The 60,948-nt window shown below is 36.4% G+C and overlaps 2 protein-coding genes and 1 long non-coding RNA gene across 3 annotated transcripts; 2 read left to right on the top strand and 1 right to left on the bottom strand.

The window, feature by feature from the left end:
- Window positions 1–246: 246 nt before the first annotated feature.
- Window positions 247–1,620, bottom strand: LOC140862632 (uncharacterized). Its single transcript, XM_073265663.1, has one exon. The coding sequence runs from the start codon at window positions 1,618–1,620 to the stop codon at window positions 247–249; it is 1,374 nt and encodes a 457-aa protein (XP_073121764.1).
- Window positions 1,621–12,070: 10,450 nt separating this feature from the next.
- LOC140862631 (putative polyol transporter 1) lies at window positions 12,071–32,892 on the top strand. The gene is made up of 5 exons (XM_073265662.1): window positions 12,071–12,391; window positions 12,608–12,694; window positions 26,078–26,133; window positions 30,936–31,156; window positions 31,826–32,892. The coding sequence occupies exons 1-5, from the start codon at window positions 12,071–12,073 to the stop codon at window positions 32,890–32,892; spliced, it is 1,752 nt and encodes a 583-aa protein (XP_073121763.1).
- A 13,636-nt stretch (window positions 32,893–46,528) lies between these two features.
- Window positions 46,529–48,899, top strand: LOC140894542 (uncharacterized). The gene is made up of 3 exons (XR_012153854.1): window positions 46,529–46,646; window positions 47,704–47,774; window positions 48,760–48,899. It is a non-coding gene; the product is annotated as an uncharacterized lncRNA (long non-coding RNA).
- Window positions 48,900–60,948: the final 12,049 nt, after the last annotated feature.

Here is a 60,948-nt window from a genome sequence, read left to right as displayed (position 1 = left end):
AGCTTCGACCCATTTGGTGAAATAATCCACAACAACTATCAGAAATTTTCTTTGTCCGGTAGCAGGAGTAAAAGGACCTACCAAATCCATTCCCCATTGAGCAAAAGGTAAAGGATTCTCTAGGGGCTGCAATATTGTAGCCGGCTGGTGATGGAAGTTAGCATGCTCGTGACATGCATGACAATGCTTCGCTAACTCGATAGCGTCTTGCTTCATCGTTGGCCAGAGTATCCTTGGCTCTGCCAGCTAAGTGATTTCCACATATTCCTTCATGATTTCACGGAGCACATAGTTTACTTTGGCTGGCGTTAGACACTTTAGGTAAGGTGAAGAGAAACCTCTTTTATACAGTTCTCCGTCAATGATCGTGAACCGAGCAGCTCGCACTCTAAGTTTTCGAGCTTCAACTTGGTTAGTAGGTATGTTACCCCGCATCAAATAGTCGATTATTTCATCTTTCCAACTAGGTTCTTCGCTGTCAGCACAGAAGATTGTAACATCACTTCCATCAGTTTTTTCCTTGCCATATGTTAGGAATGTAATTTTCCTATTATCAATGTTGGCCAATGAGCTTGCTAACTTGGCGAGACGGTCTGCTGACTCATTCTCCACTCTAGGTATCTGTTTTAGATCGTAGCTGTCTAAACGCGAGAGAAGCTCATTCAATTGGGTGAGGTATCCAAGCATTTTATCTTCTTTTGCTTCATAATTTCCATTAACCTGACTGACGATAAATTGTGAGTCACTGTGTATCATCAGTCTTTTTGCTCCGACTGATAGGGCCAATTTAATTCCCATGATGAAAGCTTCATACTCTGCCTCATTATTTATTGTAGGGAATAAAAATTTGATGTCATATTGAAATTTATCTCCCTGTGGGCTTTCCACAACTATACCTGCACCGCTTCCCGTAGAGGTTGATGATCCGTCGACATAAACCACCCATGTCGGGGTGGAGCTTTCTTCTTGAGTTACTGCAATCTCTACTAGAAAATCAGCCAGAATCTGTGCTTTAATTGCTGGACGCGGAAAATATTCAATTCCATATTGGCTCAACTCGACAGCCCACTTAACCATTCTTCCTGATGCTTCAGGACTCGAGATAATTTGTTTGAGAGGATGATTGGTGAGTACAATTATTGGATGAGATTGAAAGTAAGGACGTAGTTTTCTCGCTGCAGTTACCAAAGCCAATGCAAGTTTCTCGACCTTTGTATATCTTAATTCTGCTCCGTGTAAAGTTCGACTGATATAATAAACTGGTTTGTGCTCACGTCCTACTTCAGATACCAATACTACACTTACCGCTTCCGCAGATATTGCCAGATAAATTAACAGGGTGTCACCTTCGTTTGGTTTTACCAACAACGGTGGAGAGGTCAGATGCACTTTCAACTCGTCAAATGCTTGCTGACACTCTTCTGTCCATCGAAAACCTTTTCCGCTCCTCAGCATTTTGAAAAATGGTAAACCCTTGTCTGCAGATCTTGAGATAAATCGGTTGAGGGCGGCCAAACGTACTGTCAATTCTTGAATGCCTTTCACACTTTTTGGGGGATTCATATTCAAAATTGCTTTGATTTTTTCAGGGTTGGCCTCTATTCCTCGTTCTGACACCATGTAACCAATGAATTTACCTCCTCGTACACCAAAAGTGCATTTATCCGGATTAAGTCTCATCCTGATTTTCTGAGTATACTGAAGCATTCCTCAAGATTTTCCAAGTGATTAAACGCTTGGGTACTTTTGACGAGCATGTCATCTATATAGACTTCCATGTTACGTCCGATCAAGTGTTCGAACATGGTATTTACCAGACGTTGATAGGTAGCTCCAGCATTCTTCAATCCAAATGGCATAACATCATAACAATAAATTCCCCGATCAGTGATGAAACTTGCTTTTTCCTGGTCTTCTGGCGCTAAGCTGATCTGATTGTATCCTTGATATGCATCAAGAAAAGTAAGCAATTCGTATCCTGCTATCGAATCGACTAATGAATCAATTCATGGGAGTGGAAACGGATCTTTGGGGCATGATTTGTTGAGATCAGTGAAATCTATACACAAACGCCACTTTCCTCCAGGCTTCAGTACTAAAACAACATTTGCAAGACAATTTGGGTATGAAACTGACCTGATGTACTTTGCCGCTAAGAGTTTCTCCACTTCAGCGGCTATATGCCGATTTTTTTATGGGCCGAATGCTCTTTTTTTTTGCTTCACCGGTCTCATTTTCGGATCAACACGGAGGTGATGGAGCGCATATTCATGAGGTATTCCGGGTAGAGGCTCATCACCCCAAGCAAACACGTCCAAATTGCGACCAAGGAAATTTTTCAGCTTCTCTTCCAATTCAGCAGGTAATTCGGTCCCGATTTTCAGTTTCTTCTTGGGATAATTTGGAACAATTTCTATGTGCTTTAGAGTTTTGGTTGCTGTTATTCTTTCTTTGCTCTCAGCTTCCTCATCCACCAAATGTATCCCGTTTTCACGAAATTTTTTTCTGGTCTTGGGGCTCTTTACTCACTAGAAACTTGTCTTTTACGATTTCCTGATGAACCCCGTAGTGTCACCGCATGACATTCTCTGGCTAGACGATGGTCACCAATGGCTTTTCCTACTCCTCCTGGAGTCGGAAACTTCAATTTCATATGATAGGTCGATCCGATGGCTTGGAATATATTAAGACTTGGTCGTCCTAATATCACATTGTATGCAGATGAAGATTTTACCACAAGAAATTTCACCATCTTAGTAGACCGTTTGGGGTAAGAACCCAAGGAAAGAGGAAGCGTTACTTCGCCCAATGCTTCAACTATTTCTCCGGAAACTCCGACCAGTGGAGTGTTGACTGGAGTTAACTGCGCATTACTAATACCCAACTTGACGAATGCATCATGAAATATTATGTCGGCCGAACTTCTTGAATCCACTAGAATTTTCTTTACTCAAAAATTGGATATTGTGGCTGAGATAATTAAAACATCATTATGGGTACCCCGAGGGTTCTCCAAATATTTGTCACTGAATGATAATCCATCTTGTATGGTTCCAATTTCATATATCGACAAGGATGTGAGACTAGATAAATTGTTGGTTCCTTTTGCTGCCCACATAAGGGCTTTTCTTGCATTGTTAGAGTCGCCACAAGCAGCCCCCCAGTGATTACGGCGATTATTCCTCCAGTGGGAAAATTTTTATCAGCTCATTCATGTTGTTTCCCAATTTCATCATTCCGCTTTTGATAGTCATGTTTTGGTTGTTCGTCTCGACGCCTGTCATCTCGCTTCTCACCGCGGGACTTGTCCACAAAATTCCCCAAATGTCCGCGCTTTATGAGTTTTTCAATTTCTACTCGCAATCTGAAGCAATCTTCTGTAGTATGACCTTTATCTTTATGAAAATGACAGTACTTATCCGAACGTTGTACTTTGGATTATTCTGCATTGGGCGAGGGGGACGCAACAATCCTTGTTTTTCAGCCACCACCAGTATATCGGTTAGACGTGCATTGAGGGGTATATTCTGGAGGCCCCTGTTCGCTTCTCATCTTGTTTTCTAATATCTTGTTTATCTTCTTCTCTCTTTATTTTATTCAAGTAGTGTGGCTCTACAGATTCTTCAACACGTATATATTTCTCAGCTTTTTCCAGTAATTCCTCTAGGTTTTTGGGCGGCCTTCCTGCTATTGATTCCTTGAACTTTCGATGGCGCAAGTTTTGCTGCATTATTCCAACTAACAAATCATGATTCACGTGTAAGACTTCGTGAACCACGTGAGTAAACCGCCGAACATAGTCCCTCAAACTTTCCCCTTTCTTCTGAATGATTGTGAACATATACGATGCTGTTTTTGGGTATTTCTTGTTAATTGAGAATTGCTGGATGAAACAGTCAGTAAGTTGCTCCAAATTGACAATAGATCCAGAGGGTAACTTATTGAACCATATGAGTGCTCTTCCTGATAATGTTATTTGGAAAATTTTACAATATATCATACAAATCCTCTTTCGCGTAGAATTTGTCAATATGATCTTGGGGGTCACTCGTTCCATCGAACTCAGGTAAGCTGGGGATTTTGACCCCCTTTGGTAATGCTTCAGATAGGATGTCATCAGTGAAGGGGCTTCAACGTGATGGCAAAATTGCTGACGAATTCTCTCCAGTTACATGTGTGTGAGATCCATCCTTTCGGGTTGGATTAGTGGTTTTGTTTTCGCCAGAGGTGTCATAAACCGTGTGAACACTTGCTTCACCGTCTTTTTGAGTAGTATTTTTCTTGGTTTCCCCTTGATCTTTATCATTCACTTTAGACTTATCTTTATTTGGTTCTTCGTTATTAGGGTCAAGAGATGATGAGCCTTCAGTCTGAGCCTTTTTCTTGCTGCTTTTGTGCTTACGGGTTTCTAGGTACTGAGCAACTGCATCTTTTGCTGCGAGTGCTACTGTGTTTTCCATTAGTGCAGTCAAGGCTTCATGGGTGAGAGTAATTCTTGGTGGTGCTTTTTCATTGTTATTATTTCCTTGAGACATTTTTGAAGTAATATGTGCTCTCAATGAAGTAAAAAACAGTTTCTCACAGACGACGCCAAGCTGATATAGCCAAAAATCACTTGTATATGACACGTTGCTTCCGCCAAGTCCGGGGTATCAACGAATAATTGTATGTTCTCGGTGGAGATCTTCAGTGGGTTGTTCCTACGTCACAAAACAAAGTCAGAGGAGTCGAGAAGGTTCCCGGCGAAGGCACTCCGATGCTCAAGTCAGTGATTACTCAAGGAATAATAATCGAGAGTAGAGCGATATAGTTCTTAAGAAAGTGTGTACCTTAATAATGAGGTGACTTGAGTTATTTATAGATATTCGGAAAGTTTCACGGGCATGAGCCTCTTATGGGCTTTTGTAAAATTCAGGGCCTGCTTGAATTAAATATATATAATATTTAAATAAGCTTGGGCCTAAAAAATAATTGGAGTGGACCTTCATGATTGGGCTCAGGCCCAGTTGAATATTTAGGTGTAACCTATCAGTCGTAGAATCCGTCTAATAGCACTTAGTCACCGTCTAGGCGCTAAGCATTGATCTGACGCTCAACTAGAACCTAGGGAATTTCAAAACCATCGAAATAAAAATTAAGAACTTAGAACTTATCGTTTAGACAACTTATTATCATTACAATTTACCAATGACATTCTTTGAGAAGTCAATTTGTTATATTGATTATGTGATGCTAAAATCTCTCTTATTAGCTTATAATTTTTTCATTTTTTTTTTCTAAAAAAACTTACATAACATCGTCCCATGACTACACTTTATGAGACAGATCTTCGATCCTACTCATGAAAAATATTAATTTCATGTCTAAAGTAAAATCTCTCTTACTAGCTTAAGAGTTCATTTATTACCTTCACATTAACGTGTTAATTAGATTAGTAACATGTATTTCACATTATAAAAATAAATATTTTTACATTATATTAATTTAGAGATGTATATATATGATCAATCAAACTGTTCGTGAGTTATCCGGAGCTCAGCTTGGTAAAATTCTCGTTCGAGTTCGTTCGTTAAGCTTATCGAGTCGAACTGAGATTTATTTCAAGATCAAAAATTTTATCGAGCTGAAATTGAGCTTAAGGATATTCTGCTCTTGAGCTCGTAAATATGTTTGTTAATAGGCTCGATCTCGGCTCATTTAAATAGCTCACAAGCTCGCTCATACTTGTGTTTGAGATATATATTTTATGGTGGTGTTACTTTATTTGATATTTTGAACTTGGACTTAGTATTTTGGATGTTGAATAATGTGCCGAATTCATTTTTTAGTTGTTAGATTTGTTATTTTGGTTATTTATGAAAGAATTTACTCTTTTCCGTTTGAGTTTATAATTAATTTCTAGATATGCATTATATTGTATGCTCGAGCTTAATTCTATCTTTGACGAAATTGAATAAAACTGAAACTCGAGCTCAATTGTATGCTTGAAAAACTCGAAAATGAGCTCCCTTAACGAGCCCGCTTAACGAGTCAGACTCGTTAAATATGATAAACGAGTTGTTAATTAATTAAATTCGAGCCTATCTAACATTTATTTACATATATATATAAATATACCACTTTGAATTGCAAATTTCTTTCTGTGTCCTTCATATTCTACTTAATTACATCACTATTAATTAATAATATTGTGTCTTAATTAATATTTTCAATGAAATATTTTTTCTCTATTATGTATTAGATATTAAAAAACATATATTAACTATAAATTTTTCACGTGCATTGTCGTGCTCTTTCCTTGTATGTGTGTGTATATTATTATTATTATTATTATTATTATTATTATTATTATTTACTATTATAAATATGTGAGTTTTATTGTGAATTTACATGACTATCCTTTTTCATTATTAAATAATTAATGTGTTTTTTTCTCAATTATTTATTTATGACTCTTCAATTAACTTACTTATTTAAAAATTATACTATGCACTTTTTCAAATAAAAAATTAAAGTAATATTAATATTTTTTTAAAATTTTTTTACCATGATTTCTAATTTATTGTGTTCGATTATATGATATGAACAAGTACGTGGAATACTAATAATAATAATAATAATTTTTCTTATATTATCTTACAAGATAGTATATAGATATTTAAAATAAAAAATTTCATATCGTACTTTTTTTCCCTATTAATCTATCTATTATCTATTCTATTACTAATATAAATATATGAGTAAAAATTGTGAATTAACTTAATTTTTTTTGTTTTTTACACACTATTCTACTTTCATATTTTATGCATCTACTATTTATTATTTGCTCCTTTTCTTATTTGAGTTTTTCCTACAAATTAAAATGTATTTAACTTATTTAATGCAAGCTAATTTTCTATTAATGTTACAAGATAATATATGTCTAAGGCCCGAGATTATTTGATTTAATCCGAAAATATTTAATTTTAATTCAAGAATATTTAATTTAAGAATTTTTGAAGTTTAGATTTAAATTATAATATTTTTGAATTATTTAGAATTGAAATTGAATTAAAAAAAGGACCGAGAACTGAATTGCAATTTATGAAGTTTTGAAGGGTTAAAGTGCAAATTTTGAAATTTGACTTGGAAACTTGTATTTTATATGGATATCAACGTGTATAGCACTATTTCTTCAGAAAGTTATCAGCTAAGAATCGAGACACCAGCTTCTTCATTTGGAATTTCATCTTCAATCCTTCATATCTCACAATCCGGTTATTCGATTTCAATTTCGGACATAGCGCTGCGATCCTCTTGCTACGAGCTTTGATTTGGTGTAAGTTTTATTATTTTCCAGCATGTTTTTAAAATTGAATGGTGGGAGAAATCAGAATCGAGCATGAATATGTGTGTTTGAGTTTCTATGCATTACCGTATCGAAGTCGGATTGAAGAACGGATATCATTTGCATTTGTTATGATTTTCCAGCCATAGTTCGAACCCTTGCATCTTTGATATGCTGAGATTTGATGTATTCTTGCTGATATATGATGGTTTTGAAGTGTATGTGATGGTTAGAATTGATAGAATGAAGTTCGGTTACCGGTTTTGTTGTCGTTATGCCGCCGGTTCGAAAATAGCTAGACTTGTGGTATTTTGATTGAGCTGGACATTGATTGAGTTAGTGATGATATATTAAGCTTGTGATCACTTCAATTGACAGATTGATAAGAATTTGACGAGCTCGGGAATTCCGTATTCGAATCGGTTAAGAAGTGAACAAGGTTTGAAGTTGTTTTGGTATTGAAGATTGAGTTGTGAGTTTGAATAGATTTTGATATGAGTTTTGTTGTAGATTTTCAAGACTTGAAGCATCTACAATTCAAAAGAAACGAAGGTATAAAATGATATCGATCGAAAAGGGATTTTGATACTCGAGACAGATCGTGCTTGAGTTGTCCCGAAGAAATCAAATACTTGTGTTTTTATGGGTTTGTTGTAGTTCTATTTGTTGATCCATCACAGGTAGTGGATCTTTGATGATATTGTTTATCTTTGACGTCATGTCAGATACAAAGTACAGAGAATGGATATCCATATAAGATAGTATAAGAATTTTGATACCAGAGTTCAAATATGAATCTTGAGGCCTAGAGCGGCTTTAAATCTCGATGACAGACGTTGGTTTACGATACTTGTATTGTCGTTATGATTATGTTATACTGAGAATTATATTCTCACCGGAGTCTCTCCGGCTATTGTCTTGTTTTGTATGTGTGCATGACAATAGGAGGGGCTGGAACGGGTCAAAGACAACCGTGAGAGAAGATGATTGAGAGACTTAGCACGTGGTGTTTCGGGTTGTAGCAGAAATTATGAACTTAGATCTTTATCATGCTATGATAGAAGCCAAGAACTTATTATAGTTGGAAGAAGACATGTTGAACTTATGTGTAGTTGGTTTTGATGTATTCTCAACTTCTAGTTTGATGTAACTAAAGCTTGTAATTATGTTTGAAACTGGAGTTGTATGTTAATACGTGTTTTAGATATGAATTAACATGTTTTAGAACCAAAAGAGCATGTTTGGGAAGAGATCAAAGGGTCAAGAAAGAGCTGCAAAAAAACAGGGTATGAATTGCCCAGGACAGGCCCGAGCTGCACTTTATGGCAGCCCGAGCGGAGCCCTAAAAACCCCAACCCGAGGGTTTGGTAAAATGGGGCGCCCGAGCGGCCAAAAAGGACCGCTCGAGCGCACCCCTTGTTATAAAAAAGAAAAATTTTCTTGATTTATTTAGTTGTGATCCTTTGTTCATTAATCATGTTTAGATACTAATTGCCCCAAGAATGAGATTAGCAACCCAAGGCCCCACAACAGGTGCTATCAAAGAGAAGTTAGTTCTTGGACTGAGATAGATAAGCGGGGTAGTTCAAGTCTGATTTATTTATTTATTCTCGCATGAAATTGAGTTTTTTATTTGACTATATGATTATATTTATGCGAGTATGTTTATTTGAAAACTATATCAGACTTGACTCTTGATCAGAACTCGATCTCCTGAGACTGCATAATGATGCCGATTAGAGGGGGGAACTGAAACAGAATGGTTGAATATGATATATTGTTGTATTGTGCACTAATTTGTTTGAATATCAGATATGCCTCCTCGACAATTACCAGTCACTAGACAGACAGTTGCTATTCCTCCGGCAGAACCAACACCAGTACCACAGACAGTGGCAGAACCTCCGAATGCTCAGGGTAGTACATCTGCTGATACAATGAGTGCGACTGCAACACCGATGGAAACTTTGTTAAAGAGATTTCAATCGTTTAAACCGCCACTGAAGGGAAATGAGAATTAAGTGGAATGGAGAGTTGGCTAGAAGACATTGATCAGCTATTTGAATCCCTGGACTATTCTGATGATCGTAGGATTTGACTTGTTGTACACCAAATACATGACGTTGCAAAAGGTTGGTGGATAACAGCAAAGAAAGCATTGGAGAATCGAGGTACAATCATTACCAGGTCTATATTTAAAACTGCTTTTTATCAACGATTCTTCCCAGTTTCCTATAGAAAAGAAAAAGGAGCAGAGTTTGCTAGTTTGCAACAAGGGCAGTTGAACATTGAAGATATGTTGCCAAGTTCACTAGTCTGCTGAAATTTGCTCCCCATATAGCAGACAATGATGAAGCTCAAGCTGATCAGTTTATAAATGGCTTGAATCCGGATGTCTTCAATTTAGTGAATGCTGGACGACCAAATAACTTTGCCGATGCCCTTAATCGTGCAAAGAGAGCAGAAGCTGGTATACTGTGACAGAGAGGAGCACAGTTTGTATCACCGCCAGTTAGACCATCTCAAGATCAGCCACAGATTGCACCACCACCACCTAGATTCGAGGGAGGAAGTGGTGGTAGCAGAAGAGATTTATTCAGAGCTAAAGGGAAGCTATTTAAGAAAGCAGGTAGCAGTTCTTCTAGCTTTAGTGGACAAAGAAAGTTTAAGTCTGGATAGAGTTCAGGTTCTTCTGGAGTATACTGCAACAAATGTGAAGGTCGTCATGCCAGTGACCAATGTAGAGGTGTATTTGGCAGTTGTCATATTTGTAACCAGACGGGACATTTTGCGAGAATCTGCACACAACGTGGTTCTTGAAGTTCGCAAGGGGCTGGATCATCTAGATCAGTGACTCAGCCAGAGAGGCAAGCATCTTCAGTTCATTCTTTCCAGCCACAACCACCATCACATAGTCAAGCAGGAGGAATCCAGTCAGTGAGTCAATCTCCTAGGCAACAAGCCCGAGTCTTTGCTTTGACTAAGGAGCAGGCTCAAGCAGCACCTGATGACGTTATTGCAGGTAACTGCTCTATTTATGGTTATCCTGCTTATGTGCTAGTAAATACGGGTGCTTCACATACGTTTATTTATGAACAATTTGTTATATCACATGATTTTCATGTTGAGCCATTATATAATGTAGTATCCATCTCTTCACCTTTGGGGAGAGGTCTAGTATCAGTGAAATCCGTTAAGAATTGTATACTACAGTATGAAGGCAATGTGATTGAGATAGACTGTATTGTACTTGATTTTTCAGGCTTTGATTGTATTATTGGCATAGACATGTTAACCAAGTACATGGCTACAGTTGATTTCTTTCATAAGGTTGTGAGATTCAGACCAGAGATGGTAGACAAATGAAAGTTTTATGGTAAGGGTTCACGAGCTATAATCCCTTTGATATCTGTTCTATCTATGACTCATTTATTACAGAAAGGAGAAGAGGGATTTCTTATCTATGCCATAGATGTGTTGAAAATTAGCCCGAAATTGGTAGATTTGCCAGTGGTTAGTGAATTTGCTGATGTCTTTTCTGATGAGATTCCAGGATTGCCTCCAGCACGAGAGGTATACTTTAGCATTGAACTGATGCTAGGTACGCAACCGATATCAAAAGCTCCTTACAGAATGACATCGGTTGAATTGAAAGAATTGAAGGATCAGCTAGAAGATCTTTTAGCTAAAGGATACATTAGACCGAGTGTTTCTCCTTGGGGCGCTCCGGTTCTGTTTGTACGTAAGGAGGATAGATCGATGAGATTGTGCATCGACTATCGACAACTGAACAAAGCAATGGTAAATAATCTTTATCCTTTGCCTAGAATAGATGATTTGTTTGATCAATTGCAGGGTTATTCAGTGTATTCCAAGATCGATTTGAGATCTGGATACCATAAGCTGAGAGTCAGAGATGAAGATATACCCAAGACTGCATTTAGAATGAGGTATGGTCATTTTGAGTTCATTGTTATGCCGTTTGGACTGACCAATACACCAGCAGTATTTATGGGTTTGATGAATCGAGTATTCCAGAGATATCGTGATGATTTTGTTATTATCTTCATTGATGATATTATGATATATACAAATAATTTGTGTGATCATGCAGAACATCTTAGAACTATTTTACAGACTTTGAGAGCAGAAAAGCTGTATGTCAAACTGTCTAAGTGTGAATTTTGGTTGCAGAAAGTTGTGTTTCTTGGACATATCATTTCAGGTGATGATATTTCAGTCGATCTGATCAAGGTTGAGGTAGTGATCAGTTGGCCAAGACCTACTTCAGTTCCGGAAATACGGAGTTTTATGGGCTTAGCGGGTTATTATCGAATATTTATCAAGGATTTTTTTAGTATTGAGAAGCCTATTACTCAGTTGACACTATTAAATGCACCATATATTTGGACTGAAGCTTGTGAAACTAGTTTCATTGAGTTGAAGAAGAGGTTGACGAGTGCACCAGTCTTGATGATTCCTTCAGGTACTGGTTATTTCACTGTTTATTGTGATTCTTCTCATAGGGGACTAGGATGCGTGCTTATGCAGCGAGATCATGTTGTTGCTTATGCCTCGAGAAAACTGAAGCCACATGAAACTAGATACCCAATTCATGATCTTGAATTGGCAGCCATTGTTTTTGCATTGAAGATTTGGCGATGCTATCTTTACGGTGAGAAGTTTGAAATTTATTCTGACCATAAAAGTTTGAAATATCTGTTTTCACAGTCTGAACTGAACATGAGACAAAGAAGATGTCTTGAGTTGTTGAAAGATTTTGATTGCGAGATCAAATACTATTCGGGGAAATCCAATGCAGCGGCTGATGCATTGAGTCGAAAGATATGTTCCCTATCTTTATCTACTATCAGTATTTCTCATTTGATAGATGATTTTTGTACTGCTGGATTAGTATTTGAAACAGATGTGAAGCCTATTCGTATTTGTGCTATTCGAGATGAGCCTGAGTTATTCATGAGAATCAAAGAAGCGCAGAAAGCAGATTTGAGTATTCAGAAATCGATTGAGATGGTCAGATCAGGGCATCAATCCAAATATAAGGTCAGTACTGATGATGTTTTATATGTGAATAACAGACTTGTTGTTCCAGATGTTTTTGATTTGAGACATCAGATATTACATGAGGCTAATTGCAGTAGATTCAGTGTTCATCCTGGTGGCAGAAAAATGTACAACAATATGAAAAACCAGTATTGGTGGAAAAGGATGAAGTTTGATGTCATTGAATATGTATCTCGTTGTCTAAATTTCCAACAGGTGAAAGCCGAAAGAAAGAAACCAGGTGGTTTATTGCATAGATTATCTGTTCTTGAATGGAAGTGGGATCACATTTCCATGGATTTCGTTAGGAAGTTACCGCATTCATCCAGAGGTTGCGATGCCATTTGGATGATTATTGACAGATTGACGAAATCAGCGTGTTTCATTCCATACAAGATGACATACAGACATGATCAGATGTCAGAGATCTATGTTAGAGAAGTGGTAAGATTGCACAATGTGCCTAAATCTATTGTTTCTGACAAAGACCCTAGATTCACATCTCACTTTTGGCACAACCTACAACAAGCTCTACGTACTCGTTTGCACTTGAGTACTGCATATCATCCTCAAACTGACGGACAGTCAGAACGAACTATTCAGACACTTGAGGATATGCTTAGAGCTGTGGTGTTAGATTTTAACACTACTTGGTAAGATTCTCTACCACTCGTGGAATTCTCTTATAATAACAGCTATCAGACAAGTAGATGACTCCATTTGAAGCGTTATATGGAAAGAAGTGTAGATCTCCTCTGTATTGGGATGATGTTTCAGAGACACCTGAAATTGGGCCAGATATGATTCGAGAGATGACTGAGAAAGTGAAGCTTATTCAGCAGAGAATGAAACATCTCAGCATAGACAAACCAGATATGCGAATGTCAGACGTAGACCATTATGTTTTGAACATGGAGATAGAGTATTCTTGAAGATTTCTCCGTTCAGGGGTACCATCAAATTTGGCAAGAGAGGAAAGTTGTCTCCGAGATTTATCGGTCCGTATGAAATTTTGGAGAAGATATGCGATCTTGCTTATCGACTTGCATTGCCTCCATTTTTATCTGGAATCCATGATGTGTTTCATGTTTAGATGCTTCGGAAATATTAGCCCGATGAATCACATATTCTTCATCCTGATAAAGATAAACTTGATGAAACTCTGAAATACTTTGAGAAGCCTATTCAGATACTTGATCGTAAAGACAAACAACTCAGAAACAAGACGATACACTTAGTCAAAGTTCAGCGGAATCGACATGGAGTTGAAGAAGCGACATGGGAGACTGAAGAAGATATGAAACAGAGATTTTCGGAGTTATTTCATTGATGTGATTTCTTATTCAGAATTTTTTTATTATTTCCTTATCTTATGTGTATACAGATTGTATGCGATTTCGAGGACGAAATCATATCTTAGAGGGGGAGAAATTTAAGGCCCATAATTGTTTGATTTAACCCGAAAGTATTTAATTTTAATTCGAGAATATTTAATTTGAGAATTTTTGGAGTTTAGATTTAAATTCTAATTTTCTTAAATTACTTAGGATTGAAATTGAATTAAAAAGAGGGTCAAGGACTGAATTGCAATTTATGAAGTTTTGAAGGGTTAAAGTGCAAATTTTGAAATTTGACTTGGACACTTGTATTTTATATGGATATCAACGTGTATAGCACTATTTCTTCAAAATGTTATCAGCTAAGGATCGAGACATCAGCTTCTTCACTTGGAATTTCATCTTCAATCCTTCATATCTCACAATCTGGTTATCCGATTTCAATTTCGGACATAGAGCTGCGATCCTCTTGCTACGAGCTTTGATTTGGTGTAAGTTTTCTTATGTTCCAGAATTTTTTGAAAATTTAATGGTTGGATAAATCAGAATCGAGCATGAATATATGTGTTTGAGTTTCTATGCGTTACCGTATCGAAGTCGGATTGAAGAATGGATATCGTTTGAATTTGTTATGATTTTTTAGCCATTGTTCGAACCCTTGAATCTTTGATATGCTGAGATTTTGATGTATTATTTCTGATATATGATGGTTTTGAAGTGTATGTGATGGTTAGAATTGATAGAAATAAAGTTCGGTTGCCGGTTTTGTTGTCGTTATGCCGCCGGTTCGATAATAGCTAGACTTGTGATATTTTGATTGAGCTGGACATTGATTGAGTTATTGTTGTTAAATTAAGCTTGTGATCACTTCAATTGACAGATTGATAAGAAGTTGACGAGCTCGGGAATTCCGTATTCGAATCGGTTAAGAAGTGAACAAGGTTTGAAGTTGTTTTGGTATTGAAGATTGAGTTGTGAGTTTGAATAGAGTTTGATATGAGTTTTGTTGTAGATTTTCAAGACTTGAAGCATCTACAATTCAAAAGAAACGAAAGGTATAAAATTATATCGGTCGAAAAGGGATTTTGATACTCGAGACAGATGGTGCTTGAGTTGTCCCCAAAAAATCACATATTTGTGTTCTTTATGTGTTTGTTGTAGAATTCGATTTCTTGATCCATCACAGGTAGTGGATCTTTGATGATATTGTTTATCTTTGACGTCATGTCAGATACGAAGTACAGAGAATGGATATCCATATCAAGATCGTATACGAATCTTGATACCGCGGTTCAGATATGAATCTTGAGACCTAGAGAGGCTTTAAATCTCGATGACAGACGTTGGTTTACGATACTTGTATTGTCATTATGATTATGTTGAATTGATGTGTATTGATATCACATGCATATGTCTTTTATACTGAGAATTATATTCTCACCGAAGTCTCTCCGGCTATTGTCTTGTTTTGTATGTGTGCATGGCAATAGGAGGGGATGGAACGGGTCAAAGACAACCGTAAGAGAAGATGATCGAGAGACTTAGCACGTGGTGTTTCGGGTTGTAGCAGAAATTATGAAATTAGATCTTTATCATGCTATGATAGAAGTCAGGAACTTATTATAGTTGGAAGAAGACATGTTGAACTTATGTATAGTTGGTTTTGATGTATTCTCGACTTCTAGTTTGATGTAACTAAAGCTTGTAAATATGTTTGAAACTAGAGTTGTATGTTAATGCATGTTTTAGATCTGAATTAACATGTTTTAGAACCAAAAGAGCATGTTTGGGAAGAGATCAAAAGGTCAAGAAAGAGCTGCAAAAAAACAGGGTATGAATTGCCCAGGACAGGCCCGAGCTGCACTTTATGGCAGCCCGAGCGGATCCCTAAAAACCCCAACCCGAGGGTTGGGTAAAATGGGGCTCCCGAGCGGCCAAAAAGGACCGCTCGAGCGCACCCCTTGTTAAAAAAGGAAAAAATTTATTGATTTCTCTAGTTATGATCCTTTGTTCATTAATCATGTTTAGATACTAATTGCTCCAAAAATAAGATTAGCAACCCGAGGCCCCACAATATGAATACTTAAAATACAAAAGTTGCAAAGTGTAATTTATTTTTACTATTAATCTATCTATGATCTATTTTATTACTATTATAAATATATGAGTAACAATTTTGAATTAACTTAAATATTTTTATTTTTGTAGAAAATATTTTTCGGTTGTCCACTTTCATATTTAGCGCTTCTAGTTACTATTTATTATTTGTTCCTTTTCTTATTTGAGTTTTTCTTACAAAATATGTAGTAGCTCAACTCTTAATTATGTAGTAGCCCGTACCCAAAATCAGTGATTAAGTGTTAATCAATTCATTAATCCTACTAGTTAAGAGTAAACGTGATTAAGAGAACTCTTAATGGGTTAACGGAGTCCGGAAATTGGATTCAGAACACTTGAAAATGGTTTGAGGGTCATCGAGTTCGGAGGCTCCGAAGTCGAGATTCGAACGGTCCGAAGTCAGGGTTTGGACGATCCGAAGAGTGGTTCGGACGCTCCGAACGTGTTGCCGACAGTCGTCATGGATGACGTCATCATGCTGACGTAAGAAATGATGTAATATCGGGTTCGGACGACCCGAAGCCCAGTTCGAACGACCCAAAGTCCAGTTCGGACGATCCGAACTCCGTCTATAAATACGGGGTGCCGAGCTCATTTTTGAAGTGCACCAATCACCTCTTCTCTCTCGATTCCTTAGCCTTCTAACTCAGATCTAGGGAATTCTAGGCGTCCCGTGGGGAATCCGGAAGTGGCATAGCGATCCGGGCATTGTAGCGAAGCTGTGGCCTAGTTTTGAGGCACTCGACAGCAAAGGGCTAACGACGAACGAAGGTATAGATTTTGCTTCCTATAAATATTTAGGAGTATGCAATAGCTTAGTTAAGGCTTTTAGAGCACTATAATGATAGTAGTATCATTTGGCAGTGTAGAGCAGACTATAGGCGTGGACCTAGAGTTGGTAGAGCTTGCACTGATTTGAGGTACGAAAGTACTGTTCGAGATATCCTGACTGAGTATGCATGTATTATGTGACTGCATGGTTTATATGTCATTGATTTATGCTGCATTCATTTGCATACTGAGCTATCTCCTTCGAGATGTCTGTTAGTAGGGTTTTTCCCTATCCTGTTAGTGGTTGGACTTCCATCGATTTGGGTCCGGCATATCCACTGGTATTATGGTATGGGAGCCACCTCCTGAAGCGATGGCACAGCGTGCTACATACCAGGGCCCGGTCTGTCTCTGTTATCTGATCATTGACCTCGAGTTTATAGGGAGTTCACTTTGCATGCATGTATACTCATACTCTCGTACTGAGCGTTCTATGCTCACGTCTCGTACTCTGTGTTTTTGGACACCCTATTCCATGGGGCAGGTTTGCGATTGGATGAGGAGGGTGGATCCAAGAGGGACTAGGCAGTTGTTGGCCAGCTGGAGCTTCGCCTAGGTTTTATTCTGTTGTTATTAGATTGATACAGCTGTTCGATATGGTTGTATAATATTTGGGTATTTACAGATTCCTTTACTTGGGATTGTATATTGTATTTGGTTTCCGCAGTTTTATTCTGATATCCGTTTAATTAAGTTAATTGCATGCCTAAGTTCTGTTTAGTAGGTGATCCAGGTAAGGGTCACTACATTTATGATATCAGAGCATGCAAAGTATTCTTGGGATTTAGATTCTACATAAAGATAACCGTTAGGTTAATTTTGTAGATGGCAGATCGTGACGACCAGAGTTCTCATGGCAGTATTGGTGGGTGTTGGGGTGATGCCGACCAGGAGCCTCGTCGGGAACGCCGCCATCGTCATCGAGATGAGGACCGTTTCAGTGTACGTCGATTCTTGCAGACGGGGCCTAAGCTCTTGGTTGGAGGTGAGTCTCCGGAGGATGCGGAGAACTGGTTAAACCGCATGGAGACGACTTTTTAGACTTTCCACTGCACCGAGGAGCAGAAGATGGAGACCCTGGGTTATCTTCTGGATGGACGTGCGCGCAGGTGGTGGAGGTTTACTTCTGCACCTTTTGTTGCGGCGAGAGGAGTGGCCACCTGGGCCGAGTTCCGCACAGCTTTTCAGAAGCTGTATTTTCCTCCTGCATTCCGTCAGTCGAAGGCGGGCGAGCTACTGAGTCTACGACAGGGAGCCATGTCTATTGATGAGTATCAGCAGAAGTTCTTTGATCTGCTATCCTATTGCCCCGAGATTGCTGACAGCTCTGGGATGAAGTATAATATGTTCCTTCAGGGCCTTAACCCTGAGATCCATGACCATGTGGCGGTTGATGACGACATGTCCTACGAGGGTTTGGTGAGCCGTTGTCACCAGGCGGAGGACAGCATTCGGCAAAACAGGTCTTTCTCTCAGTCGAGACCTGCTAGTTCTTTGGGTCCCCGTGCCCAATATTTCAAGAAGTCTGGATCTACTTCTTCTTGCTCTGGCTCAGCTGGTGTTGTCCGTTTCGATAAGAAGGACAAGTGTGATCACTGTGGAAAGAACCATCCATCCTACAAGTGCCGTAGAGCTTCTGGAGCTTGTTTCCGTTGTGGAGAGACTGGTCATATCCGGAGGGATTGTCCACTATCTGGGGGAGGCGGTTCTGGTTCTGGTTCAGGATCTGGTTCTCAGGCCACCGTTCAGCAGAGGTCGCAGGGACAACCTGCTGGGAGTTTTTATTTGAGGCCATGAGCTTTTGGCCAGGTGTTTGCCCTGAGACAAGATCAGGCAGTGGAGGAAAATGAGAAAGTCATCACAGGTACATTTCTAATTTATGGTATACCTGCTCTTGTACTTATTGACACTGGTGCATCTCATTCCTTCATTTCTGCACGTTTTGTTAAGAGGCATAAGTTACCATGCATTGCACTAGATGTAGTGATGTCTGTTTCTACTTCGACGGGCCAATCTGCTTTGGCTAAGCGTCTAGTGATGGGTTGCCTTTTAGAGTTCGAAGGGAACATTCTGTTAGCGAATCTCATGGTTCTTGCGATGGATGAATTTGATTGCATTCTGGGAATAGATATGTTGACTACCTATCGAGCTTCAGTGGACTGCTATCAGAGATTAGTACGCTTTCATCTGGAGGGGAGTGATAGCTGGTTTTTTTATGGTGAGGGAGCGCGACCCCCGATGCCTTTGGTATCAGCTTTGAGAGCCTGTCGAGCTCTAGAGTCTGGCGGGGAAGGCTACCTTATCTATGCAGTTGATTTGTCCGCTGAGAGCATTGGGATAGAGAGTATTCCTGTTGTAGATGAATTTCCAGATGTTTTTCCTGATGAGATTCTGGGTTTTCCTCCTGCTAGGGAAGTCGAGTTTGGCATAGAGTTGATGCCGGGTACTTCGCATATTTCTCGAGCACCGTATCGTCTGGCTCCGTCAGAGATGCGTGAATTGAAGAATCAGCTACAGGATCTTTTGGACAAGGGATACATTCGTCCTAGTGTATCTCCTTGGAGAGCTCCTGTTCTTTTTGTAAAGAAGAAGGATGGGTCTATGCGGTTGTGCATTGATTATCGGCAGCTGAATCGAGTCACTGTGAAGAACAAGTATCCGTTGCCTCGTATTGATGACTTGTTTGATCAGCTGCAGGGCACTTCAGTTTACTCCAAAATCGACTTGAGATTTGGGTATCATTAGTTGAGAGTCCGTGATCAGGACGTAGCCAAGACTGCATTCCGTACTCGCTATGGGCATTACGAGTTTCTAGTGATGCCATTTGGTTTGACTAATGCGCCGGCTATATTCATGGATCTGATGAACCGTGTCTTCAGGGAGTATTTGTACAAGTTTGTCATGGTCTTCATTGACGACATCTTGGTGTATTCGCGTAATACGGAAGAGCATGTTTCTCACTTGCGGTTGGTACTGCAGACTCTTCGGGATGAGCAGTTGTACGCCAAGCTAAGCAAGTGTGAGTTCTGGATGGATCGAGTAGTCTTTCTTGGCCATATCATATCCAGGGAGGGGATTTCTGTTTATCCAAGCAAGATTGAGGCGGTGCTTAATTGGTCGCGTCCGACGACAGTTGCTGAGATCCGTAGTTTTTTGGGTCTAGCAGGGTATTATCGTCGCTTCATTCTGAACTTCTCTCAGTTAGCTTGACCTTTGACGCAACTTACCCGCAAGGGTGTTGATTTCGAGTGGTCCTCCGAGTGTGAGGAGAATTTCTGTGAGCTTCGACGGCGGTTGAATTCTGCGCCGGTGTTGGCATTACCGTCAGAATCTGGAGGGTATGTGGTGTACACTGATGCTTCTCTTCAGGGGTTAGGTTGTGTCCTGACTCAGAATGGGCATGTGATCGCATACACTTCTAGACAGCTGAAGCTTCACGAGGACAACTACCCAGTCCATGATTTGGAGTTAGCAGCCATTGTGTTCGCTTTGAAGATCTGGCGTCATTATCTGTATGGCGAGAAATTTGAGATCTTCACCGACCATAAGAGTTTCAAGTATTTGTTCACTCAGGCGGAGTTGAACATGAGGCAGAGACGTTGGATGGACTTGCTTAAGGACTATGATTGCGAGATTAAGTACCATCCGAGAGCTGCTAATCTCACTGCTGATGCTTTGAGTCGCAAGGTGCGACTATCTGCACTTCAGACTTGTTCGATGTCTAGTGCGATCAGTGACTGTTGTACTTCGGGATATACCTTCAAGCATAAGAAAGGTATGCAGAGTATCCAGATGTTTGCGATATTATCTGAGCCAGCTTTGTATTTGCGGATTCGAGATGCTCAGATGTCTGATTCAAAGACCCAGCGTTTAGCTCGTCTAGCTAACGAGGGTAGATCATCTGGATTTCACTATCAGTCAGATGGCTTTCTGTGTTTGTCTGGTAGGTTTGTGATTCCGCAGGATGTAGAGTTGCGAGAGGAGATTTTGTCTCAGGCACATCGCACTAAGTTGAGTATTCATCCTGGGAGCAACAAGATGTACAAGGATCTACGTACTCGTTTCTGGTGGAAAGGAATGAAACGCAATGTTTATCAGTTTGTTTCGAGATGTTTGGTGTGTCAACAGGTCAAGGCAAAGCACCGACGACCTGGAGGATTGCTTCACAGTCTGCCTATTCCTGAATGGAAATGAGAGTTTATCACAATGAACTTTGTGACCCATTTGCCGGTATCCCCGAGGAACTGTGATGCTATCTGGGTTGTGGTGGACCGACTCACCAAGTCAGCGCATTTCATTGCCTATAGCCGGGAGTACAATGTGGATCGTATGGCTCGGTTGTACAGTCAGGAGATCGTTCGACTTCATGGAGTGCCTGTGAGCATTGTCAGCGATCGGGACCCCTAGGTTTTATTCTGTTGTTATTATATTGATACAGCTGTTCGATATGGTTGTATAATATTTGGGTATTTACAGATTCCTTTACTTGGGATTGTATATTGTATTTGGTTTCCGCAGTTTTATTCTGATATCCGTTTAATTAAGTTAATTGCATGCCTAAGTTTTGTTTAGTAGGTGATCCAGGTAAGGGTCACTACAAATTAAGTTAATCCACTGCCTAAACATAATTAAGGGGTTCTCATTTGAGTTTAAGGAGTTGGAAATCGGATTCAAAATGTCAAAAAAATGGTTTCGAGGGTTTCAAATTTTGCGACAGTTCGGAAGCACCAAACTAGTTCGGAAGCCAATGTTGTTGATCGGAAGTACCGAGCAGTTCGGAAGCATAGAACTGCAGATCGAAAGCTCCGATATCGTGTCAGCCAGACATGATATGGGTTTTGATCGATGATTGGACTTGAGAGAGATCGGAAGCTCCGAACTAGAATTCGGAAGATTCGAACTGTGTCGAAAGCAGTGTGTTGTCCAATCAGGAACATGTTTTCGGTAGAGGGAGTTTGGAAGGATGATCGGAATTTCCGAAGTGCGTTCGGAATCTCCTAACGATAGATCGGACGTTCAGATCGAGGTCTATATATAGAGGCCGAGAGCTTCACTTTCCTTACAATTTTCTCAAGTTTTTCTCTCGTTCCTAACTAGTCTTAAGGGTTTTCGGGTGTTTTATTTGCGGGCTAGGTGATGACGAAGAACTATCGAGATCGTAGCAGTGTCGTGCCTCGAGTTTAGGGCAATCGTCATCAAAGGGCTGACTACGGACACAAGTATTTTGCTAGCCTCTGATTAGCTTCAGCGAATAGCTATTAGTCTAGCTAAGGTTTAGCAAACATTTAGTGATACGGTGATTATCTGTCTATAGGCTTGGACTAGAGAGCCAATATCGCTAGGTTGCTTATTTTGAGGTATAGACGTACTATCCAAAATACCCTGGTTGAGTATGCATGTTCTATGCTTGCATGGTTTATATGGAATGACTTATGTGCATTTATTATGCTGCATGAATTATCACGTTGAACTTATACCTTGATATTACCATAAGAGAGGTTGCTCAGCCCCGAAGTATTGTGGATAGATTCCATGGATTTGGGTCCGGTTATTTCCACGTATTTATTATGATATGTGATTACCTTCTGATGCGACTGCTCAGCGTGCTACATACGATGACGTCATTTGTCGAGCAATATTTTCTACCGTGATAGGTTTCATGTACCCGTTCATTTGTATTTAGCATTCATAACATGTGTATACTCATACTTTCGTGCTGAGCATTGTTAGTTCACGTTCTCGGTTTTGGTTTTAGATACCCTATTCTACGGAGCAGGACTTAGGTTGGACGGATCGAGAGGTAGCGGTCGTTAAGCTGCGGCAGGATGGATTGTACTGTACCAGGTTTTCATTAATGGGATTTAATATTTCTTTTCGATGGGGTTGTATAACATTATTCGACATTTGTTTTGGTTCTAGTTGTATTTTTTCCAGTAGTTTTTAGTTGAATTATTTAAGGTCCGCTGGTTTAACTTATTATTATGATTTTATGTTATTTTGCATGTTTAAGTTTTGCTTAGTTAGTGATTCCGGGATGGGTCACTATAAAATATATCTAACTTATTTAATACACACTATTTTTATTTTAATCTTACAAGATAGTATATAGATATACTTAAAATATAAAGGTTTCATTGTGTAATTTATTTTTGTTATTAATCTATCTATTATCTATTCTATTACTGATATAAATATATGTGCAATAATTGTAAATTAACTTAAATATCTTTTTTTACAAATTATTTTTCCTGTTAATATATTACTATTTATGATGGTTATATATTTTTATTATTATAAATATGAGTTTCAAATATAATTAATTTATATTTCTTTTTTTTTTACTCACTAGCTATTTGAGTTCTAATTATTAATTTACTTAAATATTAATTTTTTATACACTATTTTTTTATAAATTTTACAAGATAGTATATGGATATTTAAATAAAAATTTACATAATGTACTACGTACTTAAATGTCTATGTTTTTTAAACATTGTTTATCTACTAATATTACAAGATAATATATCAATACTAAAAATAAGTAATGCATGCACAATGTACTACTTAAATATCCCCGTTTTTACATATTATTTTTCTATTGATCTTACAAGATAGTATATGGATATCTAAAATAAGAAGTTTCATAGTATACTTTAATTGTTTTATTTTATATCACAATTGGTATATCATGAATATTTAAAATGAGAAGTTACATAGTGTAGCGATCCAATCCGGACCCACTATCAAATCAGAGTTTAGAGCATAATTAAGCATGCAATTAAAATAAATACAATAATTCGCTGCGAAAGACATTAAATAAATAAATAATGGTCGGTGGAATACAACCGACTAAACAAATTTGATATACAACTCAATCGAATTAAAACCTACAGCTAATCTTGTTGTCTTCACTGGTCGCTGGTCTCTCCAAGCTACTGGGTGCACTACCTGCACCTGCATCTGCCCCGTTGAATGGGATGTCCAGACATACAGAAAATACTGGACGTGAGAGAATACGCTCAATACGAAAGCACAGGTAAACATACAAACATGATGCATGCAAATGAATATGACTGGGTATCCATATCTGGGATAACTGTATATAAAATGCTGAGATTGGCGCCTAGGATATGAGCAGTACCGATCGGGGAATCAAACCACTGGTACTTCCACTCACTCTTACCGGACGTGGACCGTGTACCCCAGATGCTAGTGCCGGCCTGCCCGTTGGTTGCGGGACACTCGGCATCAACCGTTCGAACAGGCCTGAGCGGCCCTACATTGCTCATCTCAAAAGATGTACATGCACAATATGATATGCACATGCCGCATAAATAATCCATGCAATAACATGCAAAACCATGGCACATAAATGCAACATATAAGCATGAATACCCGCTGGTAATATCATTCAGTAATTACGTACCTTTTTAAGGCAGTTCTATCAGTCTCACTCTAGGTTCCAAGCTTATCATCAACTCTACAATTCAAATTACTCATGCATCATTAATTAAGCTCTAAAAGCCTTAACTAAGCTATTGAATACTCCTAAATAATTTAAGGAGACCATAGCTTTATCTGCGTTCATCGTCAGCCCGCTAATGGCGACTGCCTCAAAACTTAGGCACAACTCCGCTACGACGCCGAGATCGCTCCGCTACTTTCGGATTTCCAATAGGACGTCTAAAAATCCCTAGATCTAACTAGAAAGAGCTAAGAACGATAGAGAGAAGAGAGGAATGAGCGAGTTGGAATGAGCCTCGGATCCCATATTTATAGACGGAGATCGAAACGTCCGATCATGAATGGAGCGTCCGATCATCATCATCGGAGCCTCCGAGGCTCCGATGTCCCATCCAGACGTAAGCAATGTCGTCACACTGCTGACGTTGATGATGATGCCAACCCTAGCTAGATCGGAGCGTCCGATCCTGCCGACGGAGCATCCGATCGAATCGGAGCGTCTGATCTGCTCCATCGGAGCTTCCGATCTGTCTTGACGTTAATTTCTTAATAAACATTGATTAATCCCTTAACCACCTTATTCGGATATGGGTTACTACACATAGTATACTTTTTGATCGTCAATTTATTGATCATAGATTTTTTTTACGCTTGATAATGTAATAAGACTTATGTATATATAAAACTATCAACAAAACATAAAAAAAACAACTATAAGTATCTCAAAAACGAAACGTGATAACAAAATTTGGAAAATTCAATATATATGATCACACTAGAAACAATATTTATTAATTAAATTAAATAGTTTAAAATATTATCTCATGGTATATATATATATATATATATATATTATATTAAATATCTACTTAATGACACTCGAGTTCTTATATTTACATCATATGCGAAGAACGACAAACAAAGATGCACATATGCTAGATCAAGGTCGATATCTGAATTGCGACTTTTAATTTTTGAAAATATGGTCAATTTTCAACATATTACTTTTAAGAAAGTGTTCTAAAAAGCACCGATTAAGCGCGATTTGTGACGAAAAAGTTTCATTTTTGAAAAAAGCGTGAAAAAAGGTCAACTCTTTGGTTGACCATATTGAACGTGAAAATTAAAGAGCAAAACAAAAAACGTGAACACACAATTTTGCGAAATAAAATTTTAAGTTGCTTTTTTAAATATTTTTTTCTAAAAAAGGTTATTAGAAATAAAAAAAACATTTAATAATGTAAAATTTTCAAAAAAAAAAAATTATCAACGCATTTAAATATTTTCTCAATTAAACTCTCTTTTCTTTGCGATTAACAGATGAAACTTGATCCAATCACGATCGAAAAAAGTTTTTCTCCACAAAAATTATGATTTTGATATTTGCGTGTTTGATAACTTGAAAATTTATGCATTTATACTTAAACATATAATTACTTTTACATATTATTTGATTTATTAATTTACTTTACATAATTAAAATCATAATAAAAACTAAAAAGAAATTTCACACTTAATTTTGTATCAAGTTCGTTTAAGCTTCTAAAGGTTGAAATTTTTGTAATGCTTCATCACACTTCATGTTTTTTTGAACCTTGTTTTTAAATAATTTGTATCAGTGTAGTGATGAGAGGTTAACACATTTATTGTAATATATATATATAAATATTATCATCTTTTTAAATTAATAGTCGATTTTATGTTTGATGTGTCATAAGTTTTGACAAAAAAAATAACGATAAACTCAAGTAAGTGAATTCACGAAGTCAGGAGGCAAAACTAGGATTATGTGGTAGGAAAGCTAAAATATAAATTAAATTTTTTTAGTGAACTCATCAACGTTATATATTGGGTGAAATAATTGTCTCAGTTGGGTACAACAATCGAAACGTGGCGCTTCAGCTGCTGTGTGGTTTAAAATATTTGAGGTACACAGTTACCAATAGTTATAGATTTTGGTAAAGCGTTAAGCGTTCAGTCCAACAATTGGTATTAGAGTCAGGTTACGGGTCAAATTTTCATTGATTGCAAGAAGTGAAATTATTGAGTGTGAGATTGTTGGGTGAAATAATTTTTAATGCTTGGTAGAACAATCGAAACGTGATGCTTGAGCTGCTGTGCGATTTAAAAGATTTGAGTTACACCGTTACCACTAACTGTAGATTTTGTTAAAGTGGCAAGCGTTCGATCCAACAGTTAAGATGCATAATAAATCTAATATCATAATTATATATATAATTTCATCTTATAAATGAAATAAGTCAAACATATATGAAATATAAATATTTCACTACAAATACAATCAAGTAATTTTATTGAAATTGTGTTATCCTACGTGATTTTCTGTCAAACTCATCGAATATGAATTCAACATATATTAAATTAGCAAACTAACGACACATATTCTTGAATTTTCTAATTATTAATTTTTATCTTGATAATTTGTTTCATTTGATATTTAACTCACAAGACAATATTATTAGAACTTAAGGTAGGAAAAAATTCAAAACATGCTCATTATAAGGACTCAATCACTAACTCATACATAAAAACATGCAATTACCAACATACTATATCGAAAACTTTATAATTAATTAAGCACATATATTAAAAAAATTCTAATTAATTAAGAAAAAGTCATGTTCAATTATCATATTTAGTATTTTGAACTAATACCATTTGTTTCTTAAAATTTTCATCACAATTCTATGTCAGCATATTAATATTTCAATTTTAATTATGATGTATATTTTAGTTTTTAAATATTTCTTAAATAATGATTCAATTGATTTATTTTTACACTTAAATATTAATATTTTGCAATATATTAATTTTAGATGTATAGTGTATGCATGCAATACATATAATTATGAATATAAAAGTTCAAAAAAAAAACCTCTAAAACATGAATTAGAAAAGAGATAAAAAAAATACAAAATTAAACAAAAACCACAAAATAAAAACTAAATAATTTTCTATTACCTATAAATTACTAATCTTGAATTCTGAAGATTGAGATTGGCCAGAGTGAGAAGATTTTTATTTAGTAAAAAAATATATATATTCAAAAACTAAAGTTTGAATGAGCTACAGTAGCTCAATACAAAGTTAGTAGAGTAAAAGATGCAATACGAAATGAACTAATAAAAATATTAAATGAGTTAAGCTGAATACAACTCAAATATTCAAGTATATCACTTAGTGCAAAAGAGTTCACTCACTTTATGTTGCATCACTGCACAAATTCAAAGTTCATAGACTGTACTTGTGATTCCCGAGACTGACAAGAGGGTGAAGAGTGATCATCGGTGCCAAGAGTTTGAACGAAGCGACTCCTGGAAGGCTTCTAGGCGAAGGAAAACATGAATGATCCGATTCCGTACCGTAATGAGAGATATTCGAAGATTGTGTAGGTATGAGACTACACGGTTGATGAGGAGTAAAAATATTTGATAGGTACTACTTATATCATCAAGATACATATCTTATTTTCGGGAGCTCGTCATATGAAAACTCTAAAAGTTAAGCATGCTTAAATTGAGATAATTATGAGATGGATGACCAATTGGGAAGTTTAATTTTTAATATGCGTGTGAGTGAGGACATAAACATGCTGGAAAGACTCGTGTTAATGCATTGGGGACAATCGTCGGATCTGGAGTATTACAGTAGTGTATCATTGATTGCCCAGAAAAATTTATTGAGAGAATAATACAAATAACAAAAGACCAAAAAAAAAAGTATTGAAATCTAGAATAATACAAATACAAAGACAAAAAAAATGTATTAAACAGTCCAAATACTTTTGTGATTTTTTTATATTCAAATAAGCACAAATAATAATATATATGAACAGTTGAAGTAAATAAGACAGGATATATGAAAGTTCGAAGCAAAATGCTTCTACGTCTCTCCTTCTTCTACAAAGGAAGAAATTCATTAGAAAACTTTGGTTTATATATATATATATATATATACTCCTTCATGTACAACTCACTTCAATCGTAGGACTTATCCTTTGCCTAGATCGAAATCCTAGTTATCCAAAAATCAAGACAACACGTCTTAACACCGAAAACAATAGATGAAGTAATCAGTAGTCTGAATGATCCTAATATTCAAACAGTAGTTGAGCAAATCTTCTTCAACAATCTGAGATGAGTAGTTGAGAGTTGACTCTATGCGCCCTTTTGGATCTTTCAGAAGATCTGATATATGTCTTATATGAGTGGACTAAGTGAACATATGAGAATTTTCTTGCAAATTGATCAGAGAATGCTTTCGATGGCTTCTTAGTTGTATGGAAATCTCTCTTTTTCTTTGTAAGCATCCCCTATTTATAAGCATGTTTGAGCAAAATTAGATTGGATGTTTTCATAAATGCTTGTCTCAAACGTTTCTTAGTTTTCTGCATATCTTCATAAATGTTTTTATGAACCATCTTTTAGTCTTCTGCATATCTTCATAAATACTTGTCGGAGATTCTTAATTTAAGAGGCACTTTCTTCGAAGTAAATGTTAGCCGTCTTGAGCAGTTGACTTTTCAAAGCTTTTAATACGGTTGTCATTCTGACTGTTTTTCCCTTTCTTCACTTGAACTGATCCATGATATCCTTGGAGAAGTTTGAATAAATAGTCATTCAGAGCAGTCTAAAAATTCTGTAGAGTATTCAGATAACTTTAAGCAGTCCTGATAACTCTTTTGAGAAGTCGGATATCTTCAAGAAGTCCTGATAATTCTTTTGAGCAGTCGGATATCTTCAAGCAGTCTGTTAGGATCGAAATAGGTGTGTAGAAGGGGGGGGGGTGTGAATACACACCTAAAAATATTTTAGAGCTACAATAGCTCGTTTTTGAAATGTTAAAAAATAAACCGAGCACCGATGAATTATATCGAGTTTGGTTTTCAAATCAAGCGGAATACACTCGAAATAATCCTTCGTAGAAACCAAATAAAAATTTTATAAATCATTTGAAATAATGCAAGTTGAAATAATAAAAACAGTTTGGTTGAAGAATTTTATCAAACACTTTGTATGCTATATTTTGGTCTATGAAGAACACATAAAATGCTTCAACAATGCATCTTAAAACAGTGAAAATAATAAAGTAAATGCAATAAACAAATAAACACGAATTTGTTTATGGATGTTCGGAGCTCAATCTCTTACGTCACCCCTTCTTTCACATCAGAAGGATCCACTAGAAGACTATGATTTATACAAACCCATTTATACAAACCCAATCCAATTTAGGACTTATCCAATGCCTAAACAATAACTCCTAGCCACTCTCGATTGTAGGTCTCAACCTCACAATCCGCACAATGTTTTACGTCTTTATGCTAAGACTACAAACACAATATTTAACGTCTTTGTGCTAAGACTTTCACTCAACTAATATATGAATACATCTCTCGAATATGTGAGTGAGTTGGGTGTGAAGAACTAAAGCTGTTCACGCTCAAGATTTCTGATGTTGTTCTTCACACCAAGGGCAATGCTCTTAACTAACCAATTTCTTCATGTAGGCTGCCCACACTTTGAATCTCCATTCTCTCATCTTGTTTTGTCTTCAAAGTGTTGTATTTATGTCTCCATGAATGATTTGAACGTTAGATTGAAGAATATGACCGTTTGAGATGTTTTTAGACACTTTTTGGAGTTGCAACGAACATATTTGAGTTGCTGTTCATTTTCTGAAGTCGAACCGATTTTACTGTTCCGGACTGGTTTGACCGATTCGATCTGGTCAAACTCATCTGGTCTGGTCAATCTTTGATCTGGTCTGGTCCGACTTTGATCTGGTTGAGCTTTGATCTGTTCTGGTTCATAGTTGATCTAGTCTTTTAGTTGATATGCATCATTCCAATTGATGTGGTTTGTTTATGATGATCTGATCTTTTCACTTGCTTATAGCTCTCGAAGACCTCTACAATTTTTCTTAGTCTTTATAAATTAATAAAAATTCAATAACACCTACTTCCTTCAATATAATTATGAGTCAATCTATGTCCATGAAATGAGTAAACTGCTTTGTATCTATAATTTAAAAAATATTTTTACATAATAAATCATATTTTTTCTATACTTTCAATAAATTAAATTAAATATCTGTATCACAAAATTGATATTTGAAGCAATCTATACATGAGTTTTTGTGTACATTTATTATTTGATTGTTAATCTGTTTTAGTACTTTCAGTAAAACTTTATTTTATTCACATTTTCATAACTTATTGTAATTTTCGTAAGAATTTCCAACTGTTGGGTATGCAACCGAAATCTCACATTGAAAGATCATTGGAAAAGATCATGGATCAAGAGAAAATATCATGAGTTAATATATAAAATGATATCTTCATTGGTGTGAGGCTTTTTGGGTGAATTCCAAAAATAAAAATATGAGAATTTATATCCAAAGTCGACAATATCATATCATTGTAGATATAATGAGTTCCGTTGTATAACATCAACAATACCACATAGCTATTTTCCAAAATGAAAAACGTGTAATTCATTTTTTTTTAATTCTTTCTTCCTAAGTCCGACGAATGAGTTTTTTTTTTTATGCTCATATATATATATGAAATTAATTAAATTTTTTTTTTTCATGAACGTAGTTCACTAGTTCTTCTATTTATAGCCAATTCACTCAACTCCAACCACACAACACGTTAATAAGTACTAAGTCACTCCAAAATTAACTAGCGGCAAATCAAACTACCGCTGTCGCCGCTCCAATCATTGCCATACGATGTCGGACGATGAACCGAGAAAACATGATGTATCCTCCGGCCGTCGCTACACCATAGTCTTGGCCGGAGTGATATTCTTCGCCGGGGCCTTGCTCATGGGATTAGCCACTAACTATTCCTTCCTCATGGCGGGCCGCTTTGTGGCCGGCATAGGCGTCGGCTACGCGCTGATGATTGCGCCCGTGTACACGGCGAAGGTGGCGCCGGCTTCCTCCCGGGGCTTCCTCACTTCTTTTCCCGAAGTGTTCATCAATTTTGGTAGAGCTACAAAAATAAGAATAAAAAAATCCTATACATATAAAACAACTTACAACAAAATCGAAATTAGAATGAGACGTTCCAATAGGGTTCCTGAGTTCGTAGAGCTAGCAGGTAACCTCTCGAAAAATGGTCAAGAGTTACACTTATATCAACATCTTTTTGAGTGAGCATGTTGCACAGAATTTGTTCAACTGTCCAAAAATAATGGGAAGAGACACGAGAAAGATATTATTAAGTTCAAGCTAAAAAAGGACTAAAATCCTATAAAAACAACTTACAAACAAAATCAAAATTAGGATGAGATGCTCCAATAGGATTTTCGAGTTCGTAGGGCAGGTAAACTCTCGAAAAATGATCAAGAGTGTCATCAACATCTTCTTGAGTGAGCTTGTTGCACAGGACTTGCTCAGTGTGATTTATGTAGCTAATGTAATTTACAGACTATTGAGCTAGCCCGACCGAAAGGTAGTTGGCAACATGCACCCACATAGTTAAAAAAAAATATATAGAATTAGGCCTCCAAATTTACAGATCAATAGCAATGTCCATAATATAATTCCGCTAGAGAAAATACTTAAATACAAAAATTTCAATGTACTCGTCGCATACATACAAATACTAGATTAAATTAATTAATGCCATATATGTTACATGTTTAATTCACAGGCATACTGCTTGGATACATATCTAATTATGGATTCTCAAAGCTCCCAACGTATCTCGGGTGGAGATTCATGCTAGGACTCGGCGCAATTCCCTCTGTACTCGTGGCTGCCGCCGTCCTCGCCATGCCGGAATCGCCTCGTTGGCTTGTAATGCAAGGTCAACTCGGCGAAGCCAAGCGAGTACTCGACAAAACCTCCGATTCCCCAGAGGAATCCAGACAAAGATTAGCGGATATCAAAAAAGTAGGGGGCATCCCCGACAACTGCAACGACGACATCGTTTCGGTCCCCGAACGCCACCGCGGCAAAGGCGTGTGGTGCGAGCTCTTCCTCCGGCCCACCCCCGCCGTGCGCCACATCCTAATGTGCGGTCAGGGGATACATTTCTTCCAACAAGCAAGTGGCATCGACTCTGTGGTGCTGTATAGCCCAGAGATCTTCGAGAAGGCGGGGATAAAGAACGATACCGATAAGCTCCTCGCGATGATGGCCGTTGGATTCACCAAAACGATCTTCATCCTGGTGGCGATGTTTTTGCTGGATAGGATCGGACGGCGGCCGTTGCTTCTGTCTAGCATGGCGGGGATGATTTTGAGTCTAGTGGGCCTCGACACTGGGCTGAAGATTATTTCGAACACAGATCATAAATTGATTTGGGCCATATCTTTGTGTATAGCCTGTGTTTTGGCTTTTGTGGGCTTTTTTTCCATCGGGATGGGCCCAATAGCATGGGTTTACAGTTCGGAGATTTTCCCTCTGAGGCTGAGGGCCCAAGGGTGTAGTATGGGAGTCGCAGCGAATCGTGTCACCAGTGGGATTATTTCTATGACATTTTTGTCCTTGAACAAGGGCATTAGTATTGGAGGGACATTCTTTATGTATGCTGGGATTGCTTGTGTCTCATGGGTGTTCTTTTACACTTTATTTCCCGAGACTCTTGGGAAAACATTGGAGGAAATGGAGTCGTCTTTTGGCACTTTTTTCAGGTGGCGGTTGACGATGAAGACATTGAAAGAAAAAAAGGACAAGAGCAACGAGCAAGATCAGATGAAAAATGATAACATGTAAATTTGCTTTTATTTCCTTCAATAGGTAGACGAATCTTAACCTAAGGCTTTTTATACTACAAAGTCTACAATGATCCGTTTCCCAATCCTAGAACAACTCCGAGCTATTTAAACTTTCAAGGCTTCTTTCAACTACACCAACTTGTTGTAAAACGGTGATCAGATCAATTAGAATTGATACCCGGTGCAGCGGAAGTTTAAAAATTTTTATATGGAACGATTCCATATCATGGGTATCAAAACTTTACGATTAAATTGTGCGTGTAAAAATTAAATAACAATTATAAATTTTTACCTTGAATCTCGAAACGAGATTATGGACACCAACAGATTACTCTGCTCTTGTTGTATATCCCAGGAACTGATGGACGAATAATTCTTCAATCAGGTCCACGAACAGAAGTTTAATCCCTCTGATAGATTGCACTAGAAAATCTATCAGAAGTTTCTACGAAGAGAATTAACGAATTTGATCCGTTAAACCAGACTGCAAATTCAAAATTCACAGGCTGGGATTTTTCGAGCAGAGAGAGGAGAGGGGGGCGGCGGCCACTAGGTCTCAAAACCCTAGTAGATTTCGAAAATTATGCCTCTGTTTTATAATTTCTGTACTGCAATAACTTATTTATAATGTGGGCTGCTAACAGCTTAGGGCCCATTAGCCATAAGTTCAAGCCTGACAAGCAAAGCCCGCATGTTCAGAAATTAATATAAAATTCATCGTGACTCAGATTGATAAAACAATTTCACCAATGTGCACAGAAACCATTTCTACATCTTTTAAAGTCAAGATAAATTTTCTGAATCCGAATTCAGTGATTTCCAAAAATGCCCATTCCTATGTCATTTTAGGAAATCTTACTCCTCTACTCTGATATAAGAAGTCCCACTTATTTATTCACTAAATTTAACTCTTTAAATTTAATTATCTCAACGGGGATTAAAAATCCATTACTTGTGTGACCCTCAATGGTTCAGGGATACAGCTAGCCGTGGGCTCACAACTCCTTGTGACTCGGAACAACAATTTCCGACTTGCCCATCGAATCATGGTAAGAGCGCCTAGCAACATCGCCCCATGATTCCCTAGGTATCACTGATAGTGCCTGCAAGAACCAATAGATTTTGGTTAGCGTACAGTACGATCCCTTCAACCATATATCCCGATCGAATCAACAACCATTGGTAAATCGAGAGTCGTTCGAGATTCGATAACTATACAATACATCTTGAAGATCAAATAGTGACATCGCATGTGCTACTAAGAAACCATTTCTTAAAACACATCATGTACTATGGCCAGAGATTCGTCACACTAATATCTCCTCAGATTGCATAGGATATCCACACTAGAAAGTATGTGGTGAATCCTTGACAACAAAGCATCGACTCCTATATGTGTCATAACTGTACCCAATCCCGACACCTGATGACCCTTATAGAGTCGGTAAACGAGTCAAAGTACAGTACTAGCATATAGAGTCTCAATGATGTTTCAAGTAGTAAGGACTAATGGTGTACAACCAAAACCGCGGATTTATCCACTCGATAAGTGATAACCACTTGGAAAGTCCGGATAGGGTAGTTCGATCATTCATCGTATGAATATCCATTTGCACGCTTTGAACATCTCTATGTTCCATACCAATGAAACGTGGTACTCGGCATCGCAAATGCTAGTCTCAATCTCGAGCGATCCTTATCCTTATTAAAGGACGGCTCAATCGACTAGGAACTGTTTAGAATATACAGTGACTATAAGATGTGTTTCATGATAGTCATCCCCATGTGCCACCACATCTTACATACACTATAGTATATTCAAGGTCTTCATCTAAACATCTTATAGTATGTCACAACATAATAATATGATAAAAGATAAAGTAAACGCCTTTATAAAAGTGTAAATTAAACAAAAGATTGTTTGTACATAGAGTCATCAAAACCCTTAGCCACAAGTTGGCTCAACAGGCACCCACTCTTTCAATCTTCCACTTGCCCTAAAGCCAACTAGTCATACTACGCAGTCCCATTGCTTCGCGATGTTTGTCAAATAATGGTCCTGGCAAGGGCTTAGTAAGTGGATCAGCGATATTGTCTGCAGAGGCCACTCTCTCGATAGTGATGTCTCCTCTTTCCACGATCTCCCGGATGATGTGGTATTTCCTCAGTACGTGTTTGGATCTTTGATGAGACCTTGGTTCCTTTGCCTGAGCAACGGCACCCGTGTTGTCACAGTACACCGGGACTGGACCAACAACTTCAGGAATAACGCCCAACTCTTGGACGAAATTCCTCATCCAAACGGCCTCTTTAGCAGCAGCTGATGCCGCAATGTATTCTGCCTCAGTGGTGGAATTCGCTATGGTGTCCTGCTTGGAACTCTTCCAAGAGACAGCACCGCCATTGAGCATGAACACAAATCCAGAGGTTGACTTCGAGTCATCCACGTCACTTTGGAAGCTAGAGTTGGTATAGCCTTCCAATTTCAGTTCTCTTCCTCCATATACCATGAACATATTCTTAGTCCTTCGTAAGTACTTAAGAATGTACTTCACCGCTTTCCAATGCATTTGACCGGGATTGGCTTGATATCTGCTCGTGACGCTCAGAGCATAGGCCACATCCGGTCTAGTAGATATCATCCCATACATGATACTACCTATGGCTGACGCATATGGTATATGTGTCATTTTCTCTATCTCTTCGTCAGTCTTGGGACACATAGACTTGGATAGAGAAACTCCATGACACATAGGTAGATGTCCTCTCTTGGACCCATCCATTGAAAACCTTTTCAATATGGTTTCGATGTAAGTAGCTTGAGTAAGTCCTATCATTCTCTTAGATCTATCTCTATAGATCTGTATCCCTAGAATATAGGATGCCTCACCCAAATCCTTTATCGAAAATCTACCTGATAACCATATCTTTGTTGACTGCAACATCCCTACGTCATTCCCAATGAGTAGGATGTCATCAACATAAAGTTCTAAGAATGTCACAACATCCTTAACTACTTTCTTGTACACGCACGGTTCCTCCGGGTTCTTGATTAAACCAAAATCCTTTATTGTTTCATCAAATTTCTGGTTCCAACTTCTTGATGCTTGTTTGAGACCATAGATCGATCTCTGAAGCTTGCATACCTTATGCTCGCTTCCCATGGATGTGTATCCCTCAGGCTGCGTCATATAGATCTCTTCCTTAATGTTTCCATTAAGAAATGCAGTCTTCACATCCATTTGTCATATCTCATAGTCATACCAAGCAGCTATGGCAATAAGGATTCTTATGGACTTGAACATTGCAACTGGTGAAAAGGTTTCATCATAGTCAACTCCTTGTCTTTGAGTATAACCTTTCGCCACCAATCGTGCCTTGTAGGTCAATACCTTGCCATCAGGCCCAAGTTTTCTTTTGTAAATCCATTTACATCATATTGGAACAATTCCATCAGGAGGATCTACTAAAGACCAAACTTGGTTTGAATGCATCGAGTCTATTTCCGACTGCATTGCTTCAAGCCATAAATTAGAATCCGCATCAGAAATTGCTTCCTTGAAGTTTCTTGGATCACATCCAATATCGGGTTCACTTTGATCCCCTTCAAGAAGAAGACCATATCTAACAGGAGGCCTAGAAGTCCTCTCGGATCTTCTAGCAATAGGTGTGTCTTGTGATGATTCTTGAGGTGCAGGATCGTTAATTTGTATTTCGGGTTCTTCTCGAATTTCTTCGAGTTCCATCATCTTGCCTTTCTTATCCAATAAGAATTCCTTCTCCAAAAAGGTGGCATTCCTTGAAACAAACACCTTTGTTTCAGCAGGATGATAGAAATAATATCCGATTGAATTCTTTGGATACCCCACAAAATAACATAAGATGGATCGACTATCCAACTTATCTCCCACTGTCTGCTTCACGTAAGCAAGACATCCCCAAATCCTCAAGTACGAATACTTAGGAGCTTTGCCATTCCATAACTCGTATGGTGTTTTATCTACTGCTTTAGTGTGAACGTTGTTCAACAACAAAACCACCGTTTCAAGCGCGTAGCCCCAAAATGATGGTGGGAGCTCAGTGAAGCTCATCATGGATCGAACCATGTCCAACAAGGTTCTATTACGACGCTCCGAAACACCATTCAACTGTGGTGTCATAGGAGGAGTCCACTGAGAGAGAATCTCATTCTCTTTTAGATAGTCCAAAAACTCGGGACTTAAGTATTCTCCACCACGATCCGATCGAAGTGCCTTAATACTTTTGCCTAGTTTGTTTTCTACTTCAGTCTTGAATTCTTTGAACTTTTCAAATGCTTCAGACTTATATTTCATTAAATATAAATACCCATACCTTGAATAATCATCAGTAAAGGTAATGAAGTAGGTTTGGCCAAATTGAGTACCAATTCTAAATGGACCACAAACATCTGTATGGATCAAATCCAACAGATTTTGACTACGCTCAGGTTTCCCCTTAAAAGGAGATTTAGTCATTTTTCCTTTCAGGCAGGACTCACAAGTAGGTAGAGAGTTAATATCAGACATATCAAACATGCCCTCTCCCACTAGCTTGTTCATTCTCCTTGAGGAAATATGACCTAGCCTAGCATGCCAAAGGTTTACCGGGTTTTGACTATCGTCCTTCCTTTTAATTGTTGTTACCGGTTTATCAACATAATTAATTGGAACGTCTTTTAATTTTAAGTTATATAGATTGTTTTCAAGTTGTCCATTTCCAATTAAACATTCATTCTTGTAAATATTGCAAATCCCATTCACAAAATTGCAAGAAAAACCATCTCTATCAAGCATAGAAACAGAAATAATGTTTTTAATCAAATCTGGAACAAATAAAACATCTCTCAAAAGTAACTTAAAATCGTTCTGCAAAATTAAATAAATGTCTCCTATAGCTTTGGCTTCGACTCTGGAACCATTCCCGAGCCTTATCTGGGTCTCACCCATCCTTAGCTTATTACTTCTTGTCATCATTTGCAACTCATTGCAAATGTGAGATCTATATCTGGTATCCAATACCCAAGAAGTAGTATTAAGTGAAACATTTATTTCAATATAAAACATACCCTTCGCAGTTCGCAACTGCTCTAGATATTCCTTGCAGTTACGTTTCCAATGACCGGGTTTCTTGCAGTGATGGCAAACTTGTTTAGACTTGTCGAATTTTGCATGTAACATTTGGCCTTGAGATCATGGTCCAACCATTTCTCTGGTTCGGCCAACCTTTCGGCAGTTACATCAGCCGAGGCTGTTTTCGGAGAAGCCTTTTCTAACACTTAGAAAATCTTTTCCGAACTCAGGACAATCTTAACTTATGGAATCATTCTGTATTGTTTGCGCCAGTAAGTTTGTTTTGTTCGAGAATTGAAACATGTGGATTACGAAGATTCATCATAATGATATACTGAGATGAAACAGACAACTATCGATGATTGTTTAATTAATTTACTAAGACATAAAATAGGCAAAATTTATTTTATGAATCTCACTCCCACTATTTTAACGATTTCACTACCCTCTAGTGAAAACGGGAAACTGTTTTCCTTAGTGGGAACATAGAGTCCAATTGACAAACTATGGTCCCGAATAATATCAGCCAACCATAATTTTCAAAAGGTAGAGCCCAATTGCTTCCAAAGCAACCTCCACGTTTTTACCTCATGTCCAATAAGGGCCCAATAATATGACGCCGTTTATTGTGACATGTCAAGATGACCCATCAATATTAAGTTGTGATGGACGGTCTCCATGTGGATCCCCCAATAATATGAGTCGATCCCATGGGAGTTCCACCCAACTTACAACATGTGTCGATCCAATGTACAGCTTTTCGATGAACGGGCCCCCTCAATAATATGAGCCGGACCGTATCCGCGGGTAGCATCTCATACATTGATCGTTGATGGAAGGTAGGAACATTTAAACAATATTTAAATTTCCTTTTAATCTTGATATCAATTTTAAATCATATTTAAAATGAGGGATTTTAATTTTGAAAATTTGTCTCATCATTTAAAATTTGTATGCTTGCGGGATTCATACAATTTAGTCTAAAACATGCATACAACGATAATATCATATATTATATTTTAGGATGATCGATTCCATTACTAATCGACCCGTGGTTGCCAATCACGAGTCTAAGTCCAATCCTAGGTAATATGCAGGTATGCAATGCAATCCTATTACATTGAGCTTCCAATTTACATTTCTTCAGTCTTTATTGTCTGCTGGGCCCACCTCCGTCTTCAAATCTTCATCTCCCACTAAGTCTAATGTATTTACAATAAATAACTATGACAAGTAGGGGATACATTTTAAGGGGTGGGAACGGGCCATAAACCAGGCCCACTTTTATTACATATGACAATTCATATTGGGCCATAAACCAGGCCCACTTTTATTACATATGACAATTCATATTGGGCCATAAACCAGGCCCATTAATAAATCCAACAACAATAAAAACAAATGTAAATTTCCTAACATACACCTACAAAATTGGTCATGACAATCGATCATCCTTATCCAATAATATTTAATTCAAAATTAATTTATTGGATAACATGCAATGTCAATTAAATTTAAAAAGGATAAAATCATATTCCATATATAAAATCTTATTTTACATACAAAATCATATTTTATCTTTTTATCAAATAAAATCATATTTTACATATAAAATCCAATTTTATACATAAAATCATATTTTACTCAATATTTCCATAAGATCATATCTTATCATCAATTGTACCAAAAATAATTAATTTCATAAAATCTGATTTAACGGATAAAATCTATAAATTTTCCAAAAATTCAAATTTATCCAAAAATCAATTTTAAAATTTTCGGACTCGAACAATTCGATCCGACGCCTCGTGGACCAATCAAAAAACAATTTTCGATCGGACCAAAAATAGAATTTTAACATATTAAAATTTTAATTAAAAATTAAAAATAAATTTTCCCGGGTCGCCCGGGACGATCCCGGGCTGCCCGTCGCTGCCCCTTGGGCAGCGATCACGTCTGCCCTGCGCAGCGCCGTGCGCTGCCCTGGGCAGCGACCATTGCTGCCCCGGGCAGCGATCCAATCGTTGCCCGTGTTTTTGCCCGTCAAAAAATTTTAATTTTAATTTTGTTTCAAAAACCGAGGCTTAAAAAAAAAATTTTGTACAATCGATTAATTTAATCGCTTGATCTGAGCAACCTGGCTCTGATACCACTGTTGTAAAACGGTGATCAGATCAATCAGAATTGATACCCGGGGCAGCGGAAGTTTAAAAATTTTTATATGGAACGATTCCATATCATGGGTATCAAAACTTTACGATTAAATTGTGCGTGTAAAAATTAAATAACAATTATAAATTTTTACCTTGAATCTCGAAACGAGATTATGGACACCAACAGATTACTCTGCTCTTGTTGTATATCCCAGGAACTGATGGACGAACAATTCTTCAATCAGGTCCACGAACAGAAGTTTAATCCCTCTGATAGATTGCACTAGAAAATCTATCAGAAGTTTCTACGAAGAGAATTAACGAATTTGATCCGTTAAACCAGACTGCAAATTCAAAATTCACAGGCTGGGATTTTTCGAGCAGAGAGGGGAGAGGGGGGCGGCGGCCACTAGGTCTCAAAACCCTAGTAGATTTCGAAAATTATGCCTCTGTTTTATAATTTTTGTACTGCAATAACTTATTTATAATGTGGGCTGCTAACAGCTTAGGGCCCATTAGCCATAAGTTCAAGCCTGACAAGCAAAGCCCGCATGTTCAGAAATTAATATAAAATTCATCGTGACTCAGATTGATAAACCAATTTCACCAATGTGCACAGAAACCATTTCTGCATCTTTTAAAGTCAAGATAAATTTTCTGAATCCGAATTCAGTGATTTCCAAAAATGCCCATCCATATGTCATTTTAGGAAATTTTACTCCTCTACTCTGATATAAGAAGTCCCACTTATTTATTCACTAAATTTAACTCTTTAAATTTAATTATCTCAATGGGGATTAAAAATCCATTACTTGTGTGACCCTCAATGGTTCAGGAATACAGCTAGCCGTGGGCTCACAACTCCTTGTGACTCGGAACAACAATTTCCGACTTGCCCATCGAATCATGGTAAGAGCGCCTAGCAACATCGCCCCATGATTCCCTAGGTATCACTGATAGTGCCTGCAAGAACCAATAGATTTTGGTTAGCGTACAGTACGGTCCCTTCAACCATATATCCCGATCGAATCAACAACCATTGGTAAATCGAGAGTCGTTCGAGATTCGATAACTATGCAATACATCTTGAAGATCAAATAGTGACATCGCATGTGCTACTAAGAAACCATTTCTTAAAACACATCATGTACTCTGGCCAGAGATTCGTCACACTAATATCTCCTCAGATTGCATAGGATATCCACACTAGAAAGTATGTGGTGAATCCTTGACAACAAAGCATCGACTCCTATATGTGTCGTAACTGTACCCAATCCCGACACCTGATGACCCTAATAGAGTCGGTAAACGAGTCAAAGTACAGTACTAGCATATAGAGTCTCAATGATGTTTCAAGTAGTAAGGACTAATGGTGTACAACCAAAACCGCGGACTTTATCCACTCGATAAGTGATAACCACTTGGAAAGTCCGGATAGGGTAGTTCGATCATTCATCGTATGAATATCCATTTGCACGCTTTGAACATCTCTATGTTTCATACCAATGAAACGTGGTACTCGGCATCGCAAATGCTAGTCTCAATCTCGAGCGATCCTTATCCTTATTAACGGACGGCTCAATCGACTAGGAACTGTTTAGAATATACAGTGACTATAAGATGTGTTTCATGATAGCCATCCCCATGTGCCACCACATCTTACATACACTATAGTATATTCAAGGTCTTCATCTAAACATCTTATAGTATGTCACAACATAATAATATGATAAAAGATAAAGTAAACGCCTTTATAAAAGTGTAAATTATATTAAACAAAAGATTGTTTGTACATAGAGTCATCAAAGCCATTAGCCACAAGTTGGCTCAACGGGCACCCACTCTTTCACAACTGAAATTAGCCCACGTACAAGTGGAATGAGTACCAAACGAATAAATCATTGGTGTACGTATAGTTTGCGAACACCACATGCACCATGTAAATGTAAGGAAATAGCATATTGATTGCTAAAGTTGTGCTGATTGGTGTATATACGTATACATGTGGTTGTAGTTTCCAAAATCGGTTTATCCAATGCACATATGATTATGAAGGATAATGAATATTGCAGATTTCTCGTCATTAAGATACACACTATTTTTTATGCCCGACCAAGTTTTTTAGTCGAAGTTAAACTCCAATATTACTTGATGTATGTGTTACGAGTTTGTTTGTACAATCTATCTTTTAACGGAAAAAATTGTAAAATAAAAAAAATGCAAAAATATAGTTTTTTTTTTTAAAAAAATAGTCACCAAAACGCAATATATATATGAATTTTATAAAAGTGAGTGATATTTTGATTTTTTTTAACAAAAAAATCAAAGAACACGAAGTGAATGTTATTTGGTAAATAAAAAAATATCAAAGCGCTAAAAAAATAGACAAGTCATATAAAATGACAATTTTTTCAATAATTTCGGTTTTGTTTAGAAATTAAGATTCAATCATATATTCATCTCAAATTTCACCAAGTAATTGAAAAACGACTAATTAAAAGAAATTTACTATAATAATTCTCATCTATTAATACATCTCACACAATCAATTCTTAAATTACGTGCCCATTTCATTTTAATGTCATCCATTAGCTACTTTTATATCACGTAATGTCTTATGCATTTGTTTTAGGGGATTATTTTATGTTATACCTGAAGTACTTCTATCTCTATGATGTGGTCAAATTATAACCATTAGCTCATTAACACACATGTCAATTTTCATAAAAATATAAGGACCACACGTGAATGGTATTAAAATAGGGAGAAAAACACTCCCGATGTAGCATAGACTAACTCTGTTTTAGGTTAGTTAATTATATCCTTCATTTTGAAAAGTGAGTTTTATAATAAAATATATTTAAAAAAATATAGTAAATCATATCACAAAAATTCATATAAGACACAGTCTCACATATAAATTTTGTGAAATGAATATCTTATTAGACCTGACGCACGAAAAAATATTATTTTTCTTTCAAAAATATTATTTTTAATTGTAGATATGAGTCAAATCGACTTGTCTCATTGATATAAAACTTATGCAGCGCGTTAATCAAGTTACTAAGGTAGTATTTTTAAACTCTAAAAATAAGTGCTTATAAATTTTTCTTTCACAAATTTGTTATGAAAAAAAATACATATATATTACTGTTGGGATCGGTTTGGGGGAGCTAAACTGCTTGATAAACCGATCTCTTGAACTACTGTAGCAGTTGATCTCCAAAATACTTAGATTGATTCAGTTGGGGTTAGTCAACTGAATCTTGTCCTTCTGTGTCGATGTTAACTGACCAACTAGATAAGTGCGGAATAAGGTCAACTAACAGACTGAACTTGTAATTAGATGAATTGTGTGTGAGTGTGATAAACTGAAATTAAGAAAACCGAAGTTTGTTTATGGATGTTCTGAGATTTCAATACTCCTACGTCACCCCTTATTCCTCCTCAGAAGGATTCACTCAAGAAGATTTGACTATTACAATGCATTTGCAACAGCCTACTCCAAGACTAGGACTTACACATACTGCCTATCCCAGATCTCCTAGAAACACTCAAGAACATTCGCGACTGCTTCTTGTTACAATGAGGTTTGCAACACCTCAACTGATCACACTGATACAATACTTGTTGGTACAACACTTAGCACTTGTATGATCTTCACTGATCTGCTATGCTTGAATGCTCTTGCTAGTGTTCTTCGACTCTTAGATGATAATCTTCAAGATGTTCTCTGCTGGATTTCTCGATTGAGTGGGTAAACTGAAAGAGTTTATTTTACCTCAGATAACTGGAGTGTATGTGCTAGAATGCTTATTGAGTCGGATGATTTAAAGTATCCCAAAGATGAGTATTTATACTCGGCGGACAACTACTCTTTTGAATTTGAATTGATACCGTTGGCTTGTCACATCCACGTACATTCACTGACATGCTTGTACACTGATAAGATCTGAGAATTGCGGCATTTTGTCGTGTATGGGCAAGTCTATTCAAAGGACTTTCGTTGATCCAGTTTAGCTTGCTTAGTATTTTTGGTCAGTTGGATTGAGTCATCAGTTTAGCTTTGAGAAACTGATCCAGTTGTGTACACTTGTTTTTCTTTGAGGAATTCATTCAGTTTAGCTTCTTAAACTAAATGTAGTTTGCCAATGTGATGTAGACTGCTCGATGCTCCTTGATAACCGCTTTGATAGTTTCAGTTTAGCTACGCAGCATCAGTTGAGTTCAAGGACTTGTTCAATTTACATACTTTGTTCACAATACTTGTTACAAACAGTTGACCTAAAATTTTTGTTTAGTTTTGTCAATTATCAAAATCTCGAAAGTTCCAACAATTTCTCTCTTTTTGAAATTTACAAAGCTCAATCATTTCCTCCTTTCATCTCATAATATCCAATTACTCAACTGCTCTTGGTATGGTGTTTTGGCCATCCCCGTTTTTGATTTTGGCAAAGTTTTCAATAATTTTATTTTTGATGTTTCGTCAAAGCTTTCCATCAGTTTATCTCTTGATGTCTTTAAGATTTTTCAAGTATTAGGCGTCTGTTGCAAATCTCTAAAGTTGATTTCCTATGCCATTCCTTGATTTTGGAAATAATTCTATTACACTCATTTGTCTATGACTGCTTTTCTTTTGTGTTGTATGTCATTTCCCTTTTTTTTTTTTTTTTTATGTATTTTGATCATCATTGCTGGTTCAGTTGATCTTTATCAACTGACAATGCTAGAAAATAATTTGATCACTGCAGCACGTTTTCACTCCCTTGGGAATAGCTGCTGTCTTTTACTATTCTCATGAGTACCCGAAATATGCATTGAGAAATGTGAGCGCATGAGTCACTTTTCATATTTCTCATCTTTATCTATAAAAGGAGACACTCATTTTCTTTGGTTTCCAACTACAACATAACAAATCACGGAGGAGCTCAAGAGAGTTTATGAAGAGGAAGTTGCATCAAAGGTCGAGTTATTGCAAGCTAAGGTGAAGATGCTACAGGTGGTTCTAGATATTTTTCATGGAGATAGAGCAAGAGGCTAGAAAAATACAAGCAACGACTTGGTATAACCAAGTCTGAAGATGTATTCAGTTCATGAAGGCATCTTCCTCCTATCACTCATAAAAGAGCTTCAGACTATGAATAAATTACTACTTATCCAGAATACCAGGAGACTTTTGCTGGTTAGCTGGGTCTTTGGATGGATTTCTGGAAGATGACAGTCAAGTGAGAGATTTGTATTTTCAAGAAACATATATATAACTAAAATATGTTTCTATTTACTGTGTTGCTCCTATCTTGTTTTGCACATTTATATAATTGTATTCTCTATCAAAACTAATAAACTATGAAAAGTTTAATAAATATGAATAATATTGATAAGAATAAATAAAAGATAATAAGTGAAGGATTGGTCATATGATTGAATCAGTTGAGGTCTTCAAATCTCGAATTGTATTCTGCTAAACATTTGCTTCAACTGATATTCCCCCTCACTTCATGATATCTTTTGAATTCATAAGATTTGATAAGGTCAGTTGATCTTATCAACTGACATTGCTTGTGAAGTTTCACGTTGCTTTTAATTGCATTATCAGTTGACCTCTGCAACATGTTTTCAGTTTTTTCATCAATAAAATGGCTGCGAGATAAACATTGGGAATCGAGCTGTCACTTCGTATTCTCATCATTACTTGAAACATTCATGGGAAATCTTGAGCATGTGAGTGACTCCTCGAATTCTTAGCTAAGTATATGAAAAAAAACACTTATATGCTTCAGTTTAGCTATCAAAATTAATTGACATAATCAATTATGGAGGCTCTACTGAAGAAGTACGGAGAAGGAATTGAAGCTAAGGTGGAAGATTTGATGAAGTCCAAACTCAAGGAGTTGCAGATGACTCCATTTCCTCTTCCTCGCCATGAGGGGATAAGTAGATGCTGGGCTCAGGGTACTGCCCTGATCCAGTGATCGGGCGACACGCGGCGGCCTGTTTTAAAAAAACAAAAAATCAAATTTTCTTAAATGTTTACAGATCCAGCCCAACCATGGTTAAAATAAGGGGCCAAATAATTGAATGTTTTTTCTTGTTACCGCGCAAAACACAATCCCAAAAATCGACATTTTTTCTACAGACCCAAAAAATTCTTCAAATCCCCAAACAATCGAGCCACCATCACTCTGTTGTCGTCACCGTCTCCACCGCTTTCTGTCTCTCCATCGATGTCGCCCATCACCCCTTCACTGTGTTGTTGCCAACGGAGATATATGTAAGATCACAAAAGAAATAGAAATGGGTCGGTTTATATAGAGATACCCGATTGAAATTTATTCTTAGGATTTATATTTGGATAATAATACTTGGGTTCGTTTGGTTGATACAACACTTCCTTTTCCAGGGTTTTTCTCTTTGGATGGTGTTCCTCTTGAAGATGGTTTATCAACATATGAAATGAAGTCTCACAGTTGTGTGTTGTTTGAAGCTCAGAGCTTGTAGTTGTGGTCTTGGTATAGTGATATGTACCCATGCCATACTTTCATGAGCATTTTATATATACAATTCTCATTTAGCACTATGTTGCTTTACTAAAGTGAAAATTTATTTTTACTATTTCGTGATCTCTACCTGATCAGCAATTTTTGCAAACGAATTAAGCGTCATTTTACGGTATACTTGATGTTCTGTGCCAAGTGGCGTAATTCATCATATTTGCCAATGGTTCCAACTTCCAACACTTGATGATAGATGCTTCTTTTATGCTGCCAGCTTAGGATTTTACTGTCATCGTATATAGGGATATTTCTTTGACACGGGTAAACATAGCTCGAACCCTTGTGCAGAATCAATGTCTTGAAATTTAGTTATGTTGGACTTCTGTTCTCTATTACCTATCATCTTGATAGTGGCTATTGTGTAATCCGTACATAACATGCAGGAGTGTTGCCTTCTCATCTATCAGGCTATACTTTTATTTAATTAGGGTATCTATATATTAAGATATAGAATCTGGAATTCAGATAACATTTTATCTTCGATTTTGATTGGGGCATGCATGTACTTGTTTTTTTTTCCTTGAAAAAAACAATAGGTTTACATAGATACAAGGAAACTCGGCAATGTGAAGCAACGAATTGAATTCTGGTGAAAGCAAGCTAATGAAATCGTTTAATTATTTTGTAACCACCTTGGCTGTTAAAATTCACCTAAGGTCTCTTTTTAAATTTAGAAGCAATTTACTCATCACCGTTGAAAGTAAACTTTCAGATTTTGACTATTGTTTTATATATGTCTAGCTTGTTAATTATTGGTTTTGCTTCATTGATCACTTTGCATTTAACATTGAAATATTTGGTTGACTCAGCATTAATTTTATTTTAGCTTCAGTTAGAAATCTTTGCAAACAAAGTAATGAAGAAACTATGATTTATGACAGTTTTTTACAATTGAAGCATCAGTTAAGTAAATTATTAGAACTTTTCTTTATTGGGAAAATTATCTATATTTATTTACTTTGAATAATTATTATTCTTATTTACATTTTAATAATTTTTATTTTTATTATAGACTTGATGGGAGACAACATTGAAAAGGTTGAAGTTGCAAATTCAGAATATTCGATTCCTGAAAACGTTGAGGTATTATCTTCCAACTTTATTGTAGATCAACTAGAGAGTAAACTACTTGTTGGGCAAGTAGTCAAAAGCATTGAAGATGCGTATTTATTTTATTGCAATTATGCGCATGCTAAAGGATTCAACGTTAAAAAAGGTGATCAACGTTACTTTCTTGGCACTACTGAATTACAATCTAAAGAGTTTGAGTGTTCATGTGAAGGTAGTAAAGATGAAAAGCGCTCTTCTGACAAATTCCTGTTTACATGAAGTCGACTAGTAGAACTAAATGTAAAGCTAAGATCAAAATTAGTAGGCAAATGGGTGGAGAGTGGAAGGTTGGTAGGTTTGTCGTTGAACATAATCATGACATGGTTGCGGTTGATCAAAGACATTTGTTGAGATCATCACAAAATATTTCTCATGCTAAAAAAATCCACTTTATAAGCAATGGAAAATGCTGAGATTTATGTGGCTAATGTTGTAGCTTATATGGAAAATGATGCTAATTTGATCTTTATTCGAAAAGATGTATACAATCATCATCTTGGTCGTATAAAAAACATACGATATTTATTTTTTGAAAAACTACTTATTTATATTTGTAGCCCTCACTGGATTGCCTATCAAAATCCATGAAATGGATTTATGTATTATTTTAGGATAAGCTAACAACAGGAACAGAACCGTGAGTTTAATTTCGAAGTGACTAAGCTTTGGGAATAACATATGTTTCTGGTGCTCCCATTATGCCAAAATTGACATTATTTTAAGTTGAGGAGCAAACGATACCCCCCTTTCCAATGTGGGTTTATGCCGAAACGAGGTACAAAGCTTGTGATATTAGTAAAGTTCATCATCTGGAAGCTTGTGACAGTTTTTGATAGTATGTTTTAGTTGGCCATGACTCTATTTCCTTGACTTGATAGATATTGTGTTCAGCTGGTTATAATTGTTTTAACTATGATTTGACTATCGTTCTTTTGGTTGAGTTAAGTTGGTTTTGAAGGTCTTATGGAAGTTAAGCCGTGCAACAAAGTTGAAGCGGAGGGAAATTCTTTTGCTTGATTGAATCATAACTAGTTTTTCATTCGAATTGGATCAAGAATCAAGTCGTGCTTTAGACAGATTATGTATTTTGTTTCTGGCCCTGGTGGCTCTACATTTTTTGGCTATGAATTCCTACTTTATGTTCTGGAATTGTATGACATTTTTATACTTCATTCGTGTTATGAATTTCCCAATGAACAAGTGGCTCAACATTTTCCAGTTTACGTTATGAATTTTACTTTCTGTTCTGGCATTTTTACTTTTTGTTCTGGAATTTGGAGGGTTCTTAGAATTCAGAGGGTTGAATATTGAGTAGACTTTTCTGTGTCTTGATTTTGAGATAATCAACCAGTTTAATTTTTGGAAGTTGCATTCCATATGAAATATGGGAGCACCTGCTTAAAATATTACTGGAGTCGAGGGCAAATTTTTTGTCCTTTTCTATTTTCTGGAAATGAGGATTCAACTCTTTTGCTGACACAGGCTCTCTTGATTTTCCCAGTGTTATGCGCTCCTTGATAGTCCGTATATGTGGAATGATCAAATAAATAAATCCAAAGGTCTAGAAGTAGAAATGACAAACACAAAATATAGCTAATAATCCTCCATAATCACTACACATTTACGAATGTCTAAACACTTGAAATAATTGTAAAATCATTACACATTTACGATAGTCTAAAGTCTTAGTACAAATACCAAATCAATACAAATTTCCAATCTTCTAAAATCTTCAACTTCGTAAACATTACGATTCAAATTTATCTCTTGAACCAATTTTTTTATCTTCTCGATTTCCTTCTCAACACGCAATGCATGATTACGGTTCTCAATTTCTAAAGCTAACAATGTTAGTTGCAATCTATCTAGTCTTTCAGTTTGAGTAGAATTCCTCTGTGAGCTTGCACTAGAAGTAGTGTTTGAACTTGCTTCGCAGCTAGTTTGGAAAGAACCACTCCGATGTTTCTCTTTATATGCCTCAAAAGCTCTTAAGTCTTTCTCGCGACTATAATATGACTCATGTAGAGCGCAACTAAAATTGATGATTAATCATATGTTTCGGACAAGGTCCCATAGATACCAAGTTTTCGTCTTACAAAAACGACGTAAGTTTTTCCTACGTAACAAGAAAAAACATTTCATTATTGTATACAACAAAACAAATAATAAAACAAAATTTGAATTAAATTGAATGACTCACCATTTGATCACATTAAAGTATAACGAGACTAAATCTGCTTTAATGTTCTCAAATGATGATCTTCTGTAATTTGCTGCATGAAATCGCAACTTTTTGTTGCATGAAATTTATGTATATCAAGGATAAAAATAACAAGAGAACATAATATTCTTGCCACGAGGTGATGAAAAACAGAAAAGAAAAAAAAGGGATATAGGCCGAGAGATCTCCGAGTTCCAAATATGAAGAAATAAAGTGATTTATAGAAAATTAAAGAGTTCCAATATATATGGGAAGTTGATTGCTTTTGAAATTCAGCATATGCTTACACAAAAGATATGCCATCTGATTACTTGAATAACCAGCATTCCACACAATTGAACAACTCACAAACAAATAACCCCACCTCTAAAATTTGATCTCAATTGTGTTTAAATGTAAAAAAAAAAAATGAAAAAATCAAATGAATAAGACTTTTTGGAAATAATAATACAGAACATTCGAAAAACAATTACGGCATGAGTAAAACTGTAAACTAAGAGAAAGTTCCAACAATTACGACAAAATTAATAACATTTATTTATTTATCAACGATCTCACAATTTACTCATAAAATTGTCTCTCTTTCTCTCTATCTCTCTATCTTTCGCCCGAAATATTATTAATATTTAGATTTTGATTTTGATCGTAAACATATAATATATTACAAAAACTCCTATAAATAAATTTCATGAGTCAATTTTATGAAACAAATTTTCAATATGATGACACATGAAAAACTATTATTTTTTATGAAAAAAATTATCATTTTTCACTAAAATATGAACATGAATATTTATCTCACGGATAAATTCATAAATCCATCTCACAAAACATTCATATATATATATATACTATTATATAAAGGTTGAGTACCTTTGAATAATATTGTTTTTTGGTGTGTCATGACACATAAAAAATATCTTCCAATTTTACCCTTTTATCCATATTTTTCTCCACTTTTTTTCTAATCTACTTTTTTTAATATAATAATATATTAAATTTGTATTATCTTCTCAATAATTAATTTTCAACTACTAAATAATATCTTATTTCATAAATAAAAAATTATAAAATATCATATATTATATGACGGAACTATCGCTCGTATATATAATGTATTAATCCTCATTTTCTAATATTAGTATACGTGGTCAGGTAAGTTTTTTGTTTTTGGAAATATTCAGTTAAGTTAAAATTGAGTCAATATTCAGTTCTGAAGTCAGAAAGTCAATTTTCAAACTTGGTTTATTGCCATGGAACCGTTGGGCGACATGGATGGACTACTGCCGTGTCGCATACCAATTACAATTAAATATATTATATTATATATGTTAAAATTAACTCTTCTTAATTATAATATGAACAAAAAATATTCATATGATGATGAAAATCATTTTGTCCACAGTTCATGTATATGGGTTTCAAGCATTTGTGATTGTGTTTGAAAAGTTTTCCTTAGGATATAAAAAATGACGCAATATAGGATATAGTTATATTAATTATAATTTTTTCAGTGGGGTTAAATAATAATTATGAAATTTCCAGTTTATATAGAAAATTTTGTTATCGAATTAATTTAATTTGTATAAAAAAAATTACACACTATCATAAAATAGGTAATATATGATAATTATTAAAATTTTAATCAATATAAATTTTCCACTTACATATACACATATGTTTATATATATAGATATATATATATATATATATATATATATATATCTATATATATATATATATAGTTCTTTTATGGTGCCCAACACTATATGTCCACTTCATATCCACCATGTATAATAGATGAGTTGATTTGTACATGATGGGCATGAAGTGGACATATAGTGTTGGGCACCATAAAAGAATATATATATATACACACACATACAGTTATTGGTGCTTGTGATTCACATAATATGTTTTGTACTTGGTTGGGTGAATGATATTCTACGTTGTACTTATAAGGTAGTGTTTGAGATAACTTTAGGAAATACTTTTTAGTTTTTTTTAAGTGTTTGAGATAACTTTTAGGAAATACTTCTCAGTTTTTTTTAACAAAAAAAACTGAGAAGTGCTTTCTAGAAACTATTTCAAACACTTTTTTAGAGTTTTACTCTAAGGCACCGTTCTTTTCACCGTATTACTAATATATGTATAAGTTATCTCATCTCATCCCACGTTCTTCTCATTATATTATTTATCCATATATTAACTATTTATTTTACATCAATCAAATCATTAATTATTTATCTTACATCAATCAAATCATTAATTATTTATCTCACATCAATCAAATCATTATATTAAAATTACTATATTACCCTTTATAAATAATATAAATTTTATTTTATTTATTATTAAAATGACAAAATAGTCATTTAATATTTTTATATAAAATTTAATCAATCAAATCAAATAAGTCATAATCTATCAATCAAATTCAATATTATTTTAACTATAATTTTTTATTTATTTTTATTACATTACACTACTTATCTATATATTACTTATACCATACCTCAAACCAAACGGTGCCTAAGTATATTATAGTCCTTGATGGGAGTGGACCCCACAAGAATTCACGTCACGGCCATATGATCCAACGGTTATGATTGTACTTACAGTAAAAACTCCGAGTGTAACATAAAAATATCTTGTCGACATTTACGAACTTTAATTAATAGGCAGGTTTTACACATCTTCAACTCAAGAACTCAGGGATAAAGGTTTACTGGATATTGTGGTCAAGGGCTTAAAGAGATCGGCGAGATTAGGTCGAGCAATCCTACACATTTCAGGCCGGTCCATTGCCATATTTATGTATTTTTCCTCCTAGGAGAATGATGTTTGGTTGAGATATCTTGTTGGATACGTGATGAAATGATTACATGAACATCTTACGAGTTACGTACGTGTTACTAACATATTGATGGAATATAAAATTAAGTTTTTAATCGAAAGATTTTTGAATATTTTCCACTGTAAGGGAATGTGGGTTGCACATAAACAGTTTGAGGTGTTGTCACAAGCTGTTGACAACACCTACAATAACATCTTGGGTAATTTGCAGCGGAATATAATTAAAACTTGAATAAAAAAAACAAGCAACCAAAATAAATAGACTCAGATAAATAAGCAAGAGTATAAAATACTCTTGCAGAGCCTCAGGGCAAAACTTCACTAGAAAAACAATCAAAGAGTTTTACAAACCCTAAAACTAGTGATTATTGTAAAATTCAATTTCTCAAAACATATGAGAAAATAAAGAGTAAAAGTTCTCCTAAAAATTATATATGAAATAGAATAAAGAAAGCGAATTAAGGAGAAAAATCTTGATGTCAAAACTTGTAGAGACGAAACACTCTTTGATCAATGATCTTCGAGTGTTCTTCAAGAATCAACTAGCCTTGACAGATTTGAGCTTTCAAAGATCTCCAATCCTTCTGTCAATGTACATGTATGAAGCTCTAGAAAATCTCACGGTTTCTCTCTTACTTTCGGTCAATCTCTTTCTCCAATATATAGACTAGAATCCTCCCTTGTAGATGTTTCCTTGTAGACATAGGATTCTCTAGATTTGATCATATCAAATCTACATAATATGAAAACGATATATTAGATATGATATTATAATGAGCTTATCAAAATCTCAAAACAAGTTATTCAAGGAAATAAATAACTTATATAATATTACTTCATGTCCAAGAAAGACAAATGATATTAAATAAAATCTTTTTAAAATTAAGAGATTTTAAGGAATAAAATATTTCTTTCAATCTCCCCCTTTTTGCCTTTCTGGACAAAACACTTATAATTCAACATAACTCCCCCTTAATCAAAACTCCCCCTTAATACTTAACCAAATTATCCCCCTAAGTGTAAGGTGAGGTGTTGTCAGGAGATGTTGGCAACATCTAGCTACAACACTTCAGAACAATAAGCACATGTAAATCAGAGAGACAAAATAATTCAGAGCAATCACCAAAAACAGTTTTGATTAGGAGCAGAGCAAAAACAAAAACAAAAAACTAAACTAAAACGAAAATAACTAAAGCAATTCTAGAATTGATTGCTTTCAGACGAGCCATCTGCTTCACTTTCTTCTCCCCCTTTTTATTCAGAAGGGCCAGCTCCGCTTAGTAGTGATTCATAGTGAGCCTTCGACCCTTCATAATAGGCAAGATCAGCCTTAGCCTGTCAATCTTCTGCTCAGCATTCACCAATTGGGCTTGAACAAATGTAGAATCAATGTTTTGTGCAGCAGTGGGGGGTACAAAAATTGCAGTGGCAGAGGGGGTGTTGGCAGCACCTGCCACAACACCTACAGCAACACCTGATTCAGACCAAGGTAGGTCTATCTTTTTGTTGCCTCTCAGTAATGCAGGTGCTATCTTCAGCAGTTCTCCTGGTTCAATAAGAGCCTCATCATCATCTTTATCAATTTCTTGAGACAGCAGCATAGAATAGATGAGGGATGGATAAGGCAGCTTCAAAGTTGGTTGTGCACAGTCTGCAAAGGCCATGACTGTGTCAAACACCAGTCGGCCATAATTGAAATTGCTTCCTGTACCAATGGCGTACAAGACTGGAGCCTGATGCTTGGTAACAACAGTAGAATTCCCAGATGGAGTCCATGTCTTGACAACGGTCTTGTGTAGAACAGAGTAGAAGGAGGTGAGCTTGGCAGCCTGCAACTTCTTAGGGTGTGAGGGAAAAACAGTGACTTGACCACCTATAATGACAGAGGTCATCTCATCCATAGAAGGTAGTGCAGCATCATCACCAGTAAGATTATGGAGGAATCCATTGATCATAGCAAGACTAAAGGCAAAAATATGTCCTCGCACATACACCTTTCCATACTTTACATATCTCGGATCTTTCACAGCTTCAGTGAGATTGCAGTAGAATTCTCGCACAAGTTCTCTATAGTAAGGACCAGCAGTAGTAACTGTTGAAAGCATGTTCCTTACCTCAAAAAATCTGATCATGTTCTGAGCTCCATAGCTTTCCACATCAATGTTATGTTCTTCAAGGAACTCTCTGTCAGCATACTTATTCCAACAATCTGCAATTTCCTTTGAATAAAAAGTTTAGGAGTAAGACTCATTTACCCGATAGTCTTCACCCAAGGTGTTGTCCAGGGTGTCGGCAACACCTTCCTCAACATCTTCTTTTTTTTCCTCAGAGTCATCAGAATCTGACTCTTCTTCCAAATCTTTCTCAGCATCTGAGTCTTCACTCGAATAAGATCTGGAACTATCATAAGGTTTTGGACGGTTATCGGCAAACTCCTTAAGCATATCCTCGTCTGGTTCATCATCGGAATTTTGAACAGGGGCTGCATCAGCAGGCGTCTTTCTTTTATACTTCTTCAGCTTAGCCATGAACTAAGCTATAGACAGCTCCTCATCATCAAAAAATTCAGGAGGAGCAACAGATGATGGTTCCTCAACAGTAGGAATATAGGCAGATACATCTTTCTCTTCAGTAGCAACAAGTGGAGTTTCTAACTCTGTGGATTCACTATCAGATGATGAACTCCCCTCAGATTCAAATGGAACGGGGATGGTTGGAACAGAGGGTACCATAGCACTTGCTTTTCCTCTTTTTCGATGCACCAATTTAAAATCTTCATCGGAACTTGCATTACCAGAAGAAAATTCGGTGTCCACAAGAGAAGGTCTTGAAGGTTGGCCTTTCCCTTGAAATATTTTGGATGCAGTGAAGTCTGGATCATATCCGAATTGTCTCTTGGATCTTTGTGTTAAGGGTTTTGAAGGAAACACCTTATTCAGCACGCTCATATCTGGCAAATTTTCCACATCAATCTCGTTTTCTGGCTCTCCTGGAGCGATAGAGTCCAGGGGCACTGGTTCTTCAGTAACAGGAATCAGGGCTTGTTCAACCACGGGGTGTGGTGACATAGGTGTTGGAACACCTTCCGCAGCATCCTCTGTATAGCCCATCTCCGATCGAATATCTTGTGGATCAAAACTTTTTCCTGCCATTTGCATTTTACGAGAGTGAAAATCGGAGAGGAAATTAGGGCAATATGAGAGCAAAGGCTATGAAAATAAGGAGAAGCGATGATTGATGCAAGGAAATAATGTATTTCCAAAAAGAGATAAATACCCAAATATATAAATCACTCAACCTTTCCTATCCTCACTCGTATTTACAGCCTTGCTAACGGTAAGAAAAACCCAACGGTAACAAATCCTACTCCTAACGACACTCTAATTAGATTAGGAATCAAATCTCTTTAATTTCCACCGATACTCTAGGCTCAAATATTTCACCAAATATTTCCAAGATTAACTCCTCATCAGAATATAACACCACTAAAAAAAATTCAATCACATTCAAATTCAAAAATTTAGAGGATAGGGCAAAAATCAAAAAAATTGTTCGATTAGAATATATAACCTTTTGGCCAGAGATATTCACAAAAAAAATATGCATGTCCTAATTATGTCTAAAACAGAGTGTGACATAAAAATAAAATGCAATTATATGCACAAATATATGTTGACAAGAGAGGTGTTATCCATGATGTTGGAAACATCTTCCAGCAACACTTCAGGATTTCAAAAAAAAATTTATATCCAATTCATTATTTTTGCAGAAGTGGTAGCCTGCACACTAAAGGAACGATCTTCAAATGGACCCCTTTAGGTAGCTTTTTCCATTTGCTTCTGATTATCAATCAAATTTGATGATTGACTCAATTCAAGATTAATCATTCATCTTCTTTTGTTATTCTGATTTTGCAAAGTCACTTTTCATTTGTGACATGATCATGGGATACACGAACGTCCTTCCACTACTTCGTGACTTAATCAGAACTCTTCTTCAATTAATCCATATTAACCTGTAAAACTTTTTCACAGAATCCTGAGTGAAAACCAGTGGATGGTTATAAAGTATCAAACACATCATAAAACAGAGTGTATGCATGAATGCAATATGCCTAATATCCTAAAAATGCACATGCATCAAAAGGTGTTGTCAAAGGGTGTTGGCAACACTCCTGACAACATCTCAGTTCTATCTATAATGCACACATACTGAGAGACTTCCTTAGACTGGAGAATCTCTCAAAATCCAAAGCTTTTGTGAATATATCAGCTAATTGGTTATTTGTTCCAACAAACTTAATTAAGATCATGCTTTTCTCGACCAAATCTCGAATGAAGTGATGTCTAATGTCAATGTGTTTGGTTTGAGAGTGTTGTACTGGATTTTTGGATATATCAATGACACTAGAATTATCACAGTACAAAATAGGAGTATCACTCTAAACACCATAATCATTTAGCATTTGATTCATCCAAAGGAGTTGTGAGTAACAACTACCAACAACAACATACTCAGACTCGGCAGTAGAAAGTAAGACACAGTTTTGTTTCTTACTATACCAAGACACTAAATTATTCCCCAAGTAAAAACATCCTCCCGAAGTGCTATTTCTCTCATCTAAATCCCCAGCCCAATCAGCATCACTAAACCCTACCAATTTCGAATTGGTTTCTTTAGTGTACCACAAACCCAAATTCAAAGTTTCTGCCACATATTTCAGTATACGTTTTCACAGCCTTTAAGTGAGTAATTTTTGGGTTAGACTGGTATCTAGCACACAAACAAACACTATACATGATATCAGGCCTAGCAGCACTTAAATACAAAAAAACTATCAATCAAGCTTCTGTAGAGGGTGTTGTCAACACCTTCGGCAACATCCTCTTTAGACATTTTTTCATTAAACCCCATAGGTGTGCGCATGTGTTTAGTGTTGTCATTCAAAAACTTTTTCACCAATTTTTTAGCATACTTTCTTTGACACAAAAATATACCATCATGCATTTGTTTCAATTACAAGCCCAAGAAATAATTTAACTCACCAACCATGCTCATCTCAAATGTAGAAGACATGCACTTCACAAAATCATCAACAAGTTTGTCATTTGAAGCACAAAATATTATATCATCTACATAAATTTGGCAAATTAAGATATTACCTTGAGACTTTTGCACAAACAAAGTCTTATTTACTTCACCTCTTTTGAAGCCAATATTGAGCAAGTACTCGTTAATCTTCCATACCATGCACGTGGTGCTTGCTTCAATTCATACAATGTCTTTTTCAACTTATACACATGATCAAGATGATTTGGATCCTCAAAACCTTTAGGTTGTTTCACATAGACTTCCTCATTTAGGATCTCATTCAAAAAAGCACTTTTTACATCCATTTGAAAAAGTTTCATGCCCAAGTTACATGAAATAGCAAGCAGAAGTAGGACTGACTCAATGCGGGCTACAGGAGCAAAGGTTTCATCAAAATCCACCCCTTCAACCTCTGTATACCCTTGAGCTAACAACCTAACTTTATTTCTAATGATGTTTCCCGACTCATCAGTTTTATTTTTGAAAATGCACTTGGTTTCTATAACATTACCATGAGCAGGACACGATACCAAGTACCAAACATCATTCCTAACAAATTGTTCTAACTCGTCATGCATAGCATTGACCCAAAATTCATATTTTAAAGATTCTTCAACCTTTTTGGGCTCAATGTTTGACACGAAACAAGAAAATCTTACCTGAGAGTACGTAGAACTCATGTATATTAATCCTGCCATATTTCTATAATCCACTTTCTTTTTCCTTCGAGTTTGCAAGTTTCCATGCACATATCCAATGACCTGTGAGGTTGGGTGATTCTTCTGAATTCTACTTGGAACATTCTTTCCAGCTTCGTTTACCTCACTGTCCTTATCAATATTCTCATCAGCATATTTTTCTATTTTTGTTTCTGGAATTTCTGTAGGAGGTGTTGTCGAAGGTGTTGGCAACACTCCTTGGACAACATCTGAATTTCCAGAATTATCCAGCAGATCATCAACTTCATCCTCAGCTGTTTTCTTCTTTAGATCTGCAAAATCATCAAATACAACATTAATAGACTCAAAAATAGTCTTTGTTCTTAAGTTATACATCCTATAGGCTCGGCTATTTGATGAATATCCCAAGAACATGCACTTATCACTTTCTGCATCAAATTTAGCAAGATGATTCCTATCATTCAAAACGTGACATACACATCCAAAAACATGAAAATATTTAAGGTTTGGCCTCTTTCCCATGAGAATTTCATAGGATGTCATAGTAGTATCATTCCTCAAATAAACTCTATTTGTAATATGACATGCAGTATTCAAGGCTTCTGCCCAAAAACGTTTTGAAATATTTTTCGAACTCAATATCACTCTTGCCATTTCTTGCAAAGTCCTATTTTTTCTTTCAGAAATTCCATTTTGTTGTGGGGTTTTAGGAGCAAAAAATTCATGAAAAATACCTTTCTTATCACACAAACTAGCAAAAGAAGAGTTTTCGAACTCATTACCATGATCAGTGCGAATACGAATTACCTTCAGATTGTGTAGGTTCGAAATCTTAGTGAGTAGTTTCTTGAAAACATCAAATGTGTCTGATTTTTCTCTCAAAAAACTTACCCACGTATATCGTGAAAAATCATCCGCACAAACAAAAGAATATTTCTTACCACCAAAGCTTTCAACATCCATTGGACCCATTAAGTCCATATGTACAAGCTCGAGGCAGCGTGTTGTCATAGATGTTGGCAACACCTCGTGTGACACCCTAGTCTGCTTCCCTTTCTGACATGCTTCACACACAAATGGAATACCAGATTTTAAGTTAGACATACCTCTGACATCATCCAACTTACTTAGGTTCTTTAATGTCTTGAAATTTGCATGACCCAATTTTTGATGTCATAGATCAAACTCATTCACTTTTGTATGCCTACAAGCCATCTCTTCTCCAAGTTGATAGCAGTTTTCAGATGACCTAGTACCTATCATGACACACAAATTAGAAACATCAAAAACTTTGCATAATTTCTTATCAAATTGCAAATGCAAATTATCATCACAAAGTTGGCTTATGCTTATTAGATTTGCGGTTAGTCCTTCAGCATGAAGCACATTGCGAAGGTTAGGCAAACCAGCAACATTCAGATTTCGCTTTCCAACAATGTTTCCCTTAGAGCCTCCTCCATAGGTTACTTTTCCACTTTTCTGTTCAACATAGTCAGTGAGAAACTTCTTGGAACCTATCATATGACGTGAGCTGCCACTATCAAAGTTCCAAGCACCTGAAACATTAGTTTTCAAAGCAGTATAGATCATATGACATTGAATATCAGCTTTTGGTACCCAAACTTTTCTTACAGAGGATCTGTTTCTGTAGATGTTGTGGAAGGGTGTTGGCAACACCTTAGGCAACACCTTTGATGCATATCTCTGTCTGTATTCTTCCTGCAGCTTAAAACAGTATGGTTTGATATGGCCAGGTCTATAACAGTAGTGACAAATAAACTTACGTTTCCTTCTAGACATTGAAGGAGCAATAGGCTGTGGTTTTGGTTTTGGAGGATCAATTGGTAAGACCTTTTTGCTTGAGCTTTCAGTACTGCTACTTTTCTTGACAAACACAGGGTCTTTCGAACTTTCACCAACCTCAAATTTGCTCTTTTCAAAACCTAAACCAGCCGTACCATATCTTCCCATCATGAGCAGCGAATCAAGCTTGAAAGTTCTTGAATTAAACTTAGCCAATGTAGCTTTTGATTTTCTGAGTTTTTCCTTCACTTGACTTAATTCCATGTTTTTAGAACCTAATGGGGGGGATTTAGGTTCTATTGGCAACTTTAACAATTTAAAGCGATTATGCTAGTACGCAAGCGGAAGACTTAAAACAATCAAATATAAGTGCAGTAAATAAATGTGTAATGTAAATAAGCAGTAAAATGGATAAGAGATGTTTATGGAAGTTCGATGATAAATCGTCTACATCTCCCCTTCTTGTTTAAGATCGATTAACCAAGGATCCACTAGC

Source organism: Henckelia pumila, chromosome 4 (assembly GCF_033568475.1).
Source record: "Henckelia pumila isolate YLH828 chromosome 4, ASM3356847v2, whole genome shotgun sequence".
Lineage (NCBI taxonomy): Eukaryota > Viridiplantae > Streptophyta > Magnoliopsida > Lamiales > Gesneriaceae > Henckelia > Henckelia pumila.
This window is presented reverse-complemented; position numbering and strand designations above follow the sequence as displayed.

Coding starts and splice junctions, on each gene's coding strand:
- LOC140862631 (XM_073265662.1), top strand. CDS start 12,071: ATGAGACAAAGAAGATGTCTTGAGTTGTTGAAAGATTTTGATTGCGAG. Junction 12,695..26,077: donor ATCACATTTCCATGGATTTC/GTTAGGAAGTTA, acceptor TGAGGTACACAG/TTACCAATAGTTATAGATTT. Junction 31,157..31,825: donor CGAAGTGTTCATCAATTTTG/GTAGAGCTACAA, acceptor TTTAATTCACAG/GCATACTGCTTGGATACATA.
- LOC140862632 (XM_073265663.1), bottom strand. CDS start 1,620: ATGGTGTCAGAACGAGGAATAGAGGCCAACCCTGAAAAAATCAAAGCA.